At 35.1% G+C, this 72,089-nt stretch overlaps 6 protein-coding genes across 25 annotated transcripts in view; 4 read left to right on the forward strand and 2 right to left on the reverse strand.

Annotated features, from left to right (window-relative positions):
* LOC125681446 (heat shock 70 kDa protein 12A-like) overlaps nucleotides 1–6,050 on the reverse strand; it is a 24,864-nt gene extending 18,814 nt beyond the window's left edge. Inside the window, exon 1 of the mRNA XM_056157096.1 lies at nucleotides 5,938–6,050. Coding sequence (XP_056013071.1) covers nucleotides 5,938–5,973 — 36 coding nt within the window. The 5' untranslated portion in view covers nucleotides 5,974–6,050. The remainder of the gene's footprint in view (nucleotides 1–5,937) is intronic.
* A 16,004-nt stretch (nucleotides 6,051–22,054) lies between these two features.
* LOC125681220 (uncharacterized) lies at nucleotides 22,055–27,493 on the forward strand. 8 transcript variants are annotated; one of them, XM_056157101.1, is made up of 6 exons: nucleotides 22,055–22,380; nucleotides 22,834–23,314; nucleotides 25,437–25,966; nucleotides 26,262–26,479; nucleotides 26,604–26,699; nucleotides 26,928–27,493. In XM_056157101.1, exons 3-6 carry the CDS (start codon nucleotides 25,480–25,482, stop codon nucleotides 27,360–27,362), a joined length of 1,236 nt encoding a protein of 411 aa, XP_056013076.1. In that variant the 5' UTR covers nucleotides 22,055–22,380; nucleotides 22,834–23,314; nucleotides 25,437–25,479; the 3' UTR covers nucleotides 27,363–27,493. The 8 variants fall into 8 exon arrangements, with proteins under 8 accessions (XP_056013076.1, XP_056013073.1, XP_056013074.1 ...); XM_056157098.1 differs by lacking the exon at nucleotides 22,055–22,380 and adding an exon at nucleotides 24,224–24,309 and having other exon boundaries at nucleotides 22,485–23,314; nucleotides 24,412–25,966; XM_056157099.1 differs by lacking the exon at nucleotides 22,055–22,380 and adding an exon at nucleotides 24,224–24,305 and having other exon boundaries at nucleotides 22,485–23,314; nucleotides 24,412–25,966.
* Nucleotides 27,494–28,328: 835 nt separating this feature from the next.
* LOC125681221 (uncharacterized) lies at nucleotides 28,329–30,473 on the forward strand. The gene is made up of 4 exons (XM_048921216.2): nucleotides 28,329–28,946; nucleotides 29,116–29,333; nucleotides 29,541–29,636; nucleotides 29,832–30,473. Exons 1-4 carry the CDS (start codon nucleotides 28,466–28,468, stop codon nucleotides 30,231–30,233), a joined length of 1,197 nt encoding a protein of 398 aa, XP_048777173.2. The 5' UTR covers nucleotides 28,329–28,465; the 3' UTR covers nucleotides 30,234–30,473.
* A 3,206-nt stretch (nucleotides 30,474–33,679) lies between these two features.
* Nucleotides 33,680–41,506, forward strand: LOC125681782 (uncharacterized). 6 transcript variants are annotated; one of them, XR_008800690.1, is made up of 4 exons: nucleotides 33,680–33,833; nucleotides 34,043–34,115; nucleotides 40,031–40,335; nucleotides 40,593–41,506. XR_008800690.1 is itself a non-coding variant. In XM_056157103.1 (3 exons), exon 3 carries the CDS (start codon nucleotides 40,037–40,039, stop codon nucleotides 41,300–41,302), a length of 1,266 nt encoding a protein of 421 aa, XP_056013078.1. In that variant the 5' UTR covers nucleotides 33,692–33,833; nucleotides 34,043–34,115; nucleotides 40,031–40,036; the 3' UTR covers nucleotides 41,303–41,506. The 6 variants fall into 6 exon arrangements, 4 of the variants coding, with proteins under 4 accessions (XP_056013077.1, XP_056013078.1, XP_056013079.1 ...); XR_008800691.1 differs by lacking the exon at nucleotides 34,043–34,115 and having other exon boundaries at nucleotides 33,682–33,833; XM_056157103.1 differs by having other exon boundaries at nucleotides 33,692–33,833; nucleotides 40,031–41,506.
* A 10,614-nt stretch (nucleotides 41,507–52,120) lies between these two features.
* On the forward strand, nucleotides 52,121–69,236 carry LOC125679667 (uncharacterized). Of its 8 annotated transcripts, XR_007371893.2 has the most exons (5): nucleotides 52,165–52,497; nucleotides 52,644–52,729; nucleotides 53,497–56,298; nucleotides 56,765–65,732; nucleotides 67,534–69,236. XR_007371893.2 is itself a non-coding variant. In XM_056157107.1 (4 exons), exon 4 carries the CDS (start codon nucleotides 67,909–67,911, stop codon nucleotides 69,184–69,186), a length of 1,278 nt encoding a protein of 425 aa, XP_056013082.1. In that variant the 5' UTR covers nucleotides 52,451–52,497; nucleotides 52,644–52,729; nucleotides 53,497–65,732; nucleotides 67,534–67,908; the 3' UTR covers nucleotides 69,187–69,236. The 8 variants fall into 7 exon arrangements, 4 of the variants coding, with proteins under 4 accessions (XP_056013081.1, XP_056013082.1, XP_048775028.2 ...); XR_008800694.1 differs by having other exon boundaries at nucleotides 52,139–52,497; nucleotides 53,497–61,825; XM_056157107.1 differs by having other exon boundaries at nucleotides 52,451–52,497; nucleotides 53,497–65,732.
* Nucleotides 69,237–70,831: 1,595 nt separating this feature from the next.
* Nucleotides 70,832–72,089, reverse strand: part of LOC125678499 (von Willebrand factor A domain-containing protein 3B-like) — a 48,371-nt gene continuing 47,113 nt past the window's right edge. The window contains exon 36 of the mRNA XM_048916994.2: nucleotides 70,832–72,089. This exon is cut by the window's right edge and continues 11 nt beyond it. Within this exon, the coding sequence (XP_048772951.2) occupies nucleotides 71,992–72,089 (98 nt within the window). The 3' untranslated portion in view covers nucleotides 70,832–71,991.

The raw sequence follows: 72,089 nt of genomic DNA on the forward strand, positions 1-72,089 counted from the left end.
GGCAATATCTTTGTAGTTGTTTGGTGATGAGGCCTTCCAAGAGTTTGTTGGAATCCCCATGGACACGAATTTCTCTCATGTATTAGCTGACCTGTTCTATATTCTTATGAGGCAGAGTTTATTGAAAAGCCTTTACATGAGAAAAAAATATCTCATCACCTGCATTTGTTGTTTATGTTACAGAATTTGCAAATTGCTGACATTAAACGAGACTGTTGAAACCTCTTGAGCATCAACTTGTGTTTCAATAACCTGCCTCGATTTAAAAACTGACCATACGGAGAAGAAGATGGAACTCCAATTACGAATACAAAATTGAGAGTTGGGCAAACAGGGACCCTGGATTCAATGTATAATAACATGAAAGGTAAAGATAACGATCAGTGAACCATCTCATAACTCCTGTAAACAATACAAAATAGAGCGTTGAGCAAACACGTTTCCTGGATGTACCAGAGGTGGGATCATGTGCCGAGGAGGAGCAAATATCCCCTGTCGACCGGTGACACCCGTCATGAGCCCTATATCTCAATCACGTAAACGGAGTAATTCGTAGTTCCAATCCATGTATAAAGAACGGCCTAACAATTGGTAACAAATGTCACAACATTCAACAAAATGATATGTATTGGCAAACCAGATCGTTATAACGATCACATGTTCCTTATCTTCACCTATAGAGATCTTTTTGAGCGGGTTAAGCTGCGAGATGCGTTTCATGCAAGGAACAAGAGAATAAAGAAGCGTCAGTCTCAATTACATGTATTACACGTGATTAGGAATTATGATCTGTTAATCTCATCTTATGGCCAATTTCTTGATGTGCCATTTTTTGCTGCATCTTTGTAAGGTTGTTTTTATTGCAGTTGATGTAGACTTTTATAGATAAATTTGGGGGATCAGACATATTGAATTATTTTGTCATTGTTTATTTTCTTTCTCCATTTCAGTGACATTTTCAGTGGATTGTTTGTGAGTCTGATCCCCTTGTTAGTAGTATGTTATCTAGTTCGTCATTTGAATAAATGACATTTTTCATACTCAAGTTGCCTTATGTTTATATCTAATATGATACAGCAAAAACTAGCATCGGTGACCTTTCTCGGCATTTTAAGACATAAAACAACAATTATTAAAATAATTGTATTTATGGTTTAAATGCGTATTTTTATGTTTTCAAGGTGATTTTTGTAACATTCATTTAAGATTTGTTTCTATTCTCCCAAACTCAATACTTTATAATATTATCCAATCAGCATTCAGTAATTAATCACGTGACTCCAACTTAGCGTCACTCTACAATTTTGACTTGCTTGTAGGCAGACGTGGCTGCAAATAAAGTGTGATCTGTATTTTATACCCACCATCCACCCCTTCGTTCCTGCCATGTAATTGTCTTTCTAGTCCCTATCAATTTTTGATGTTCCAATTTTTTTATGTGCCATCTTTTTGCTGCATCTTTGTAAGGTTGTTGTTTATTGTAGGTGATGTAGACTTTTATAGATAAATTATCTTATCATTGTTTATTTTCTTTCTTCATTTCAGTGACATTTTCAGTGGATTGTTTGTGAGTCTGATCCCCTTGTTAGTAGTTTGTTATCTAGTTCGTCATTTGAATAAATGACAAATTTCATACTCAAGTTGCCTTATGTTTATATCTAATATGATACAGCAAAAACTAGCATCGGTGACCTTTCTCAGCATTTTAAGACATAAATTATACGGTGTCAATACGATGGCTGGTAACGCGTTTACAGTAAAGAAACCGAAGTAAAGCGTCGTCATTGTGTTAAACCTTAGAAATCAAAAGCTGTTTGAAGCGCTGATATTGCTTACAGGTGCACCGGATTTTTACTCTATTATCCACATCAGTTTGTTGTTTGTTTTTATGGATGTTTCTCCTGAATGTTTTAAGTGAATGTTTTTTGTTACAGAAACGCTATACACCTATTCCAAAAAAATACCTCATGAATGATGATCACGTTTCCTTACATTCATTATACTTATGATGACATACCGGCATATCGTGATCGATTGTAAATAGACAATTCTGTGAATGACGGAGAGAACGATGCACGGAAAATTTACAGTAATGTACTCCAGTGCTGAAAATGTAACTTCCAGTCCTTCGACATGTTCCAATAAATATTTCTAAACAACTGACATTAACTACAGGTACAAATTAGACATGCCTATTCTACAAATAAATCTTTAAATATAGCGTAGCCGCCAGTAGCTAGATTGTTACCTTGGTTACAGACCGTACACCTTATCGGGTATTCATTGATAAACTATGCAGTAACCCTAACGAAATAAATCGAGTCATTATGACTTTGACGGTACATTTTAAATCAAAGTTTTCCTCTCACTTACAAGGGTCTTGAGACTTCAGAGAAGCCGAAAGCGAAGTATTGGATATCTTCTAAGATGCTTAATCTTTAAGTCAGCGTACGAAAAAAGCATTACTTTTTATTGTAGAAAAAGCCTGGATTTTTTAAAAAGGAAATTCAAGTGAGGACGATTTAAACGCAATACGAAGTAGTGTCAATAATTTGATGGATATAAGACATTGATGGATATAAGACAGATGTAATGATAGATATAAGACACATGTAATGATGGATATAAGACACATGTAATGATGGATATAAGACACATGTAATGATGGATATAAGACACATGTAATGATGGATATAAGACGCATGTAATGATGGATATAAGACACATGTAATGATGGATATAAGACACATGTAATGGTGGATATAAGACACATGTAATGATGGATATAACACACATGTAATGGTGGATATAAGACACATGTAATGATAGATATAAGACACATGTAATGATAGATATAAGACACATGTAATGATGGATATAAGACACATGTAATGATGGATATAAGACACATGTAATGATGGATATAAGACACATGTAATGATGGATATAAGACACATGTAATGATGGATATAAGACACATGTAATGATAGATATAAGACACATGTAATGATGGATATAAGACACGTGTAATGGTAGATATAAGACACATGTAATGATAGATATAAGACACATGTAATGGTAGATATAAGACACATGTAATGATAGATATAAGACACATGTAATGATAGATATAAGACACATGTAATGATGGATATAAGACACATGTAATGGTAGATATAAGACACATGTAATGATAGATATAAGACACATGTAATGATGGATATAAGACACATGTAATGATGGATATAAGACACATGTAATAATGTCAAAGTGTAGTTCATGTTGTTGAAGAAAGTTTGACAATTCTAAATATCACCAGAGTTGTTGAAAATAAAAAGAAATTAAAAATCATTGGCAGATTTTCACTTTTAAATATTAGAATTGGAGAATTCAAAATTAATCTGATATGCTATACAAAAAATTATGAGATTACATCATTTTCTTCAGACATATTTGCGAGTTGATGCTACTTTAGATTACGCCAAATGATTCATACTGGTCGTACATGTACACGAATGTAATTTAATCTGTTTTCTATAGGTTATCTTTTTCCTGTTGTAAAATGGCTGAAATATTGCCAATATAGTGTAAAATCATAAACAATAAATCATTTCAGATTTAATTTCACCAAAAGAATGTAGACGACTTTTAATGGGGGTTGCCAAGTACTCTGCAGTCGCCTGCTGATCCGAATACAGAATTCTCTCTACAAATTCTTCGCCTGCTGATCCGAATACAGAATTCTCTCTACAAATTCCTCGCCTGCTGATCCGAATACAGAATTCTCTCTACAAATTCCTGACTTGTTCAGCGATTATTGGTGATAATAAAGTAGCTGTTTTATCTGTACCGGTATTAGATTCTACAAAGATTTCATATCTTTAAAGTCATATTTTACCTTCCGTTATGTCTAAAAGTAAACGAAATATGAAAGTTGATTTAGTAGCTCAATATGCGTTCGGGACACCTGCACTTGCAATTGATGCTAGTTAAATATTTCCTTCTTGATTGATATGAATAGCAACGTAGTTCAAATCAGGTTATGGAACGTTGTGGTGTAAGAAGTCCTAAATATCAAAATAATTGGTCAAAACTATGTATTATTGTTATTGGTCAAAACTATGTACTATGTATTATTGCAATTTTTATACAAAATGAAATGAATATGATCGGTCACTTCTGCATGGGGAAGTGACCTAGTCACTGTAACATCGCTATCTCTGAGTATCTGGGAGACCAAACAGTGGCCAGAAGAATAGACGAGATCACTTATTATCCCCCTCCCCTAGAATAGAAACCTTCGACAATGTCACAAATACAGGAAAATCAGCCTCATTAGCCATACCAGTAAGATCATGTTAAGAGTTATTCTCAACAGACTCAAGAAGAAATCGAAGAACATCTGACAGAAAAACAAGTGGGATTTAAGGCACATTGAAGAACTGTCGAACATATTTCCAACTGCTGCATTATAATGGAAAAACACCTACAACATCAAAAAGAACTATACCACAATTTCATAGGCTTTAGAAAAGCCTTCGATAGAGTGTGGCTCAAAGGACTTTGGCATGTTTTGAGAGGCTTCGGCATCGAAGAGGGAATGATCCAAGCCATCTAGTCACTATACAAATCTGCCAGCAGCGCAGTCCTCCTTCACAGTACATGTAACATCGGAGAGTAGTTTAAGACTACGGTCGGAGTCCGTCAAGGATGCTTACTCTCTCTAGTCCTGTTCAATCTCTTTCTGAAAAACATCATGAAAGAAACACTAGATGACTTTTGTCCACAATCTCATCGATGGGCAAACGATCAACAACCTACGTCTTGCCGAAGACATCGAACAAATGGGGGACAGCAACAGTGAATTGCAAGACCACTAACAGACTGGTAAGCAGATCAGGGGCTTATGTCATGGATGACAGCAGTGAAAAGAGCAAGGCCATGGTCAACAGCGCGAACAACACCTCTGCAAAAATCACCATAAACGGTCAACAGCTCGAGGTAGACGCTTTCAAATACATTGGCGCCACACTCACAAAGAACGGCCACCCCACCACCGAAATTAAGACAAAGCTTACACATGCCAAAATTCGACAAGATCTTGAGAAGTAAATACATCACCTTCCTAACAAAAATTGCACTTTACAAAGTGTCCGTCCATCTCTACCGCTGCGAGATCTGGGCCATGATAGCTGAAACGACCAGAAGAGTCCAAACATTTAAGACCAAGTGTTTCAGTTCAGACGACTGCTAGTCATATCCTGCAGAGAACACAAGACCAGTGAGTTCGTTCATACCCAAATAACATCACAGGCAGGTCCGCAAGAATCTCTCTTAGCGCTTGTGAAAAGGAGGAAGCTGACATGGTTTCGACATATCACTCGCTACAGCAACCTACGGGGGACCTTGGAAGATGATCGCAGACGCGGACAACAAGCGAAGAGCTGGATGGACAACATAAATTAGTGGATTCCAACGGACAGCCCCACCGTGATCAGATAGGCAGAAGATATACCTGGTTGGCGCTCCGTGGCCTTCAAGTCGTCCGCTGTCTCCTCTAGGACCATCGGTCAGAGGAATGAGATGAGATGAGATAAGAGTTATGAGATTGATATCTGGTCGTTATTTTCGCCTTCTTCTATATTAGATCAACGATAAGATGAAAAATTAATCGCCTCTGTGTTTTCCATTTCAGAATAAAATCTGCCTAGCGTCATATTTCCTAATATGGGGGAGCATTGTAACACAATCGTTGAGTGCATTATAGCAAGGCTGTTGATATCGCTAAAAAGTGGATATCGCTAACAAGTTATATTTAAAATTAAAGCACCCACTTGTAGTTTTCATACCTAACTTGGGTGGCCTACACAACAAGTTAAAATAAGTATACAAGCACATGTATTCAAAATATTTATATGATATATATATTGTACATACCGATAGGTCGGCTCTCTTGCAGCAGCAATTTCCCATTGAGAAAGTTCAATACCATTTCACAGTCAAAATACCGATATATCTGAAATTCCACTGGAATGGCGTGTGCAATTTTATCAGTTGATATATTACCTTTATCTTAAACGATAGGTGAAGTTTCTCATTCAATTGACATTAAATTCCTGGTCTGTGTTGATATTATGCGATCTTTTTTTCAAAATAACAATATTTAAATATATTCAAACAAATTTTACAGTATTGTAGATATACGCTAAGATTTATTTAAATTCAGCACTAAATTCACATTCCAGTACCGGGGCAATATCTGGTAGCAATTTATTTCAATCTGGTAGTGGTATATTTAATCCAGTAGCGATGTAGTGACATGGATTCGGTCAGATAAAAATAGTGGAGAAGTAGACATTGATTTAAAAGTTTCTACTTTTCATATTTGCTCGTCTTTAGACGGGACGTATCATGGTACAGCGATGTATGTACGTCCGTCCGTCTGTTCGTTCGGGGTTTCCTGTTTCGAATTTTCTTTCTCTGTCACATATCAAGCTGAAACTTAATATGTAGTTTCTTTGTGGATCATTCTAAATCATATTGCAATTTTTATCCATTTTGACTTCTCTTGCAGGAGTCGTGTTCCTTTATTTTAAAATCATTGCTAAATGGAGGGTACATAATTTGTCCTACGAACTCCTCCCACAATTTCAAGTGAGGACCATCTGATTATAATATTTTCAACATGCCCCTGTCCCGGGTTTAAATCACAACTCTGTTTACGTCAGCCTGCTTTCTCTTAACTGGTCCCCTATTGTGACAGCTCCCAAGACCAGTTAACGTAAACCCGGGACAGGGGACATGTTGAAAATGGATTAAAAGCAAGTAAGTGTTGATTTCCCTGTGACAGTTTTGTGCATTACTGCTAAATGTTTGAAAACAAGTTGTCTATTGCGTAAATCCAGGCACATCTGAGTTGAAAGGTCGGTCGAAGCATAAACCGTCACCGACTCCGGCATTTACACGTTTTCCAGAATCAAAATATGAATGCTTGCGAAGAGAAGTCGATGAAGGCTATGCCTCTCGACTTCTCTAAAGAGAATAGCGTCCTATATCGATCATTACATGTGTAATATATCCATCATTACATGCGTCCTATATCAATCATTACATATGTCTTATATCCATTATTACATGTGTATTATATCCATCATTAATATGAATCTGTAGCGGTCAGCCTATAAGCTCGGTTGGTAGAGCACCTGACTAGAAATTCAGGGGGTCCGGGCTAGAAGCCCTGTCTCGTCCGTTGTATTTTCTCCCTTCCTGTTACATTTGGTGCCGCTGACCACCCCTGGACTTACAGGTGAAATTAAATCCTTCTAGGGGCAAATAGAATCTGGGTTATGTCTTCCAGGGCGAAAACATTTAAGGAGGGAGGAGTGTAACGGTCAGGCAGATTCGATCGCAGGTGGCCAGTTAGCTCAGTTTGAATCCCGGGGCCAGTTTCACAAAACTATCTTACGACTAAGATCTATCTTAAGACCAAAATTAGTCATAAGATCCATCATAGCTGTTTCACATAAGATTGTTAGAAATCTTAAGACATCCAGGTACTTGTCTTAAATCTATCCTGAACTATGTTTTGCTAAGAGGTAGGTACATGTACATGTAGCTTATCCGGAGGGAACGTGGTTTCAGGGACAGAAACAACCTATTAGACTATATGGAGGATATGGACATCAGTGATATGCTTCGTGTACCGCGACATGCGATCTTTGTGATGAATTTATTATTCGTTTAGAATATCCCACAGACAACCTTTTCCTACTTTCGCTGCTTAGACAGGTCCACTTTTTCTTCAATTCTTCCCCCGACCGGACATAATCTGTTGAATTTACCGCATTGACTCTAGAAGTGACTTCATAACATAGCAATTGTAGTTTTGTTTTGAAAACAAATGTCTTCTTTTCTCCACCTCGTCAAACAATATTAATATTTCAGCAGCTGATAAGTTTGGACATCGTTTCATAGACATCTTAAATCTTTTGACACCGATCTGTCTTACCGCATGCGCATGGACTTCTTAGCCGCTATGTGGTCACAAGTAAACGCATTGGAATATCATTCATTTATTATTTGTAGTCACAAAAGCAGTGTTGGTTAAATCTATTTGTTCACGTTTTTATCTTTTTGTTAGATTCCGTACTATTCATTTCATTCAGTTATTGGCTTTTTCACATAGGAAAGTGTATTATTTTGTTGAATAAAACAAGTGCGGGGTTGCTGACTTGTAACAAATACATCAATCCTATTGTCTATTTTCTTTGTATTTCAAAGTAGTTAAGCAAATATTTCATTTTCGGAGGAGAGGAATGAGGGAGAAAATAAATATATCAGACTTTTTATATAGTATTTCTATAGAAAATATCTTTCAATGTTTCCATTTTTGTATCACAATTTCTGAAATGAAATAGTACACAAACCGAGTGTAACTTTTGAAATACAAAATAACATGCAAGGTCACATAACTTAAAAAAAAGAAGTACAATGTATTAAAATTTTATAAATACATTAAATAATAACAAATGACTAAAATCGTAATATTTCAACTTCATATCTATATTTTATACTTTAGTCTTTCATATAGCATTTATACTCACCCATGTATTTAAAAGATGATAAAAGAAACACGATATTTTACAATGTACCGAGTATAACAACGTCCTAAGACCTATCTTAAGATTTCTTGAGGTTAAGATATAGTTTTGTGAAACGGAAGTGCCGTATCTTATGATTGTCATAAGTCAGATCTTACGACCCTCTTATGACCTATCTTAAGACAGATTTTAAGTTAGTTTTGTGAAAACTCGGCCCTGGACTGGTCCGTTGCATTTTCTCCCTTCCTGTTACAAATCGAAGGATGTACTATAAGGTCAGTAATTATATTCGCGTATATAGCAACTAAATGCCATTAAAAATATTATTAAACTGTATGCAAATATGTGTACTAAATTCTTATGATAGAAACAACTCAAATTTCTTAATTTTCTGTTTGCAAGATGATGCCTGTGTATATACAGTTACGCCCACAGATCCACAAAAGTGCTAGTATATGGCACTGACTATAAATATCCACCGTCTAACAAGTATTCATTATTCATCCTGGCGTTGTTTTCAATTATACTTCTTTCCCTAACACATGGTAATAGTAATCTCTGTTTTACAGTATTTGATGGCATACCCACAAGAAAACAATTCTTTCCATTTATGTTACACCATCAACATCGTATAATATACTTATAATGAATACGTTTTCATTGCCTTCAATGTCTTTATGTATATAAACTTCCATATATATAACCGTCCGCCTCCTGGTTACCGGTAATAAGGAGAATATGTAAACGTGTAATGCAAGAACGAAATTCTCCCAAGCACTTCGAATGTAACATGTAAATTGTAAGAGAGTGTTGTAAAACCATTATAAAGGCATTTTCAATTCTTGGAAGTGTTTTCATAATCATTTCATTGAATGTAATTTTTTGGGACCACCCTTTAAGCCTAGGTTCAGGGTTTACATGGAAAGTGAAAAACCATTTTTGGTTATAATCTATCTGACCATGGTGATAATGAATTAGGAGAAGGATTTTATCTTTTAGTGTCAACAATCCTCAGAAACAACGAAGTACAAAAACGTATATGTTACTGTATTTGGTGAGGATTAAGTTCTGTATTTCTTAACCTCAGTTCTTGGAAAAGCTGTGAATCTGAACAGCGCTTTGGTTCAGGGCTGTATGTTTACATATGTACAATACATGCGCATTAAATTATTCGGGAGGTATCGCTTAAAATAAAATCAACATGTATACCAAATTTCAATCTTATGAAAAAACGTCTTTAGAAATCTCATTTCTGTATACTGTGGAATCATGAGAATTCGTGGTTGCTCAATTTTCGTGGAATTCGTGGGTACCCCTCATCCACGAATTTACATCCTCAACGAATAATGACAACTAGTATACAAGAATCTTACAAATATATGAATCCACGAAATTACCCGTAAAAATTCAGCAATCCACGAAAATTGGCCCCCACGAATTTAAATGATTCTACAGTAGTTGTTTACGTTTACAGAGTCCATTCACAGCTTAGAAAGAGGAAGGGTATACCAGGTTCAGCAAGCACACACACGTCTTAATTGATGGGGTCGGTGAATATACTACTTCATTAAAATGTCAATATAGTACAATTATCGATTAGTCAGTTGGAAACGTTGCAATGTTGACTTGGTTTCTTCTGAGTTTATATTTTAAATAGTCAAATGCACGATATCAAAATATCCTTAAATAAATCCCACATAAGCATTACACTTTACACAAAAGGTAAGCCACCTGTATTTTCATTCATATGTCGATTCGATATATCCCTGATAACTCGAAATAAAAGACACTACAAAGACGTGCACTTCCGCTTCATACTTAGATATCTCATTGAAAATAGATATTAACGGCAAACTAACAACTCAACTTTATGACAAACGAGATGATTTCAGCTTCTCCGTCGTCAACTTCCCATATTTATGTAGCAATATTCCATTCTTACCTGCATATGGTGTGTGTATATCTCAACTGATTCGATACGCAAGACCTTGTTCTGTGTATGATCAGTTTTTAAATCGAGGTAAGCTACAGATCAACAAGTTGATGGTGCAGGGGTTCCAACAGTCTCGTTTAAAGTCAATATTTCGCAAATTCTATTGTCGTTATAACGATTTAGGTTGCCAATACAACCTATCATTGGGTCGAATGCTGTCCGACGTATTTCATACCGATTGTAAGGTCGTTCTTGACACACTGATTTTGACTACGGATAACTCCGTTTCCCTTATCAATATATGGCTCACGGAGGGTGTGACCGGTCTTCCTGGGTATCTGATCCCACCTCTGGTTTATCCAGGAGACCGTGTTTGCTCAACGCTCTATTTTGTATTGCTTACAGGAGTTATGAGATTACCTTCCATGTTAACATACATGAATGCGATTATTTCTGAATATCTATATTCCTTAATGAATCTTGTAAGTAGAAATACAAATGACTTTTGGTATTTATTAAATGTGTTTTGTGAAACGAATTGCGCGTCCTGACAACATGTCGCCGTAAAATTGCTGAAATAATGCCAAAAACTGTGAAAGCCATAATAGCTTTTAAAGTGATGACTTATCAACGATGCTGATTGGATGAAGATCCGTTTGATTTCTTTGTAAAAAAAAAAAAAAAAAAAAAAAAAAAAAAAGTTCGTGCGGAGTTCATCTGAACTAAGCACGCGGAATTACTTTTCTCTGAAATGCATCTTCCCCATTCGAATTTTAGCGCTACATGTATTTATAGAAGGGGAATTTCCACACAAGCATAGTAAACGAAATATATTCGTATGATCTTTATTCATTGCTACTAAAATAAACACAACCAAAGATATGAATAAATTACAAAATTGATTTAAAGAAACAACGTTAACACACATAGTGATGATGTGGCAGAATAGTCAACTTGATGATGGAGGCCACTGACTGTTGGAAGAAGTAGAAAATATGTAACACGAGTTCCCGGTATATACCTTGTGTCGTCTGCTTTACGAGTTCGATAACGTGACGGAACAAGCGGCGACTTTTGATCTTGGAGATATTGATAAAATTGAACTCCGTGATATGGGGCTCAACGAGGCAGATTTAGATAAAGAGGAAACCGAGTCGCACATTCCCCCGTTCCTACGACACAATCAGTGTTCAACGTCTCCTTTAACACAATGCAGCATACATCCAGTCACCACTTGTTCTCTTTCTTTATATCTTATTCAGCTTTTTACCCACTGCACCTTTAATTTGACGCATAATCCATTTAATTCTGCACAGTAACTCCACCTGACCTCAACACACAGCCAGTTTTGTTGTTGTTTTCATTGTTACGTAGATGTGTTCCTACGCGCCATTTCAAAAACGTTAATTAAAGCTGTTGTATGAGAGAAACTATTTGTTTTTCTATTTTAAAAACACAGTTAAATGACAAGAAATGAAACAATTCTTATCTAGATGCATGTATCGAACAAAAAACTTGCACAGAAAACTTTTCATCAATGCGCTAATTAAGTTTTGCGTCCACTTTTTCGTTCGTTAAATGCATCAAGAAGAGGATTTATCAAGTTTCATTTCTTCAAAGAATCAGTCCTAATTACATGTATGTAAATTTGATGAAGGTTGCAATGCTACCCCATACAATGGAGATACAAGTTTACCCTAGTTATGAAATGGATAATAACAATTGTCAGTATTGAATTATGTGAGGGGTTTTATTAATAAATATTATTTGATTTTATATCAAATAGTCAACTATTAATTCAGTACATTTTTAATACACCGGCTGTCACTTAGTGTGTATCTTGCCATTCAAATATTGCACCAGTATGACCTTACGACTATGCTATGAGTTAATTAACAACAGTCACCGGATGTTAGTCTCTTTCAAAGTAATGGAACAGGAAAGTCGTTTTCAAATAGCATATGTAGCATCTGACAACATCCTTACCATTCTGAGAACAGTCATCGATACAGACAAAACCAACCACTCGAGTATCTACAAAAGAAGAGCGCCAGTCAGAGGGAAAGGAAAGCGGTGTAAACAAAGCACTCCTGTAACCCCTCCATCACCACGCTGTCCACCCCAAGATCAGCCATTGCTGCCTTATGCATCCGACTAAGAGATCCCCTCAACATCCACATAAGACCTTAGCACCATGCTAGAATTGGGCGAGTCATTTTCCTCCCAACCCTAACAGCAAATTAGTTGTTATGATCTTTTGGGCGCCTATATCCCGCTAAAAATTAAGATTCAAATTCATAGATCTTATCGTTCTCATTAAAACAACGTGTGAATTACATGCTTACAATTCACAGGGCGATATCAAGGTCAAGGAGGGGTGTTTGTGCAGTCAAGCCTAAGATAAATTCCTATCTCACACCTAACAAACACAAGGATACAGGGACGGCAAATTTATTTAGGAAGGTTTTTTTTTTACATCGATTTAAAACTTCAATATAGGGGGGCCTAGGTCACCCCACGACTCCAATAATCTCTCTAGCCTTAACTCCAATTTAACAATAGCTAACAATAAAATTCACAAAGATGTTGCCTAAAGACGCGTGACTGCATGGACCCTTTAATTCACTACTATTTCCCAGCTGACAAGTTTCTCCATTAGACTTGGTACCCAAAAAAGATGGCGACATGCGACTCATCTGTTTTACCCTAATAATGCATCGATTAATCATTTCATTGACCCTAAAGCATGCTCAGTGATCATAGCAATATAGACCAAGCAGCACATTTTATAGCAAAGCTTGGAAGGGGCAATTTTAGCAAAGACTGACATTAAGTCAGCATATAGGCTGGAGCTGTATCCCCTGGGGATTTTGACTTGCGTGGGATCAAAGTTCAAGGAAAGTACTACTTTGATAACAAGCTCCCTTTGGGTCTTCAATCAGTTGTGTGTTGTTCGACTCGTTTGCATCATTTTTACATTGGCTCACTCGAAAATATGGGCAGAACAATTTAATTATTTACTTTCTTGATGACTTTCTTTTTTATGACCCATTCAATTATTTTGTTACCAATGGCCACGACTCCCTTCAGGTTTTTAAGTCTATATGTGCTGACATCGTTGTTCCTATTACTGATAAAAAATCGTGGAGCCTATCCACATTCTTTTAGGTATCGATCCAGATACCATTGATATAACCATGCAACTCCCTATACCGAATATTAAACCAACTTACCAAAACGGTCTCACTTCGTGAAATACAGTCTCTCATTGGTCCACTTAATTTTGCTTGCAAGGTCACCGCTCCAGGACGAGCTTTTTGCCGGCGTTTCATCAATTCAACTATCAGCACCACTATACAGTATTACAAAAACATAAAAGCAGACCTTGCAGTCTGGAGCAGATTTTTTAAAAAATTTACAATGGCATTTTTGTGTTTTCTCTTCAACCTTGGGTACACAACAACACACTCCACCTGTTTGAAGACAGTACAGGTGGAAAGGAGGTTTTGGTATTTTTTGGGATAGTTGTGCACATGGGTCCTGACCAAGTAGCTGGGTTGACCAAACCATCGTCACTGTTTTGGAACTCTCTCCAGTGATCATTAGTCTCATATTATGGAAAAACCAGTTTCAATATTCCAAATTCCTATTTCATTGCTGATCTGGAGTGGTCTACATCCAAATCTGACCGTGTTGTGAACCTTAAAGCTTGTTTGTAAGCTAGTACTAACATATCTCAAATCCAATATCTGTATTCAAGCTTTATACATCTCAACCAAACAAAATTTTATAGTAGGCTCCATATCTCGTCCACAGTGGGGCAGATTCATGCGACAGGCACCCCAAGCAGACTCATCCCAAGCTTCACTGCCACACGACGTCTGGCTGGAGGCCGATCGACTTCTTTACAGATCCATAGCGCCTTTAACACATCAAGCACACAAAGTTTACAGTTTTATTTCTCAGCTTAATTTCTACTCGTTTTTTCCAGTTCCAGTTACACATTTATTACACTATATTGGGTTGATTGATTGCGGTTTTACGCCGTTTTTTGGCAATATTTCAGCCATTTTACGGCGGCTACATTGGGTACCTTTCATTACAAAACATGTCTTACAGAACAAAATCACTTTATCTAAATATCATCAAGATACAACAAAATATCTCATTGTCACCAAAACCCTAGAAGGGCTGTGCAGTAGGTGTACAAAAGGATACCCATATTCCTACATCCTACAAACTTGTCCACCGAATTATCTACTCCTTGTCCAAATTGTGTAGGTCTTTATACGAGTCAGTCATACTTTCGGGGCAATTTACTATTTCATGTACCTACCGGTAACATAGCATGTTAACAGTTACCGAAGTGCTCAGACATCACTATTGCGCGTTACAGCCTCTGCCACATTATGATACAAAAATCCAAAACGGACCAGATAGGTTGCTCCTTCAAAGTGGATATCACTCCACACAGTAACTCCATACTTAACCCAGTTACAACCATTAGTATGTTTTTGAGCCTTAGATATCAAGTACATAAAACAGGCACCTTGCTTGTACGCCTTTACGAGTTTCATACTGTACTACAAAAATCACTGCAATTCGTAGTACCAGGGCATGTTAGGTCACACAGCTTCAGTATAGGCATGGCAACCGAGTTACAATGTAGCTAAAATTGGCCTTTCCGATATCAAGACCAAGGGAAGATTGCGATATACTGCTTATTTAAGTTATATTAGAACACAATATTATATTCATTTTCTGTTCACCGATGCTAATCTTACCAAATATCTTGCAGTTACTACTACAATTTGGATTCATGGATCATTAATCCCCTTTTGGGCAGGACAGAATGCAACAACCCAGCGGCCAGGGGGAAGTAACTTTAATTTACCTGTTTCAATTAATAGGCCATAAGGGACTGCACAGGGACGAATTGTACAAGACTGTCTGACAATTTACTTGTTTACTTCCATCATTTTTTTTACTGATACGCCTAGGCCCTAACGACCTTACTACAACTGAATTGACAAGCATTGATCTTGTCCATATAATCCAATGCAGTTTGTACCTGTTCAATGTACCTCTTCCCAGTACATGTACCACCTTCATTTTTCTTCAATGTTGTCAAGATTGTATTGGCATGGTGCCTCACTTACTGCAAGTGGTAAAATCAATAAGAAACACCAGAAAGTCAATAAGGCTATCAAATGGTTAAATATCCACGAAGTTAATGGCTGTTATATTAACCATGACACAACAATCATGGTTTCAGAAATTTCCTTTTTCAGGGTACCATTTGTCTAAAACATATCTCGACATTTTTCTCAACAACTTGCAATCCTGGATTCAGTTGTTTTTAAATAAAACATGTTACATATACCCTTTGGAGTTAGTTTAAATTTTTAAAGTGTTCAATTACAATTTTTGTTGGAGGACATGATCCCTATGTCCTGTGACGGGGACTGGGGGAGACCTTAGTATAGTCTGCGATTAATTGGTCCCATAACCTGGTGGTTTCCCCACCCTGTCTACAAAGTGTGGGGGATGTGGTTCATGGTAATAAGTGTGTAGTTGTGCAAATATGATAACAACTGTTGGTACTGGTTTGCCAGTGCTGGTCCCGCTTCCACCTCGTTCAAGCGGGGGAGGCCACAGTCTTGTAAATTAAATGTAAAATCAGGTGATGCTGGAGACAGGGAGAATGGCGGGCCCACTTACACTGGTCCAGAGTGTGGTAATCGTTCGGATTAGGAACTTGTACTGAAGTACTAGAATCCTTTATGCCTATACTGTCTCGATACAATTGTACGTATACTACTGTCCTCCACAAAAAATCCCGGCCTTTTTTTATCCACTTATAATTCTCATTACAAATTGCATATCTTGTAAAGTATTGTGTAAATTGTGCTGTAGTAACCAGTATATTTGAAGCATCAATAAACGTGAATATTTACAGGTGCTATCATTTCAAGACAATCTCTGTGCATTAGACTGGCTTGGACTAGGTTTGTCTATTTCACGCCTGCTAATCGATCAATTGCATAACAAGAGGTTATGTATAGAAATCAAAAGAGATCGATTTCTGGTTATGCAATCGATACCCAAATTTCACATGCATAAATGTTAAGTTGTCTCGATGCAAGCAATAGTTGAGATTTTAATTAAAATGTAAGAATGTGATTCGATGAGTAATTCTATTTTCTATTGTTTTACACTCTTATAAAATGCAAGGGTCATCGATTAGCAAACGATTTTTGTTCTGAAGCGAGAGTCGGTGGAGCGAAAACGCTGTCTGAAAATCTTATTTACCGACAGGAATTTGTGTTTATTTCATTTTAAGCATAATTGTCAATTTTCACCATTAGTTCACAACATTTGCGACCTTTGCAGCAAAATTTGGACTTTGATTTGTGTATTATTTAGCAAACATACAATGAAAAGGAGTCGCCCATGCAAGTGATCCAAAAGTTATGAAAGAGAATTTAGGTTGTGCATGAGAGTAAGAAAAAAAGTTTCAAAAGTCATAATTTAAGTTATTTTAAAGTATCTGTTAATGTTTTTATGAACTAACCTTCAGATATTTTTAATCAAAGTACAAGAAATTGATATGCGAGTTGAACTTGTGAAAAATTGAAAGAAAAAGAAGATTAATCAATTACTGAAGTAATTCCACATTTAATGTGTGTACTTTTTCAGTCCATCGGTTCAAAGTATACTGTGTACAATGAAAGCAACATACTTTATTCATTTACTTTTTACTTCATCAACTGTATTTATTTTTGGTAAAGAACCCTATGAAATGTAATGTGTATTCTGGAGACTCGGGTATGGTATGCAGTTAGTCTTAGCCTTTAACCTTTCTGATCATCATCAAGGGTCCAGGTAGTATTAGCATGTCAAAGAAAAATGATCGCGATCACGATGAAGTTCTTCATAACCATGCTTCAGTTTTAGGCACATTTAATATCCCAATCAATGGGTCGAATGAATGAGTTACCGTACCTATGCTGGTTTCCTAAACTTCATAAAAAACTTACAAACAAAAATGCATTACTCGGTCCAGTAAACGTTCTACCAAGCCCGTAACTTTGCTATTCATGAAAATATTAACAGCTGTGAAGCAGAAACTTTAAACGTGTTGCATATGTTAGAAGTGGTGTAAATCAAATGAACTTTTAGGAAATTTGAAATCGCAAAAATGTAATCAAAACATATGATTTTTCAACACTTTACACGACTGTTCCTCACAATGAATTAAAACTAGACTTTTATAGCCCGTCATTAGACGGGACATATTATCTTATGGTGCTGTCCACGCACCTGTCTGTCTGGGTGTCCGTCCGTTCGAGGTCATGATTTCTGAATTTTTTTCTGTAACAACTGCATGTATGACTTTGAAGGAAATAGGTCCAGTTTCTAAAGTATTTTGGCTCAACATACCACATTTTCTCCCTTAAGAAGCGTAAAAGTAAGTTTGTATTTCAGCTGGATTGGTGCTCCTTGACCTACGTTAGATCTATGAGTATGTCAAACAATTTTCCAAAGTTTTTTTTTCGGTATAAATACAGATATTGCCCTCATGTTTAGTCACCTACCGTCAGCCTCGTATCTTGATCAGGTAAACGAATTATCTGTAGTCAAAATCAGTGGGCCAAGAACGACCTAACAATCGGTTTGAAGCACGTCAGACAGCATTTGACCCAATGATAGGTTGTATTGACGAACTAGATCGTTGTGACGACCATAGAATTTGCGAAATACTGTCCTTAAACGAGATTGTTGAAACCCCTCCATCATCAACTTGTTTATCAGTAGTCTGCTTCGGTTATAAAACTTATTATACGCAGAACAAGCTCTTGCGTATGGAATCAGTTGAGAGGTATAAACACCATATGCAGGTGATAATGAATATTGCTACATAAATATAGGAAGTTGACGATGGAGAAGTTGAAATCATCCCGTTTGTCATCGAGTTGAATTGTTAATTTGTCATTAATGTCTATTTTCAATAAAATATATGAGTATGAAGATTTTGAATAAATTTTGTTTTATAAGAATGTAAAAACAGGACAGCTAACAAAGGAGCACAATTCGTGCAAATGGAAATCCCAACAGACTGTTGGAAGACCTGATCACTAAAGACTACGAAGACAGTGTCAATGAAGAACTCCAGCATATTTTTTATTTCAACTTCAGAGTACTTGTGCATGAAATCAATGTGGTGTTTAACAAAGTATTTTTTGGTTAACTGATCCGTAGATATGAATATTTCCGTTTTCCATTTTTGTTGAAGAAGCAACTGTCTATGATGTCAACAAGAGTACTACAAACGGTACAATATACGCCCGTCGTACATTGAAATTCAACATGGAAGCATACATTTATTATGCAATCTGAATTGATACAACAAACTTTCTGAATAGAGAAACGTTAAAGTGTGTCATGGTGAACCAATCCATCTGGCACGTGAACTGATTTTATATTTCTCTGAGAGGGAGGTTGCGACAAAATGTCAGTGCAATATCTGTATATATGATGAGAAAGTCCAGGAAACCATTCAATCTACTTTTAGCCTAAAAGTAGGTCATGGTGCACCAAATAAGTTGAAATCGCAACGACAAAGGGGATGTTTACTCCCCATAGACACCTGATCCCACCTCTGGTATGTCCAGGTCCATGTTTGCCCAACTATCTATTTGTATTGCTTATAGGAGTTATGAGATTGATCACTGTTCGTTATCTTAACCTTTATTGTTTGAAATGTGAACTGATAATATATATATCTGAGAAAATATCTGTGACTAAATATCAGGGCAATACCTGTGACCATACTGAAAAGATATCTGGAAAATTGTTTGACCTACCTCTACCCCTAAAGTAGGCCTTGATACACCAATCCAGCTGAAATGCTAATTGCACTTGTATTCCTTCCAGACCAAGCTTGTGACTAAATATCAGGACAAGATCTGTATCCGTAACGAAAGAGCCCGGAAAACTGTTGGACCTACTTTTGTTAGAAAGTAGATCATGGTACACTAAACCAGCTGAAATACAAAGTTTTTACTCTTAAACTTCTTGAGAAGAAAATTGTTACCATTCATTGTAACTAAATTTCAGGGCAATATATGTATCGGATGTATCCGTAAAGAAACAATCTGGAAAACCATTTGACCTATTTTTAGCATTAGAGCAGGTCAAGAGCGGACCAATCCAGCTGAAATGCAACTTGAACTTGTTTTGCTCCTAGAGGAAGGTTGTGACTAAATTAAATTAATTTAATCAATTAAATAAAAAAAAGCACAAAAACTGTTTGACAATTTTCAGTTCGAAAGTAGGTCAAGGACGGATCAAACCAGCTGAAATGTAAACTAAACTTGTTTTCCTTAGAGAGAAAGCATGTGACTAAATTTCAGGGCAAGATCTATAGCCTGAAAGTAGGTCAAGGACAGACGAATCCAGCTGAAATGCAAACTGAACTTGTATTCCTGTGACTAAATTTCAATCCAATACTTTTATCCATTATGAAAAAAAGTCCAGAAAACTGTTTGACTTACTTTTAGCCCTAATGTAGGTCACGGACGGACGGGCCAGTACAGCTGAAATGCAACCTGAACTTGTATTTCTTCGAGAGGAAGCTTATGACTAAACACGTAGAAGTTTGGAACATTTAACATTTTCTATGAAAATTTCACCAGCAAAAATACAGAGTTTCCTACATTTCGATAATTTTTGTAACGTTCCTATTAAAATACATTGTGTTTACTTTAAATTTATTGTCAATTTGATTGCGGGTGTTTTTGGCATCCATTGCATAGAATTCAAGAGATCATCCTTTCTTTCTATCACTTCTAAAAAATTATGAAAAACACATGCATAGATATTGACTGTAGAGTGTTTTAGACTTGTTGGGTAGTCGTTTACAAAGAGAATAAAAACCAGATGACCCAATATAGAATCATGAGGGAGTCCGATGGTGACATATTTTTCCTTTGAGATGACCCCTTCCATTTGACACTCTGTGATCTTTTGTGTACATAAGAATGGAACCATTTAAAACCCATTTCATAAATACCGAGAGATAAAAGTTTGTGTAACAATTCACTATGATTAATTGTATCAAATCCTTTGCTTTGCGTAAATCAATAAAAGTAAGTTACCCCTTCATCAATGTTTTCAAGCCATTTCTCAATTATATTATGTAAAACAGTTTCGTAACAATGTTTGGTCTGAAATCAAATTGATGCTTTGTTAAAGACTTATTTGCATTCAGATACGCGTAAAGAGTATTCAAAACATGTCTTTCCATAATTGTGCGCATGATAGGTCTATAATTATTAACATGAAACTTATCTCCAGATTTGAAAAGCGGGGTAACTCTATTTTCCCCCATTCATTTACAACATCACCCTCTTGTATAAAAAGGTTTATTATGGAACATAAAATGTCGGCAACAACATCAATACTAATTGTACAGAAATTCCATCCATATTTGTAGCTTTTGAACTTGAAATGCTTTCAATTTCTTTCTTTAAAAGTCTATATATACATTTGGAATTGTGAATGAGCTTTTTCAGGGCCGTAAGTAGGGTTCTAAATCAGGGGAGGCAGGGGATTGGGGGCCGCCGATTGACTTTACGACTGAAAATGACACTTTTTAAATCCCAATTTATCATGTTTGTGTTTCATTTGTACTATGTAAAGAATCGTAATATGGTGTCAAAGACAAAGGTGCTTGTCTTCATTTTAAACATATATCCTATAATATAACATTTATATAATTTTATTTTCTTTTTTGCCAAAAAATCAGACGAGGCAGTTGCCTCGTCTGCCTCATCGGCAGTTACGGCCCTGTTTTTGGCATTAGTTGTTCAATTTTTGGGAGTGGATCATCAATTTATGACCTATACCACTAAAGAAATCATTAAAGGCATTTGAAATTTTATAAGAGTCTGAAACAACTTCGCTGTCAATTAATTTCTAAGTAGGGTGCTGTTGCGCCTATAGATTTGAAGGGGGGGGGGGATTGATTTAATCGTATCCTTAGGTTTGTTGCAGCATCGGTTTATTGCATTTTCAACAAAATATGTTTTAGCATCACCGATTATTTTTATAATTCGGTTCCTTGCTGATCGATGTACGGCCCATTACGATTCGTGGCGGGATACTAAAGCCTTCCGATAGAGATAATCCCTTTGACGAATTTCAGATACCACATCATCGTTAATCCATTTTTCGGAATCGGCCAGGATACATGTACGGTGCTATTAAACTGGTATATGTTTCTTGGCCATTTCCATGAAAAGTTTTTTTTAAATGTTGGCCACATTTAATTTTACATTGTTAAAGGATTTAAATTTTGTTTCATTCAACACCCTCTAAATCTCTGAGAAAATCATTTTCATTTAATTTTTTTCTGATGTTTGTACTTGATCATATATTTCTACTTTGTATAATGAAAATACACTCCAAAACCTATCCAAATGCTCAATTCAAGGGATATTACGTATACATGCACATAAGTATCACAGGAGAGTTGTGAAGAAGACAACCATCATTTCCGAGCAAAATAGACCGAAGCACTGAATCTTTTGCAGATCTCATTTACACGGGACTCTTAATCATGATTGGTCCCGAATTATATTTTCCGATGGCACACAAATTGCTCTGGAAAAAAAAGAACTATTTATGTATGGAGAAAAAATGAGGAAAATGGAAACAGTCGTGTCGTGGAATTTACGGTGACAGACTTATCAGCCAAGTGCTATGTTTTGTGGGTGTCTCACTTATAGAGGGCGAAGCCCTCTCACGGCCCGAAGGGCCGTGAGAGCGGAGCTCTCCCTATAGGTAACACGTATATACATGTTTAAGAGGAAAATATAGGGAAATAATGAAAAATTAAACCATACCTATGGAACTTGAAAAGTTTGGTACTAATGGCGTCGATTCGAATATTATCACGTGGACATGTATTTCTCCATTTTGAATCTCGTCTACCCTAGTTCACGTCGTTCTGAGATGTTACATAAAATTCGTAAAAGCATGTAAATCTTATTTTCTTAATCATGTATAATCACTCCACGATTAACGCCATGTTTGTTGTTGTGGTTCAAACGCTATGTTTGTAAATTTCCTAAATAACGACGCTGAATATGACGTCACAATGTACTGTTTACATCAATTGCGTTATATTTCCCGCGTTCAATATGTAAGAGGATCAAATATCCAAAATTAGGATGCTTTGATACAGATCCGTCCTCGTACTAACTTCAGGTTGTTTTTGTTCTGTTTTGGATATAGATACCAATGCCAAAATTTGTTTGCTTCGCCCTCAAACACGGTCACGCCGTAAAACATATTAGTGTTTTTGGCATATTGACGCCCATAGAGGAGAATATTAAATCCAGTAGTCTTGATGTAAATCTTTGGCCGTTATTGCCAAATCTCAGCAGGACAGACCATATATTTTCAAGGAGGATAATGCACCAGTGAATACATTTGTGAGACTTGTAGGTGGACAACTGAAAATGCCATCAACATCATGAATTGACGCCCACAATCCCCAGACATTAACATAATAGAGCATGTGTGGAGACTGTAAAACACCCCGAAAACGGATTTCTCATTTAAAACACTGCACAGGACCTGACAATTAATGTCTCAGAAATCTGGACCTCTCTAACTCCAACATATATAAAACCATTGTATCAGACTCTACCCAGCGAGTTCGAGTTGTCCTTGCAGTCAACGGATGCATTACTATAAGTGCTGAAATTGTGGGGTAAGTATCGTTATTAGATTTAGAGTTATATGGCCACGAATAATGCTCTACGTATGTATCACTTCCCCATTTTGTGATGTTTAATTTGTCACGCGCCTGTATATATCTTAATTGTCTGAATGTTGAGAAGAATCCACTCTTAAGTAGTATACATGTACGTCATTATAATGCTACACGTACTTTACGATTCAGCACCCAGTAACTGGACGACATTACTAGGACATTAGTTCCATTCTGCTATTCCCTGAACTATTAACATACTGCATGTAGTATATTATGTCGTTCAATTATTATCTTGAGGGAATCCCTAAACTTTAAAAACAAATATAGACATGATATTTTCATAGATTTTATGTTATGTGCTATACTGAAAAAATATTCGCTCTGTATTATTTTCGCCCACTGGAAAATGATTTCATCCAAGTTGAAATCAACATTAAGTGTCATTGCCAACTGAAACAAAAGAAATATTTTCACCCTGTCTTAAATTGGCCCATATAGGATGGAAAGGAAATTATCGGAAATAATCGCTTCGAGAACTTCCCTCTATATAGTACATTGTAGATGATTAAGTCATTTTGAAAAAACAAATTAAAATACTTTCCAAGTTACAAATCTATTTTTAAAGTGAATTTAAGTGAATGTGGTTGGTACTGATGACAGATAATTTCCTGTTACTTTAATGAAAAGGAAATTAAAGTATTTGTTAACGTCTAATTAAATACTAAATTTCAGCTGTGAATATGAACGACACATTCAGGAAATAACCCTCATTGTTTTCGATTTCACTTTAACAGTGATACATTATGCAACATATATGTGTCAACGACATCAAATGTTATTCAATATCTCTCTAAATCTGATAAGATTTGACTTTGACAATGTCTGACATCAAAACTCCTTTACCAGTGTCCTGTGATTCTACCCAAGACACGACCAGTACGGGAAGATATGATGATTATTTGACTTTCTAGGCTGCTAATTCTGTTTCGTGAGTTAGTCTACATTCTTTATTTTCTTTTGCCTTTTTTTATTAATTCATTCATGAAATATTTCTATTATCACTTTTCTTTTTTTTTTTTTTTACTTATTTACAGTGAACAGTAATGAGAGAATCTCATCGGACACGAGTTGATTTTTGCACTGATTAGGTACCATCATCAGTTAGATCGTCCTCCTTGAGATAAATTAAGTCTTATCATTGCTACATGTACTTAGCGCATCATGGACCAGCACATAGGACGAATATGGCGTGTCCTCATTCGCTCTCTAGAAAACACATTGATTAGCAATCCAAAACAATAAACATGTCATTTGCAGTGTATATTTAGTGCAGTTTTAGTGCTAGTTTTTCTATACATATTCAGCCATGTTATGTAAACGTTTTCTTTGTCTTGGGGAAAGGGACCTGTCAACCTGAAAATTTCTCTGTCTAATTCTTTGTGCTGTTGGTCATTTCACAGCTTTTTAGAATTCTTGCATTTGGCCTTGTATGTGGATTCGACACTTACAGATGTGGAGTGTTGTTGGAATCTAGTGTTTTATATGAATGAGAGAGAGAGAGAGAACTCACGACCAGCGGAACAAAATCTAGCAACGTTTGACCAGCGCGCTAGACCGTTCGACCATCTAGGCATGTCAAAAACTTGCTTTCGATGTCGATGGAAATCATATCAAATTTGATTGAAATTCCAGTATACTCTTACAGTTAGAGATTGTTTATTCCTCAATTCAGTGTATCAGTGTATCATATATGTTAACGAAGAACATTATTAATATAGGTCGTTGTTTTCATAGTGTGTAGCATGCGATATTTGTTTAAGTAGTATCTGTCTCTTGAAAGAGACGCGGGTTATGTAAAAAATTTGAGGTTTAAATAACCAACAGTGCCGTGAGAGAGAGAGAGAGAGAGAGAGAGAGAGAGAGAGAGAGAGTTATTATTTAATGTCTTTATACATGTATAGCAAAATAAAACATTTAACGATTCAGTGTCACTCAATGTCACATGTAAGGCGACTATAGAATCATATGATCCAAAGATTACGCTTTTGTTGTGGGTTGCTTTTATCACCTTACTGAAGTATATCTGTACCTTTAATCCAATATAACTTATTCTCGTTAGGTGATGGTGAGGAGAGGGTGGAGTATAATTATTACACATCATAATGAAGAGAGAAGAAACGTTTCCCATTTTGCGTGAAAGCAATCTTCGAGACAACCATGTGAGAGAAGCGTGGACTTCAGGAAAAACAGGGAGGTTTCAGATCCATGCCACTACTCGAAATGTGTTCATTGCGATTTTAAACGTATTGTCAAACGTTGCTATGAATGTGAGCTTACCGGTGTTTGCTGGAACGATGAATGAAATAGGTGGAGACTCTTTTGTTCTCTTACTGAACACGTGTGTCATCATTGGTGTTCTTTTTGTCTTGACAACTTTGTTTGCCAAATACGCCATAGACAGTTCGACCACTTTCAAATTGACCTCAAGTTTGAAGATAATTTTAGCACTGGGGCTCTTCACTGCCCTTAATGGGATTCTAGTTGTATTTGCTAGTCCGCCGAATAGGACACCGGGTTATCTACAGGGGATTTTGTCAACAACATCTATTCCATACACAATAATATGTCGGCTTATATTCCTCAGGAAAGGTAATCAATATAACTTTGAATTCATTTAAGAAATAAATTTCATTTTTTTCAATACATGAGGGTTTATGGTCGCGCTATATGCAGGTGTCGGCGTGAAGCTTTGCAGTCCATGCCCTAAAGTATTTTCAAAATTGAAATTTATTTCATATATTCTCATATGTTCACATTCTACTTTCATTTCTGTATAACAGAGAGAGAGAGTGTGTGTGTGTGTGTGTGTGTGTGTGTGTGTGTGTGTGTGTGTGTGTGTACATTTGTTCACTTTATAAACAAATTTCATGTTGGTTTCCTTTAGGCATAAGTGTCGTTCGCGCACTTTGCACGTGCTTGGTGATGGCGGGACTGTTTATCACAGCTGAACCCCAAATTTTTGGCATCAACTCCGATGAAGATTCGAACACCGCCGAAGAATCTACTTCCGCACGAATTCTATGGCCCCTATGTTTTGCTTTAGGATTTTTACCTATCGGACTAATGAACGTTATTTGTGAAAAGGAATTAAAAACAAGCGAGGTTTGTAGTTTCATATTTTGTTATAGTTTGTCCAACTATCTAAAATGAATGATATGGTATTTTTACTTATTCTAACAGAAAATTGTGTTTTTAATTTTATTTCTGTTCATTTGCCTTTTTTCAGGTAAAATCGTTCAACTTTATCATGTGGTCACAATTCGCTCAGATTATCTGTATGGTGTGCTTGTTTTGGGTTGATTTTATCCCAGGATTTGGAATGGTATGTGTTCTCTGTTAGCTTGAACTCATTGTTCAAAGCAAATCCCCTTAGTCTTATCAGCTTCTTAAAAGAAGTCATAGTTTGACTCTGCAATAGACATTCCAGTTAGATTGAAAAAAAGAATTAAGTAAAGGTATTAATATTAGAGTCAGGAATCTTACAATATTATGTTCCAACCATTAAGTTTTTAAAATTTCGTGCTGAATAACTGTAATTTTCCCTTTCTAGGCCAGCTCTTTTTCCGAGTTCTCTACCAGATATAAAAGGGGAACAACATGTTTGTTCAGCACCAGCTCCGACTGCAAGGGTCTTATAGGAAAATCGTGGATCTTTTTCGGTGGGTACACGTTTGCAAATCTATTCCAGTTTCTTCTGATAGAATACGCTGAAGGCGCTGTGTTTGCTGCCGTGGTCCAGTCACTTGTAGGTCCCATAGCCACGATATTTTGGACATTCTTTGAATTTAACCAGAAGGAGAACGTTTTCCGATGGCACCCGGTGTTTAACGAAACGACTGCTTTCACTGCAGCAGGGCTACTCTTAATGGTACCAGGTGTCATGTTATATAACTACTACAGCAACAAAGAGGCAAAGGAAACGGCAAAGAACGGGTCTCACTTGTATACAGATCCCGAAGTATCAGTTAATAATGTACAAGATTAGTGTGACAATGCCGATATTTGTTCTTTATCTTGAATATACAGTGTGCTATGTAATGTTGAGCTATGTTATCTTCATTATTGATTATATATGTATCATCCTTAAAGTCATGAACCTTTATGAACTCTCTCATATTGTGCGTGTGTCTTCTTTTTTACTTATTACATAGGTATAATAATTCCAATTAAAACATCATTTGAAATTGCATGAGAATTCTATAATATCCTAAGATGTTTCTTACCATCAACATTTCTCTAATTTTGTGAAAGAAAAATGTTGTACACCCATCAATCTGTCATGATATTTTCCATTTACGCGACATACCGCAAATCTAGTGAAACAGTGATGAAGTATTTAAGGATGAATTACAAACATAATAAACCCTTTATATCACAATCAACATTTTGACTAAAAATCATTGAAAAAAATCAACGATAAATATAATGTTTTATATAGTATAATAATATCTTTTTCTCTTCTTCGTGTAATTACTTCTTGGCAAACAAAAATGGATTTTAAGTGAAAAAGTACATGCTCGGTCTTTCTTTCTAATCTGTCTCTCCATGATATAACTATTGAGAGGAAATCATTTACTGCACACTGATCATGTGTATGTGTAGATTGTACCGTGTTATCTTAAAAGTTCTGTCATGTGATAGCGGTTATCAGCGAATACCCAGACATCTCACGATTTATATTCAGATTTGTTTGAATGTATCATAAAATACAGACAGCATGATCATCTGATTGAATTAGAACACAAACAAAACATCGTTTTATTAAAGACTAAAGGACTTCTAAATAACTTAACACCCATATATTTTATTATCAAAGTTGACCGAACATAATAGATATCGACCTCGCGATGTGTTATCGAATTTGTTTTACATCACATGTGGACAACACGTGTATCTACATGTACATATGCAATGTACAAGTGCATTAATAAAGAATGTTCATCAAACATGAAGTAGAGTATTCATAACATTTAATAATTATGTGGAAATGGAGGAAGAACTGTGTTATCAATTCTAAACGAGGAAGATCTCAAAAGTGATTTTATTGAATATGTGCATCGTTTGTGAATAAAGATTTTCTGTACAAAGATGGCTGGAGAATCGGAACATTTACTAGGAAGTATAAAGAATCAAAGAGATCACATAATTCTTAGAGCATGGACGTCTGGATACACGAGAAGATGGAGCCGAAATCTACGAAACATGTCTCTTGTACTCATAAATATCATATCAAATTTAGCAGGGAATGTGACTCTCACAATTTTATCACCGACAATCCAGAAGATTGGATCAGACGGCTTTGTACTACTAGTCCATGCAGTTGTTATAGCTAGTGTCTCATTGGCAGTGCTTGTGATCTTTACAAAGATTTTCATCGATAAATCAGTATCATTAACTCCAGCCTCCAGTCCAAAAATTATTTCGGCTAATGCTTTCACAAATGTGGCCAGTTATGTTTTGATATTATATTCCAGTCCCCCGACAAGAACTCCCTCCTACCTACAAAGTATTTTATTCATCACTGTTTTGCCATTTACTTTTCTGTGTCGACTGCTTATTCTTCGAAAAGGTTAGTGCTGGATATCAAAGGCGGTTGGATATGAAATCCGTTTCATTTTTTTCTTCGTTTGATTTCTCGATTATTTGTGCTATTATATGTCAGATTCTAATGTATTCGTAATCAGCTGTATCAAATTTTGGCACTCTTCAAACTTAATGAAATCATTCTCCTCTTGCAGGCGTTTCAGTTGGGCGAGGACTTTGTTGCTGTGTCATCATTGTTGGTTTATTTATTTCATCTGAGCCATATATCTGGGGTCTTAATACAAAACAAAAGATAACCAACGCCTCCAATTCACTCACAGAGAGGATTTTATGGCCTCTATGCAACGCCCTTGGATTTATCCCATTCGCCCTAGTCAACCTGACGTGCGAAAAAGAACTGACCAGAAAGAACGTAAATATATGATTTGAAAACGATTCAGACGATACGTCATATCATATATGTATTGTATCCGCTATAACATTGAACTCAAATTGATGCAAAATTTTCCTTCTTCGTTGTAGAGTACATTATTGCAGTCTTTAAAATGTGCATTTGAGTGTTAAAAACATTAACTAAGGTTTTCAAGGCATATTTATACTCAATTTTTATCCTTTTCAGAGTAAAGCGCTGAATTTCGTTATGTGGTCTCTCTTTGGTCAAGTCATCATGATGGTAGCATTATTTTGGACAGATTTAATACCTGGTTTTGGAATGGTAAGAATAAATGCATTTGTTCGTGCTCCATTTGTATGTCATTACTAGCTAACCACTGAACGTAGTGACTACATGTACATGTATCGCTAAGGATTTGTGTTTTCACCTTCTATAAACGTATTTGATATTGCAAACGTATTCATAACAGAATAAGATTTATATTTTAGTAATCTCATGTATTTTTTTTAATTCAAGGCAAATGGCATATCAGATTTCATAAGTCATGCAAGAAAGGGATTAGTCTGTGTGTATTCGACGAATTCAAATTGCGGAGATGTTCTGGCTAAGTCATGGATATTTATTTCTGCTTTTACAATTGGAACTATATCAAAGTACCTTCTCATTCAAAGTTCTGATGGCGCCATCTTCGCCGCCATTGTTGAAGCAGTAGTAGGACCCTTTGTGACTTTGTTCTGGACACTTTTTGAATATACAGAAGCTGAGAACAGCGTACGATGGAATCCAGTTTTCAACGAAACATCAGTGTTTTCTCTGGGTGGATTTTCGATGATGATCCCCGGGTTGATTGTGTACAACTACCTCACTGTTCAAGAGGAGCAATCTAAAGAGGAATCTTTATATGATCTAGTGAATTAAAAACTTATATGATCTGTGGAATAGCTCAGGCTGATTATCATTCATATCATGACGCGGTGTATGTATATTTTTCAGTGTGGAATTCACAAACTATGATAATGATTCAATAGTTCATTTATGGTCGGATACCAACTGTATATATGTAGATATATATTGTGTATATTATTCTTTAAAAATGTAATAATGATATAATAGTTTAACTATTGATATTGAAATATAAATAAATGGAAAAACAAAGAACATGGATCACTGTAACACAACCAAAACGACCACAACTGACCAGTGTTGTGAACGAGGTCTAGATTTTCAAATGGATCAATTTCCAATTACATTGCAGAGTGGAAGCTTGTTTTAAAGTACATACACTGTGAGGTAGAGGTATATGCGCTATCATTCTAATCCTTACAGATCACAATGGCTGTGTAACCCTATCATACGTTTACTATCGATAACATGCAAACTGTATAATATACGTAGATCTGTTTTATTAATTTGGAAATCGTACGCTAGACTATCTTGATTAAATATCCTATTGGAATATAACTATCAGGTTGTTCTGAAGCATTGATACCATTTAGAGTTTAAGAGCTTATCCATTATAAAGATACAAGATAATGACGGGAATTGTGATCAGTCAAGCATCAGTGAATGTTGATTAGAATATTTACGAAGAAAAACAAATAGCCTGCCTCTCTTGTATAATTTCTAATTTATCATAATTAGAAAAAAAAAAACATAAACTCACAAATGATCGCCTGGTTACCATACAACAGCAATATTTCTGGTTTGTATGATTCGAAAATTTTCACTCAAGAGACACCATCTACATACACTAGGTGAAGTGTATGTTGATCCATGCATGAAACTAAAGCCGTTGCAGCGAAGGTTAGTTATTGTGACACGGGAACGTCACTGTAAGGTCATATCCGAAAGATCCGAGACCATCCCTTCTTATACTGGGTAACTGGCAATGGAACAGTTACGTATCTTAAACGTCTTGACGCGGCGCAGTTTTGAGTGCAGATGAACAAGCGAACACAGCAATGATCAATGTCATAAATCCTATAAAGAATACAAAGCTTAAGAGAAAAGCAACCATGGATCCATGGTCATACTAGAGGTGGGATAAAGTGACTATGAGGAGTAAGCGTCCCCTGGTGACCGGTCACATCCACTGTGAGCCCTATATCTTAATCAGGTAAACAGTTATTCATAGTCAAAATTATCACGTACAGAACGGCCTTACAATTGGTATGAAATACCTCAGATGCTATTCAGCCTAATGATAGCTTATATTTTCAATGTATGAAATACCTGTCATACAATGTGCGAAATATTGACTTTAAACAAGACCCATGTAACATTAACTAATTTGTCAGTAGCCTGCCTCGATTTAAATCTTGAACATATGCAGACCATGCTCTCGCTTATCTGGTGCATCAAAATTGGTACCGAATAAGTTTTACATTATGACCCCTGGGTCGAGGACTCTGGTGGTGGACTGTTAGTCCCCGAGGGTCTCTACAGCCCAGTAGCTAAGTACTTCGATACTAGCTTGAAAATACGGATGTATATTTAATTGCCGTGATAAAATTTAGAAATTCATTTCAAAATTAAGGATTATCTCCCTCATGCATAGCTCTTATCCTTGGACGAATTTGGCTCCACTTTTTTGGCACGCTGTTTTTGGCTATATTTAGCTCTAAAACCTCATAGTTATTTCGGATTTCAAACATTTCGGTTGAGCATCACTGAAGAGACATTATTTGTCGAAATGCGCATCTGGTGCATCAAAATTGTACCGTATAAGTTTTACATTGAGAAACATAAGCACATGCAGGTGATAATGGAATATTGCTGAACAAATATGGGAAGCTGACGATGGAAAAGCTGACGTAATTTCGTTTGTCATAAAGTTGTGATGTTAGTTTGCTGTTGACATCAAACTTCAATGAAATATCCAAAGATGAAGTTGATTTGGAAGACTATGATCTTATAGTTTTAGTCCACTGGGATATGCCTAATTGTTCCGTGAGGATCCGGGTTAAAATAGGCCCTCATTATCCCTTGCTTGTCGTAAGATGAGAATAGATTGGGGCAGTCCTTCGGATGAGACTGCAAAAACCGAGGTCCCGTATCAAAGCAGGTGTAGCATGATGACCCCTCCCTGCTCAAGAATAGGTTCAAAATTTGCAACCGAGCATAGACCTAAATTTTGCAGCCCTTCACCATATTGGTGAAAAATTTTCGCGAGAGACATTAAACAGTATCAAACCAAACCAATGAAAGGTGTAGATAACGAACAGTGATCAATCTCATAACTCCTATAAGCAATACAAAATAGAGAGTTGAGAAAACACAGACCTCTGGACACGCCAGAGGTGGGATCAGGTTCCTAGGAGGAGTAAGCATCCCCTGTCGACTGGCCACATCCGCCGTGAGCCCTGTATCTTGATCAGGCAAACGGAGTCATCCGTATTCAAAATCAGAGTGCTAAGATATATCGAATCGACATACATGTATGAATGAAAATGAGTGTCGTTAATAGATAAAACGCCATCGATATATATAACCCAATTTAAAGACAGTATAGTTGTGATGTTAGCGAGTTGCGCGGATGAAGTACATGTCATATCCAAAGATAGTAAGATTTATTAAACGAAATTGCATTTCATGGTCTCAGATGATTGTTCGCTCCAAAAGAAAATATCTTCTAATTTGATAATCTGTATATCATATGAACTTTTTATGATATTCCTATACTTTGAGATACATACATATGTAATGACCCCCTGAAATGTTTTAACCTTTCATAACATTTGACCATGGCCAAATTAGCTTCACTGAACTCTTTGGTGCATTGTTTCGTTATAAGAAACCATAATGTCAAGCATACATGTATACTGCCAGCAGTGCGGCTGGCTGAGCTATTCTAAGCTCATGTAGTACCCATGTAAATCAGCTTTTGAAAAGTATTTCCTCTAATCTTTTTATCGGGTTTTTTTTGGTGAATGTCGACCCTAAGGAAGGGGAGCCCCCAAAAAGTATTATTATAAATTGTTCTCATAAAAAAATACGAATATACTTAGAGGTGGACCTGACTTGAAGGCCTTCAAAGCCAAACTTTATGTTAAAAAGATTGGTGTGTAAATGGGGAAAATGCTGTTTAAGCCAACTTTGATGGTTAATTTCAACATTGTGGATAATAAACTATATGTTCGAAATGAAATTATGATAAATTCAAATACATGTATATGTTTGACAGATAATAACTAAAGAAACGTGATTTAAAACTGTGATTTTTTTCCGGAAATTCTTCTCCCCTACAGGATTTTTCTTTAATTTTGCACAAGAAAATGATAACATCCTCACATTTCAAAAAGTAACAGTATCTAAGGGAAACAACTCTTAAGATTTATCAGAACTGTAAATCATTTTGCACTTTGACACACGGAAAAGTATCTATCTATAGACAGATCACTATAATCGAAAAACCTCACTGCTCTTCAACTTGCGGTGTGTAAACGACCCCCTAAGCGATCCGTACACAGTAGACTTTGACCAGGGAGTAATCCCATTTAACAACTCAAGTATCGTCAGGTAAGAACTTTATTCAGCTGTATTCAATTTACATTTGTCCAAACAAAATATGATATTTGATTTTGCGATTTGAAACATCACAATTATCAATATTATAACGCTCTTCCTAAGCTCAGACTTCAATTTACGTAACTGCTACATGTATGTATATATATATATATATAGATAGATAGATAGATAGATAGATAGATAGATAGATAGATAGATAGATACAAGCTGGGAATTACCCTACTTTGTTTAACCTCTTATGTGTACAGTTGAAGAACGGAGGATAGATATAACGTAAGTACGACATTGTCCTGTTTTTGTGAGTTGTTTTTTTTACTGTTATGTCACATACATGCATACGTGAATACAACAACAAGCAAACAAAAATTGTATCTGTCAGTCATGAAGTATACATGAAACTTGCACGATATTATAATGCCATTACTTACATTCTTTGAAAGGATGACATATAGCACTAAAACAATGGGTGTCTTCTTTCTTATGATAAACGAAGCTACTAAATAATGTAAATGCAATGTTTCCAAGACATCATAATTCATATAGAGGAATTCTGTTCGAAAAATATTCAAACTGGAATGTAATAATCAATACACCATTTAAGACTGTTGTAATTTTTTGTTTTTTAACATGATGAAAATTTTGAATACGTAATGTGTGACATTATAACAATTAAAAAACATGTACTGCACGTGTTTAAAGATTCAATGGAATCTACTTACAGGGAAATACAAAACTCTTTATGGTTTGACGTAGTATTGACGTCTTGATAACCTCTCTAAACGGAATGTTACTTATCGTTTGAGGCCAAAAACAATCACATATTTGCTTATTGTATCCTTCCGATTTCTTTGAGGGTTTTATCCTAAAGTGTTTTCATTGATATATAGAAAACGGGTTTTTCTATTGTCTTAGCTATAGATTCACCTATTGTCAACTGTAAACTGTACGTGAAAGTATCATTTATTGTCCATAATCTGCTTGGATCTTCAATGCATAAATCATTTTCTTACCATGTCATGATGTTATGTTAAACAGCTAAACTTTAATTATAATTTATCAAATTTACAGTCTTAAATAATGATAACACATTTTCTAAATATAAAAATGGAAAAAAAATACATTGCAAACACGAGTATGCGGCACATCACAGATACTAAGAGGAGGTATCTTTCAAAACGCACGTGACCCGAATTACACTTATTGGAAGGGAGTCAGAAAGATACCTTTAACTGCCAAAATTTTATGGTCCTCGAAAATAGTAAAATTGCATTTGAATGTGTATAAAATTACCTTTCCGGCAGTATATAACATATATCGTTTCGTGAAACGTAACATTCACTACATTGACGAAAATAACAATGTCTCTCTTTTTGACACGCAACATTTTCCGATCGGGGATAGCATGTCAGTTAATCAACTTGTTAATTGTGTTGTTTATTTTTAGTATTTCACTTGTTAATTGTGTTGTTTAGTTTTAGTATTTCACTTGTTAATTGTGTTGTTTATTTTTAGTTTTTCACTTGTTAATTGTGTTAATACATAGAACAAACTTTGCCGGACGGGACTGTAGCAACCCTTCCTTTCTTCACGTTTAAAGCTGACATGAATTAATAAATACGTACACCTTTCTCATCTTATCCGCCATATTTCTTTCAGGTAGCCTACTTTACTCTACCCGTATATACCCCAAATGTGATTGTCACACCTGAGTGATTTTTCTAGGTGGACTCGACCAGTGCACATCTCCGATAGTAATATATAGGGAATGAGAAACAAATAAAATAACATTTTAAAACATTATGCTTTGCTCAAAATTACAAAATATTGATTGTATACTAATGCAACATTCTGGAAGTTTAGATAAGTTAGACAAAAATGCAAAAAAAACAACCAAACAAACAAAACATTTCTTGCATACTTGTAAGTGCATGCAAGTATTTGCATTTTCTAATAAAATAAATGCGGATAAATCATTTGCCAATTACATACTGATAGAATGGAATAGGCAAAGAGCATAAAATATATTATTTATATCAATTCTTGCAAAATAAAGGTGCATGCCATATGCATAATATGCAATGCACAAGGTATAATCGCCAAAAAAAGTATCAAATACGGGGTCTATTCAACAGGTATCGGAGATGTGCACTTACCGAAAATATTAGATTCTCTTTATTCTGATAAATCCACGAAACAAAATGATAAACTCCATTTGTATCTCGTTAGAAATTTACAACACGTTCTCATTCCATTATACAGACTGCGACACACTTCACCCGTGCCAAACAGTGTGTCTTCAATCAGGGGAGATGTCAGAGTCGAAATTTTTTCCTGTATTGAATGCTTGTCTGGTCGAGGTTTTGCAGTTTATAGAAATGGGGAATCTAATATCTGGTTGGATATATTGCGTGCACAATTCAAAATTTCTCGATGATCATATACAAACTTGGATATACAAATAAGGGAATAATGATCGAAAATATACATCTGTGTGCAAATGCGTGTACTACATTTGCAGTCCATAATAAACAGTTGATTACACAAAGACACATATGAAAGGAAATTTATAAACGAAAATATAGTTTTGTTGTCTCTTTTGGAACCGCATACTTATTTACGGTCTCTGTATGTCCATATTCATTGAGAGAGCGAGAGCGTCCTACTTCGATTTATAATATATCATTTCACAGAAGGAAAGAAAATTGATCACTTATAAAAATGTAAGCTTTCAAGCATTAAAAATTTCTGCTATTTAAAAATTTGTGATTGACAATATATTGGAAACTTACAGGAGTTGATGCTTATAATTGAATTCATTACAAATTTTAAAAAAATTACACTGTAGTTTGAACTGTGCATGTAGAAAATACTGACTTTGTATGTTTTACAATAACGGGAAAAAAGTAAATTGTCAAAAAAAAGTGGGGAAAGCAGACCAGCCTTCCTGCCCACCCCAACCCCTTGTTTTTGTGCCTGAAACAACATATTAATTCGTGTCGAAAGAAAGGTGCATATCTACATTTCATTAAATTCCAAAGGAGCTCGAATTTATGTGTTCCCCTATTAATTATCTTGTATGCAAGATTCGTTCCCGAATTTAGAATCATGCTTTCAGTCAGAGCAGAAATGAATTCATGTTGAAGTATATCTAGTTTGAATGCAAATGTTGGGTTCCTTCTTTTAATTTCATCAGACTCATTAGAAACCCCTCTCCCAAACTATGCAGCTTTGTTTTTATGGATATCTAAATCGGTATAAATGAATCCGGATATAAATTATATAATGTTTTTTCGTGATCATATAGATATTGATACTGATAATAAAAAAAGAAAATGTTTATACTCTTGCCTTCTGCATATCCTACTAATGCATTACAGTATATTGACATTGTATCATATCAAATAAAACCTCAACACGAATTTTACTGATTTATGCATACTAACATCTTATCGAATACATTTGAATTTGAAATTTCTACGTACAGCGGTATGGCCATTGCGCCAGATCTACTAAATGAAAACATTTATGAATAAATTACACTCAAGCCTCAAAGTAATCATTATGGCATGTTACAGAAACGTTAAAACACACAAATACTATAGTCCTGCAATGCATGCATGTGATTTTTCTGAATACATGTATTTATGTATTCATGAATGAAGTTCCTACGCTTGAAAATATCTTGGTCTTTATGCATTTTGTTTTGTGATTTTGGTTTACCATTTCTTACACTGTGTAAATGAAGGAAAACTTGGTAAAGGGTGCAATTCTACATGCACCATACAATTAGTATACATGCATGTGTTGCAAAACAAAATGTACATGTAATAACCAGACATGTATTGTCATTTTTCATGGGGGGGGGGGGTACAACAGAGGGGAAATGGAAAATTGGATTCTTCAAAATTTCTTGCCATTCAAAATAATAATTAAAAGAGATGAACGAAAACAGCAACAAAATAAAACAAAACACCCAAACAAACCAAGATGTTTTGTCCGATGTTCAAAGTCCTAATGTGGGGTGAAGGGTTAAAGAGTCTTTTTTACTTTGACTACCTCAATAATTTCCCCCTTTTCTTCAATCGTTGGGGGTCGGATGGGGTGGTTAGAGTCCTCTACTATGAGTGCCTCATATCTTCATTTTTTTAATTGATGGTGGTGTGTGTCTTCTACTATTATATCAGAACTTTCAAGCTGGGGTAAGTGGGGGAGGGGTTGTCACTCAATGTATCTTTTATTTGCATTACAAAGTAACAAAAAATGTATATTGTTATTAAAGGTGGGTGACAGACACTCTTGTCCTTTCCCCTTGATGTTTGATAACGACGCATAATATGATAAACTCGATTATTACATTTTGCATTAGTACAATTTGCGTCGAGTTAGACGCAGAATGTAATAACGCAAAATGGCATAGATATATAAGATCTATTGAGCGCCAAATTAGCATAAAATGAAGTAATTGAAAATAACATTATTTAAAAATATGTTTAATATTTAATTAATGCGTGCTTTAAATGAATCAAATAAATCTGTATTATCAATTGATGAGAGCAATATTGAGTTACTAGTACTGTTCTCTTTTTATTGAATTAACGATATCATTTGTCTTAATAAGAGCACGATTATTACAAGATCATCGGTTCTCTCTCTCTCTCTCTCTCTCTCTCGTCGTTATCTCTCTCGTTGTTCTCTCTCTCTCTCTCTCTCTCTCTCTCTCTCTCTCTCTCTCTCTCATCCCATACACTCGTACAGTGTTGTATATGCAAATTTATGTACCTAAACGTTTTCCTGATTTATAAATATGCAATACTCTGACCAGTAAATCATATGGTATAAGGATTCATGCACAATACAGAGTGAATATAATACTCTGATACTTCCCCTGATTGAAGATAGCTGATCGGCACACGCTAAGTGTGTCGCAGTCTGTACAATGGACAATGTTGTTTACTGTTGGAATGCAAATGGAGTTTATCGTTTTGTTTCATGGATTGTGCAAATAAAGGAAGTTTTACTACTACTTAGAGTATTTTCGACAAGTGTACACGTACATCTGCGGTCCTTTACAGATATTACGAGTAGGCCCAGGTAAATAGTCGTCCGTATTCGATGCGTTTACATGCCATTTTTATAAGTACAGTAGTATTTATGTCTTTGCCTTTTACTTGAAGTAATTGTGAATGGTATAGATTGTATACTGTTTGCTTATTCCATTTTATCAATAGATAAAAGATGAAATATTTCTCCGCATTTTTGTATAGTTTTGACATATTTACTGCAAATGTACGCACGTTCACGCAAAGAAAAGGCATTCTATATATATTTATCCAAATATATATATTTAGAATGATTTACTATTATACGATATGTTTATTATAATTTTGAGCATTGCGTGGTGTTCCAAAACGTGATTTCATTTCTTCTTGATGTCCTATAAATTAGTATCGGAGATGTACGTGTTACCTGTCGAAGCTACCCGCACAGGTAAATCGAAGACACTGATATGAAGTGAAGCGTAGCAAAGCTCGTCCCCTTATATACCATGCGAACCCCGATACATATAACAATAGAAATTCCAACTAATATGGCGGATTAGCAGAGAAATATGGCGGACATATAGAATTATACTATATTTATTAATTCATGTCAGCTTTAATTAATGCGAACTGTTACTCAAGAAACCCGACGACTCTCGAAAATCGGGGTGACCCGAGATAGCCTAAATGACTGTATTACTTAACAAGATTAAAATGTTCAATGCATAATGTGTTTGTTTGCCAGCATAACAATTGAAATACACACACTGTACGGTAGATTTCGGAGACTACCTGATTATTATTGGGCAATGGAATTTATTTACATGGGAATAAGGAACTCTTTATGATTTAACGTGGTATTGTGGCCCTAATGACCCCTCTAGAATAAATCTTACGGTACCTGTCATCTCAGCCCAACACATGTTTGCTTATAGTACCCTTTAGATAACTTCTGTGGCTTTATTCTAAGCTGTTTGTCACTAATGTCTTAAATGTGGATTCATTAGTTATCAACATAACACTATACGAAAAGAGAAGCTCATAATCCTCAGAAGTTAGAGAGTCACAATTCCCAATTTTAAGATAGGCTTGTAGATTTGGCTTGATTATTGATATTATTAATTTTAACAATATTTTAATGTTTCAAAGGTGAGAATGGATGCTGACGAAACACTGGCTATGCAAGAACTCCATACCAAAATAGTCCAATGCTTAGAACCTTCACAACTTCACGATTACCTATTTCAGGAAGGAATCATTCCAGAAAACTTTATTCACCGTCTTAGAGAGAGTAGTAGGGTGCCTACAGAGAGATCAAGACTGTTCATTTTACATTTAAAAAAACATTGCCCCTTTAACGTATTTCTTCTTGCTTTGAGACAGAATAATGCGTATTCTTTTCTTGCAAATGAACTGGAAGGAAAACTTGAAAACATCAAAAGTCGCAAGAAAAGGTGTGATTCTTCAGTTGAAATTGCTTGGTATGATAAGGCATACTGGCCAATAAGAAGAATTCAAGTTTACAACAAATATAGGGAAGAAATGGTCAATGAAAGGCATGAATTAAAACGACTGTGTTTGAATTTAAAACTCTCCGAGTTTTATATTAAACAAGAACTTTTAAAGCAAAACTGGTTAAATTTATCAAAACTAAATGATGCTAGTGACGAAAAGAAACAAAAGGCCGCTGATTTATATTTCATTTCTTTAGATGCTGAAATTGAATACAGGCGAGTGAAGTACGACAGAGCCCTGTTTGATGACACAGTTTTAAAATATATGAAAAACATAATTCACAAAACATCTAATCCGAAAGCCAGCCTAATGTTATACCTTGGAAGACGGGCTTCTGCAATGGTAATGTCAAGTGAGAGATTCCTCGAAGATGGCTTAAAATCTGTGCGAGAGGCAACAGAAAATGGAGAACGAATTGAACCATGCAGGGAAACTGGAATAGTGCTACTGATTTATTACAATTTGTTATGTCAGCAGTACGAATTAACTTTAGATCAGATACTGAGGGAAAATCTTATTAAAATTGCTAAAGAATCTTTGGATCACTTTGCACAAGAAAGAGACAACGTTTCTTTCGATTTTCGTAGAATAGTAATGTTAAAGACATCATTTATTTATTTGGGTATTGGATTATTTTGTAATATTTTATCAGTTCCTGTCTGTCAGACTCGTTTAGATCAAGCCAGATCCTGTTTGGAACATGCTCTTCGTGATTGGGATAGAATGGAATTAAGATGGAAAATGATCTATCATTTTGCAAATGGGCGGATTCATGAAATTCAGAAACGATGGGATCTGGCACTTCTCAGTGTAAAAGAGTCATACATACTTTGCAAGAAAGGAGGCTTCAACCGAGAAAAACAAAACGTCCTAATTTTTGTTGACTTTATAAAGAGGAAATGTTGATTAACAGAAGTAAAATAGAAACGTAATCTTCTATATTTGTAGCTCTTGAAGATAATCTATGTACATTATCAAAGGCTTAATGTGTTCGACACTAATGTTACAAATCAGCTTTGAAATGGTTGAACCGCTTTATTTACATAACAAGTACACATAATTCATATCTTTGTACGCTTGAATGATAATAAACTTAATAAAATACCAACATCATTGTTATGGCGTTCTGATGCATTAACAAAGGTGTCGTACTTCCCGGAATTTAATATTGTATGCGGATAACAGATGGCAAGAAATGAAATATGCAGCATTTGTGATTTTTATCGGTTACAATCAAAACCTTTGACGTCACAATCCAATGTGCAAATACTACATGTAAAATTAGCGCAGAATCTCAAACATTGAAATTACCCGCTTTCTAACGTCGCAAACGAGGATTGAAATTCCAATTTTAAGCTTATTTTCAATCACTTATTTTTACACGTATTGTTATTAATGAATTATTATGACAAATTATGAGTACTCCTTAAATGCAAAACTGAGTTCATATATACACACAGGTGGGTTTTTTTTCAAATCAAAGGTGAAGATAACGAACAGTGATCAATCTCATAATTCTAATATGCTATACAAAGTAGAGAGTTTGGTAAACACGGACCCCCGGATATACCAGAGGTTGAATCATGAGCCTAGGGGGAGAAAACACCTCCTGTCAGCCGATCACACCCGTCGTGAGCCCTATATCTTGATCAGGTACATGTAAACGGGGTTATCCGTAATCAAAATCAGTGTGCCAAGAATGGTCAAAAAACAAAAACGCTGCGGAAATGACAGCCCATAAAGGCGATTTTGAAAGAAATGGAGTATAAATACCATTTATTTGTATATTGTGATTTCTCGCGCTTGCATGGGTGTTGATCTGGTAGTAATTAAAGACTGGAGACAGAGAAATCGTAGTGTAGTTAGACTATAGATTTTTATTGATGGAAGGCTAAGATAAAATAGAAACTATGTGTAATTTTGCGCTTTATAAATGAATAAAATAATAACGAAAAATCTCATAACTCCCACAAGGAATACAAAATATAACGAGTTGGGCAAACACGAACCCCTGGACATAACAGAGGTGGAATCAGATGTCTAGGAGCAGTAAGCATCCCCTGTCAACCAGTCACACCGCCGTGAGCCCTATATCTTGATCAAGTAAACGGAGTTATCCGTAGTCAAAATCCGTGTGCCAAGAACGGCGTAACAATCGCTATGAAACACTTCAGACAGCATGCAAACAGTATAATCATGCTTTAACGAGTATACATGTCACATGTTTTAGGTATTCTAGGTACTGCAATTACATAGGGATGCGATGATAATGTATACAATGTAAAACTTATACGGTACCAATTTTGATGCACCAGATGTGCATTTCGACAAATAATGTCTCTTCAGTGATGCTCAACCGAAATGTTTGAAATCCGAAATAACTATGAAGTTTTAGAGCTAAATATAGCCAAAAACAGCGTGCCAAAAAAGTGGAGCCAACTTCGTCCAAATAGTACGACTTGTAGGGAATTTAACTAGTCCACAAGGAAATAACGTGAATATGATGAGATACACAAAAACGTAAACGCAGTCATGGACATCAGTCGTATCAAAGACCAAGTATTCGCGATGTCGCTCTTGATTCACTCACGTCATCAAACATTTAGGTCAACTTCATATTTGCACAAAACTTTACTCCGTTGAAGCCAAGGCTAGTTCATACTTGGATTTTTCAACTCCAGAATATAGACGGAACTCTATGATTATGGATGTTGTCCATCACAGGCTCTTTAAACCACCGCGGATATCAAAACTGTGAATATTCATATTCGAATAGTCGATAACAGTATTAAAATATAGTCGAACATTCGGTAAAAATGGCCATGCACATGATAAATATAAAGTCCTGATATATGTATTATACTGTCCATAGCAGACATTTTGCATCGGTATGTGAAAGTTAAACCTTTAGCCTTCGTAAGGGAGACATTGTACAATATATATTCAATATTTCATATCAATGTATTGACTATTAAGAAATACAGATAAAGCATATAAGGGTAAGTTTGATTGAAGCTCCAATTGATGAATCGATCGTCTAACACGCAGCAAAACCTACGAGTTCCCGACACTTTGAAAGACGTTTGGCAGCATTCTGTATTTCAGGGCCAGTTTTATGCATAGCTGTAAAGTATGGTCAAAACATGATATGTCCTCCTACTTAGGGATTAACATACCCGCCGCTTCCACCATTATCGTGCACACAAACGTCAATTTTGCTTGATAAACCAACATCTTTTAAATTTAATATGTAATTTTACACGCAATATCAATGGCAGTGTGACTTTCTGGCATCAAACATGTACATAGGACACTGGTTTCTATTTAGCGCTCTTGCATGATACGGTTCAGTAATCATTAGGTAGCTTTCTGTAGCTCTAGATGTCCAAGCATATAAGGTTATGCCTGAGTCCACTCGTGTCTCATCGAATGAATATTTGAATATTCGCTGACATCCCTGAATGAATTTACCTTGCACATCATACCGTTAGTTCTGTAAACTCAAATTTACTAACAAAGGAATAGATGCCGTCAACATCACCAACATTCTTCGTCATAAAAGAGTTCAGTTTTGTATTCCAACATATTTCAAGTTCAAGTCTACACCCTGTATTTCCTACAAATATACCTCTAATATTGCATCCAAACTTTTGTTTTAATTAGAAACAAACTTTGCAGTCCATAGGTAATGTTTGTGACGTCAGATATACAATAAACAACAATCGAAACCTGCCACATTTTGATCTGGATCAAGTAATGAATAATTTGCAGCTCAGACTATATGTTATAAATACAGACCCTGAAGTGTGCTACTACACCTCCAAGGCGTTTCGTTCCGTGCAAACCGTTCACCGTTCCATGCAACGTTTTGTGCAAACCGTTCACCGTTCCGTGCAGCGTTTCGTACAGACCGTTCACAAAGCGTGATCACGCCTACAGAGTGGTCAGCATTTCATGCAATGCGTTTTGTGCAAACCGTTCCGTGCAGACCGTTCAGCGTTTCGTGCAAACCGTTCACCATTCCGTGCAGATCGTTCAGCGTTTCGTGCAAACCGTTCCATGCAAGAATTGTTTCCTACCGTTCCGTGCAAGTAGTGTAGTAGTACGCTTCAGGGTCTGTAATTTCGAGAAAATAAATGCCCTTGGACTCCATTATGTGTTACTGAGAAATTTCAATCATTTTCAAATTATGTTTTATTGCGCTAGGTATAAAACGAAAGTGCATGATATATCATACATTAATAATATTTAAAAAAAAAACACAAAAAAAACAGGAAGGATATCGAAAATCAGCTACATGTAGACTGTCAACAAATAGTAAACATACATATATTACATTTGATCGACTAGTTTCTGCAAAAGATCCCTGACTTTCTAGAAGTTTTAAAAGAAGAAAATGGATCTAGCAGATCAGTTTATAATGGCCATGGATTCAGAAATAGAATACAAACGTATAAAGTCAGACAAAGGACTGTTACAAAGTGGCCTGGTTGAGAAACTCATGACAGCAATACCGTTCACAGAAATCCCCGTATGATCAACAATGTTGTACCTATAAAACAATGAGTTTAGCGGGTGAACCTTACCAATGTTCATTAAGCTACGTAGAACAGGCCATACGACAGTCACATAAATAACATTACTGGGACATGAAAATATTTAGAAGACGCCAAAATGTTTGCATTAGATGGAAACTACGAAAGAGAAAAAATCATTGAAAAAAACCGCTTCACTGAAAAAAATTGCAAGAGCATGAACTTCACAGAATACCTTAGCATTTCCATTTCTCTTGTTTCACATATAATGAAATTTTGTATGTAAAGACCTTTTACATTGTGATTCGATTTTTTTTTCATATTTGGTTATTTTATTGAACGTAGATGTTAACGGCTAACTGACAACTCAACCTTATGACAAACGGGATGACTTCAGCTTCTTCATCGTACACTTCCCATATTTGTGTAGCAATATTCAAATATCAACTGCATATGGTGTTTATGTCCCTCAACTGATTTAATAAGCGAGAGTATGTGTTACATATGATCATTGATGTAATCATGGCGAGTTACTGACAAATAGATACATGCAGATGTTCCATATTTTCATCTGGAGTCAACATTTCGCAAATTATATGGTCATTATATAATGACCTTATTTGTATATACAAAGTACAGCACCCGCAACGTCATTCTTGACATATCTATCGTGTAATATCATATATGGGGTGCGCGACGTTTCGGGAGTGCGACGATTCGGGACTTGGCCTATACGACGGTTCGGGAGTTTGACACCGACAGTTCGGGAGTTCGGTGACGACGGTTCGGGTGCGCGACGTTTCTGGCACGACGTTTCGGGAGCTGGCAAATAAATTTTATATTTAGTTTTATTTATCTGTTTTAAAATTGACATGTATATTTATTACGTCTCATAATTTAATTCTTATAACATCAATGATTACTCAAGGGAGAGCGCGAGCGATAATTATAGGAGCACCGTAATGAAGATTGACTTCCCTCTCAATCCCCCTCCGAGGGAAGGCGATAATTAGGAGCACCGTAGTTAAGATTGACGTCCCCTCTATCTCCCGTCATGTCATTCTTCTCACAGAGTAAGACAGAAGAAAATCCAAATATGCCCAAAAATCATCTTAGATTTTCTAATTCAACCATTTCCAAACCTTTATTTTTTTCTTCTGTAATTTAATTACATGTACTGTAGTACTGCATATTTATCCGACAGTAGATAAATGCATAATCTGATCAATTGAAATTTTCACTATACTCCCAAGGATCAAAAAGTACTTCCTGTCTTTTAAATTTCATTGAAAATTGATTTTTAAAGTAATCATTATGAACTTTTCAGAATGTATGCAGGATTGATTCAAGATTCATGACAAACGTTACTTTCAGTGCTATTTTGATAATTTTGTGGATTTATGAATTAATTCTGAGTGTTAAAACTCTAATAGGGCCTACATATAACGGTTGAATCAAGGAAACAATATTTTAATGCTACACTTGAGCGGGGTAAAAAGGTCTTTATTTCGCCCCCCCCCCCCCAAAGTATTTTTCTAAAGACTAGACTATTTGAAGGAAACAAAACTTAAGCTGTTTGTTGATATTCACATTTGAATTTTTTTCATACTGATAATAAGCATTTTTGCAAATGTTACGGACACTGTCTGCTGATAATGGTAAACAATTATCCCATTATGTACTTTCATAGCACAAAAGTCCTCTGATCCATATTGAATAACAAAATATATCTGCTACATGTATATCATAACACCACCAAAAGAAATATCTATGCATTCTTTTTACTTTATGTGAATTAGACCTATCAACAGTTCGTGTGGGCGACATATGGCAACTCCCAAACTGTCGTGCACCCTTCTAAGTACGTGAACTTTTACTTTTTTAATAATTTCAATAATCAGCTCCCTAACTGTCGTTAACAAACACCCGAACCGTCGACACCGAACTCCCTTCTGAAAGAGAAAATAGATTCCAATCTGAAGAAACCAGTTTATGACAAGCAAGGGGTATTGGGAACCTATTCTATCCCGTATCCTCATGATACTTTTCAAAATTGAGAAAAGACAGTACATTTGAAGAAAAACATTGCCAAAATTCATCACAATGTCAATGTAAATCATCTATAATTTGGCATGGACTTCAGACGTACCCTTTAACTGAATCTAATGAACAGTAGATTATCTAGAAATAATTGTAATTACTTCTGAAAGAGAGAAAATAAATTCCAATCTGAAGAAACCAGTTTATGTTAATGTTTACAGGGATGTTTCCCTTCCGATGCATCGTACATGCAAAACTTATACGGTACCAATTTTGATGCACCAGATGCGCATTTCGACAAATAATGTTTCTTCAGTGATACTCAACCGAAATGTTTGAAATCCGAAATAACAATGAAGTTTTAGAGCTATTATAAGGGGAAACAGAGTGCCAAAAAAGTGGAGTCAAATTCGTCTAAGGATAAGAGCTATGCGTGAGGGAGATAATCCTTAATTTTGAAAAGAATTTCTAAATTTTATCACGGCAATTAAATATACATCCGTATTTTCAAGCTAGTAACGAAGTACCTAGCTACTGGGCTGTAGAGACCCTCGGGGACTAACAGTCCACCAGCAGAGGCCTCGACCCAGGGGTCATAATGTAAAACTTATACGGTACCAATTTTGATGCACCAGATGTGCATTTCGACAAATAATGTCTCTTCAGTGATGTTCAACCGAAATGTTTGAAATCCGAAATAACAATGAAGTTTTAGAGCTATTATAGGGAAAAACAGTGTGCCAAAAAAGTGGAGTAATCTCCCCGAGTACCAACTGCTGAACATGCGCACTTCCTTGTATCAGGGTCCGTTTATCACCGATATATTAGCAGCAAAAGTTCTCAGTGAAATTGAATTCCACGCATTTGGACGACTAAGTTTTACAATTTTGTTATGGAGGTATTTTGCCGAAAATGTTTAAATACAAATAAACGTAAAAACTATTTCCTGCTCACTTGAGAGGAAATCATGTGATGTAGTCGCTCTTTCTTACTGATGTGCTGATAGTCGTACATGTAGACACTGGCGTTTAATTTGCACACGGATCATAGATACAAAAAATATTGAACTGTTTTAAGCGGTGTGTATTTAAGAGAAAAGTAGCTGATTTTCCTTTGTTATCAATTCAAATCAACATATTCAAATTACAAGTATTTATGAATATTGAATGTCCCTCGTATTGTTGATAGCGGAGGAATATCATAACGGATATATACATATATGACCAACGTTCTTGTGTTGTGAATTCTGAGATTGTTTTAAGCAGTAGTACATGTAATTGTAGCTGCATGTTGAATGAGCTGAACAGGTGTCACCGGTCGACAGGGAATGCTTATTCCTTTTAGGCACCTGATCCCACCTCGGGTATATCTAGGGTTCCGTGTTTGCCCAACTCTCTATTTTGTATAGCTTATAGGAGTTATGAGATTGATCACTGTTCGTTATCTTCACCTTCTCTGTGAACTTTAATGTTTCGAATATGGTATTACTTTGTTTTATTTCACATTTTAGCAAAGTTTAATTTTTCAAAATGACATTTATTGGTATGGCTAAAATTGGATCATAATTAATTTACAATTTTTTGCATATAGTTCTCATATTGCTTTCGAACAGGCCTTCTTGTTCCAGTCACTCTAAAGATAAAGTTACATCCATCCTTCCTTTCACATTCTCAACTGTTCTATCCCAACCCACCCCCTCTTTTCGGGTTTACAGCCTTGGTTGATTTCAGAATATAATTTTTCAACAAAGAATATTGTCTCATCAGGTGAAAAGTTTTCACTGCGCTTAATTTACATTTGTAGCAGTCATTATTGTTCATATGTAAAGACGAAAGTTGCTAAATTATAGGATACTAGCCACTGGTTAAATGTACTTAACCATTGGTCAGGAAACCCTAGGACCAAATTTACGTTGAGCAACGGAAATTTGACCAGTGATAAGTTACCCAGTGATAGTAAATAAAACCAGTGGTTACCTTAATCAGAGGTTAAAAGCCAAAGTTTTAAGCACCTCAGTTCTGGTCCCTTTACATTACAACGTCGTGGCGTGGTATATCATTTCAATTTGTTTACTAGTTTCCTTGACCTTGAGTATGAATATTACACGTTTCGTGGTCAGATGCCAAGTTTGTTCCAAATATCAGCTTTTAATGTCTTGCAATTACAAACGTGATGTTCACACAGAAATAAGATGTTCATTACATATTGGGTCAAATGCTGTCTGACGTGTTTCATACCGATTGTTAAGCCGTTCTTGGCACACTGATTTTGACTGCGGATAGCTCCGTTTACCTGATTGCAATATAGGGCTCACGGCGGGTGTGACCGGTCAACAGGGGATGCTTACTCCTCCTAGGCACCTGATCCCACCTCTGGTGTGTCCAGGGGTCCGTGTTTGCCCAACTATCTATTTTGTATTGCTTAAAGGAGTTATGAGATTGATCACTGTTCGTTATCTTCACCTTGCATTCACAACATGGGATATGAAAATAAATACATGTATCACTAGAAAATGACCGTAAGTCATTTTTAACTGTTGTTCTAGAAGGTTCAGAAATACACTTCAACATTTCATTGAAGTCTTTTTGACAAGGTGTAAATAATTACAATGTTTGCTAAACTATTTTACCTGGATTACCAAATAAGCAATTGCTTTTAGTAAACGTGAGAAAGTGAGAACAGATTTCTTTCTGCTTTTTAGCCTGTAATTAATAAGATAAGAAGAAAAGTTACATTTAGTGTATAATTACACGTAGTGAGTATGTACAATTAATAAATCAAATAATTAAATTAATGCTTTGAATAAAATGATATAAAATACCAGGGTCCGCGTTTGCTCAACTCTCTATTTTGTATTGCTTATAGGAGTTATGAGATTGATCACTGTTTGTTATCTTCGCCTTTCATTGTTTCTTGTGTATTACGTGATGGTTAATGTACATGTATGTATATCTTAATTCTTCATTTGCGTTTCGACGATCATCACTTGCTATTATTTAATACTTTAGCTTAGTCGTATTTTGTCAAGTTTCTTAATCATATACTACAATAACTTTTTGAAAAAATGGCACCGGGGTGATCTGCACAATCTACTAGAATAATTTCAAACAGTATAACAACAAGAAATGACGTAATATTGCAAACGAAAGTTGTAGTATGAGCATTTCGATTTTAAAGTGTAATAACGCGGATTTAAAAAGCACAATAATGGAAAACAAAACAGCATGATAACGCGAAACAAAGGCCATGATGACAAGTTCTTCTCTACAGATTTCTTTTGTATTACATGTAGAAGTGATGGATTGTCAACAGGGGATGCTTACTCCTCCTAGGCACCTGATCCCACCTCTGGTGTGTCCAGGGGTCCGTGTTTGCCCAACTATCTATTTTGTATTGCTTGTAGGAGTTATGAGATTGATCACTGTTCGTTATCTTCACCTTGCATTGTGTATGCAAGAGAGGTTTAATTTTAGATCATCAGAATACTTAGTATATAAAAATCAGAATGGATGTAACTTTATATTTAGAGTGACTTTAACTTGCTCCTTGTAAGATATGACAAGATATATATGGTAATCTATACGAAATTATATTATTACCGCTTCATATAAAACTTATGAGAAAAGGATTGGCGTATTCTAACTAATTCCAGGGCCCAATTCCCACCTCATTCCCTTGGGATCGGATCAAAAACTTCTGATTGTTTTTTATGCTGAAATGATTCAGTACCAAGTTTTGTTTCAAACCAATGGACAAAGAAGTCATGATAACTTGAATTCAAATCATATCTATATGTACATTTGTAAAATAAAAATGTTGTTTTAAATTATCAGACAGGAGAGGCCACGGAAGGGAAATACAATTGTGTATTAATAGGAAAGTACCCATACACGGTCAGAGTGAGGGGGTCCAGAGTTACTTATTTGATTTTAAAGATGTTTTGCGAGTACTAAATAAGCATTAAACATTTTCAATAGCTTAATATTTGATTATCATAAGTCTTATCAAGTGAAACGTACTTTTTAAGAATTATCTTTCTCTCTATCATTATGCCTTTTTTTGTCATTACCCCTTTCTTTCGCATTATTATACCTTCTATTCTGCACCTTTATTAGATTACCTGTTGTTTTTTCATAATCTTACGAGGCGAAATTTATTCAAACGCTTCTACATGAGAAGAAAAAATATATTGTGGTGGCCCTCAACTCTACATTTAGATATATCGACTACGTTTTATCTGTAACATTAATTATTTTCATTCAAATATCAATTCGATACATCCCAGTGAACCCGAAATAAAATATACCACAGAGTCTTCCAAATCTGTTTTATACTTAGATACTGAACATAGATGTAAACGGCAAACTAACTGCTCAAATTTATGAAAAACAGGGTGACTTCAGCTTCTCCATCGTCAACTTCCCTTATTTATGTAACAGTATTCCATTATCACCTGTATATGGTTATCTCTTTCAACTAATTCGATACACAGGAGCTCGTTCTGAATATGATCAGTTTTAAAATCAAGACAGACTACTGACAAACAAGTTGATGGTGCAGGGGTTTCAACAGTCTCGTTTAAAGTCAGCATTTCGCAAATTCTATGGTCGTTATAACGATCTAATTTACCAATGCAACCTGTCATTGGGTTAATTGCTGTCTGACATGTTTCATACCAATTATTATCTCCCTCATGCATAGCTCTTATCCTTAGACGAATTTGACTCCACTTTTTGGCACTGTGTTTTTCACTAAAATAGCTCTAGCAAATTTATCGTTATTTCGGATTTCAAACATTTTGGTTGAGCATCACTGAAGATACATTCTTTGTCGAAATGCGCATCTGGTGCATCAAAATTGGTACCGTATAAGTTTTACATACTGATTTTGATTACGAATTACTCCGTTTACCCGATCGAGTTATAGGGCTCACGGCGGGTGTGACAGGTCAACATTGAATGCTTATTTTTGCTATGCACCTGATCCCACCTCTGGTATGTTCAGGGGTCCGTGTTTGTCCTACGTTAAATTTTTTATTCGTTATAGGAGTTATGAGATTGATTACTGTTCGTTATCCTCATCTTTTCGTGTTGTTGCGCCTTTGATTTTCATTATTATTATTTTCTTTTTGACTCATAGTGCCTTTATACTTTGCGTTCTAATTACACCTTTCAATTGCATTATTACGCCTTTCTTTTATGCTGTTGTCCATTTCGCATTACCATACTTTTTATTCATTCTACCTTTCCTTGCCGTTGATATGCCTGTCTTTCGTGTTAAATACCTTTTCAATTCGCGTTATTACCCTTCTGTTTCATGTTATTATGCCTTTCGTTAGAGATATAACATTATTAAACCATTTATTTCTTTTATTAAGCGATCCTCATAGATTTTAGTACACAGGAAACTCAATATGACTAAAGTACGGACCTATATTAGGTCTTTACTTTAGTCAGATTGCAGGAAACTGACCCGGAAGTAATTCCATCGGACAAATTAAGTATCATCAGTAAGGAATTTGTTCAGGTGATTGGTAAAATTTCTTCTCAAAAAATGTATCATGAAGATTTTATCATTTGTTATATGAAACATAAAAACTTTCAACATTGTATAACGCTTTTCTTAAGCTTAGTCTTCAACAGCTGTTCAATATACGTCTTTGCTATTTATAGATACATGACTGGGGATTTACGTACTTTGTTTAACTCTTGTGTACTCACTGCACATCTACAGATGAAGAGCTGAGGATAGATAGAATGTAAGTACCACACTGCTATTTTACGTGTTTTTCCTGTTCGGTCACATGCATGCATCTGTGTATACGGCAACTGCAGAGAATTTTAAAAGCAAATACAAACTTTATAATAGTTGTCATTCGTGAAGTACACATGAAACTTGCACGAATTACATTCTTTGAAATAATGCTAAAGCACTAAAGCAATGGGTGTCTTCTTACTTATAATAATCGAAGATAGTAAACAATGTAAATGTAATGTTTCCAAGACATCGGAATAGATATTCTGTTCAAAACCTTTTTATTTAAATGTATTCTTACTAAATTGGAAATTACAATACACCATTTAAGACTGCTGTGGTATTACTTGACAAGATTAAAATGTTGAATACATACACTGTGATGTGTGTGTTTGACGGCATAACATTTAAAATACACGCCTAATACGTGTTTAAAGATTTAGTAGATTATCTGTTTAATATTGGGCAATGGAATTTATTTAAAGTGGAATAAGGAACTCTGAGAGATTTAACGTGGTATTCTGGCCTTAATAACCTCTCTAAAATAAATGTTACTTGTCATCTCAGGCCAAAACATATTTGTTTATTGTACCCTTTAGATTACTTCTGTGGCTTTATTCTAAGCTGTCTCTCACTGATGCCTTAAATGTGGATTCAATTATTGTCAACATTACAGAAGAGAATCTCACAATCCCCAGATGTTAGATAGGCATGTAGATCTGGCTTGGTTATTGATAGTATTAATTTTAACAATATTTTACTATTTCAAAGGTGAGAATGGATGCTGACGAAAAACTGGCTATGCAAGAACTCCATACCAAAATAATCCAATGCTTAGAACCTTCACAACTTCACGATTACCTATTTCAGGAAGGAATCATTCCAGAAAACTTTATTTACCGTCTTAGAGAGAGTAGTAGGGTGCCTACAGAGAGATCACGATTGTTCATTTTACATTTGAAACAACGTTGTCCCTTTCACGTCTTTCTTCTTGCTTTGAGGCAGAATCACGCGTATTCATTCCTTGCAAATGAACTGGAAGGAAAACTTGAAAACATCAAAAGTCGCAAGAGAAGGCGTCATTCTTCAGTTGAAATCGCTTGGTATGATAAGGCATACTGGCCAATAAGGAGAATTCAAGTTTATAACGAATATAGGGAAAACATAGTCAGTGAAAGGCATTCGTTAAAACGACTGTGTTTGAATTTAAAACTTTCCGAGTTTTATGCCAAACAAGAACTTTTAAAGCAAAACTGGTTAAATCTATCAGAAATAAATGATGTTACTGATAAAAAGAAAAAAAAGGCTGCGGATTTATATTTCATTTCTTTAGATGCTGAAATTGAATACAGACGAGTGAAGTATGACAAAACCCTATTTGGTGACACAGTTTTGATAAATATGAAAGATATAATGCACAAAACATCCAATCCAAAAGTCAGCTTAATGTTATACCTTGGAAGACGGGCTTCTGCAATGGTAATGTTCAGTGAGAGATTCCTCGAAGATGGCTTAAAATCTGTGCGAGAGGCAACAGAAAATGGAGAACGAATTGAACCATGCAGGGAAACTGGAATAGTGCTACTGATTTACTACAATTTGTTATGTCAGCAGTACGAATTAACTCTAGATCAGATTGTGAGGGAAAATCTTATCAAAATTGCTAAAGAATCTTTGGATCACTTTGCACAAGAAAGAGACGACGTTTCTTTTGATTTTCGTAGAATAGTAATGTTAAAGGTATGTTTTATTTATTTGGGTATTGGATTATTTTGTAATATTTTATCAGTTCCTGTCTGTCATACTCGTTTAGATCATGCCAGATCCTGTTTGGAACATGCTCTTCGTGATTGGGATAGAATGGAATTAAGATGGAAAATGATCTATCATTTTGCAAATGCGCGGATTCATGAAATTCAAAAACGATGGGATCTGGCCTTTCTCAGTGTAAAAGAGTCATACAAATTTTGCAAACAAGGAGGCTTCAACCGAGAAAAACAAAACATCCTAATTTTTGTTGACTTTATAAAGAGGAAATGTTGATTGAAAGAAGTAGAATGGAAACGCAATCTTCTGTATTTGTAGCTCTTAAAGATAATCTCTGTACATTATTAAAGTCTTTTAAAATGTTTGCAACACTAATCTTACAAATCAGCTTTGAAATGGTTGAACCGCAGTATTGATATAACAAGTACACATAATCCATATCTTTGTACGTTTGAACGTGAATAAACTTTATCAAATAACAGCATCATTGTTATGGTGTTCTGGTGCATTAAGAAAGGTGTCATGCTTCCCCGAATTTAACATTACATGCAGATAATCAAGCAGATCAAGTGGTAGTTTCTCCTCGGGATCTTACGTATGTTGTTATTTTGCGATGTGTGACTACAAACATGGACGAATACTTGAGTGAAATCAGAAAAGATATTCTGAAGCGTAACCTAGTGTACTTACGGGATACTTTGGTGTACAATATCATCAGCTCTCCTCTCATAGCCACTGGCGTGATACCCGGAAGTGTGCAGAATGAAATAGATGATAGTCTGTGTAATGCAGAAAAAATAGAAAAGCTTGTGTTATTCTTAATTGGAAGACCTCATCGTATCAATCTGTTTATGAATGTGCTTTCAAATCCCTATCATGGTTATGATTTTGTTTATGAGAATTTAAAGGATCAAGAGAGCGAATATATGGGCCTAGAGAGAACCATTAACGCCAGCAATTTAGAGGTTAGCAATTCAAATCGAAATGAAATATACAGACATGCTCTGATGAGATTATCTCACCAAAACAACGAGGAGAGTTTCAAAAAACTTCAGAGCCTTGGACTTTCTAAGTGGGCGGAAATTTTTAATAATATAAGTAGAGTGTCAGCTGATAAAACAAGAAGTCTCGCTGATTTGTATTTCCTCGCTGTCGACGCGGAAATTGCCAGAAGACGTATAAAATTTGACCAAAATCTTGTTTCAAGAGATTGGTTTTCAGAAATGAAAAATGTAATTCCATTCACAGCAAATGTAACTCAAACTACAATGATTTATTTAGCCAGATATGGTTCAGCGTTAAGTCTGGGCGGATATCCGTTCGACATCTGTGTCACGTACCTCGATTTAGCAATGCAGTTATCTCTAACTATTCCTACATGTCGAGAAACAGGCATGGTATTGTACATCTATTTCAACATGCTGTCTAAGGAATATGAAAATAGACCCACTGCAAAACTAAAAAATAAACTTCTAGGAATGGCTAAGCAAGCGATCGACCATTTTGAAAATGATAATGAAGAAACCGGGAGAGACTACAAAAGGTTTCTAATTGTTAAAATAGCCATGTTGTTGCTTGGTGTAAATATGGTTGGCAAAGATATTCCTAATATTAGAATTAGTCAGGAAGACAAACGCGTATCTAAGGATTGCTTACAAATTATACAAAAACCGGATATGTGGCAGAGAATGGAAGTGCGAAGAAATATGTTCTATTACATGACATCCTCAAAAATGCACGAGTCTGAAAACAATAAACATATGGCTATTCACCACCTCCACGAGGCAAAACGTTTTGCAGTCAGAGGTGAGTTTAAACTAGAGGAACAAAATATTGAAGCAAAATTGATTATACATCAACATGTATCTAATACTTGTGAGATGATTATGTGGTCTGTAATTGCATTATTTTTATATACTATATATTCTCTCATATCTGATTAAATCTACTTTTTAAGATAATTGTGAATACAAAGTATTTTATAAACATTTCTGCAAGACGTTTTATAATTTCATCTTCTTTATGATAATCATGCCATGTCAGTTTGTCTAATGCATTGCATCAAAATTTGAATAGATCTGTAAGAAGTTTCATAATTTGATCTTCCTTATAATAATAATTGCATGTATTGCATCAAAGTATTAGTAGACTTACTTTTAATTGTGAATTAAGAAAGTTTTGATCGAAGTATGGTATCTTCATAATATTCTGCATGTATTTCAAGATAAAGATGCATTGGTTTGTTTTTATTTCTTTCAAATCGGTTCCACAGAAAGCGTATAAGTTTGTCTGACAGTTTTAACTGACTGGGGAAAGAAGTTACACGCGATGACACTGTAAAATATAATATGCTGTTTGCTGTGGTGCATATTGATTTTCTTTTACCGGATGAGTGCGTCAATACAGGCTATACATGTATTTAAAGTTCTCCACGACAACAATTTATCTGTTATTCTAAATAAACTACGTGATGGTAGATGTGAATGAATTTGTGTGTGAATTATGGAGACTAGTCCTTTCACAAAACGTAGAGTTTCTGAGAGACAGTATTGTCTATGCACATCTCAGATCCCCACTCCACAGTAAAGGGATATTGCCAGCATATCATAGACAAAAAATAGAAAATTCTCGATGTAATGTTGAGAGGATTGAGAACCTGATATTCTATTTAGTTGATAATCAACCAAGGAAAATATTGCGATTTTTGGAAATCCTGGCTGACAAAAGTAATGGATATTTGTTTGTGTTTGAATATTTAAAATCAAAGTATGACAGATATTTAGAAGGCAGTTTGAGTACTTTTTGTGGTGTCCGCATTGTTACAACAACTGAATCAAAAAGTAGAAAGTTTTCACTTATTTTTCGTCACACACTGAGAAGACTTTTAAACGAGAACGAAATGCAGAGTTTTCGAAAGCTTCAAAACTTTGCCATCAACAAATGGAATCAAAGGAATTCCCAAGAAATGAAGTATGAAACAGTTGTTGAACTTACAGATTTATATTTTATGGCACTTGATTCCGAGGCAGAAACCAAGCGATTACGATACGAAACAGCTGATTTCAATGAAGATGTTTTTCAAGAAATGGAGAAATTGATACCTAATTCTTCAAACCCAACCAGGAGTTCGATGCAATACCATTCTAGAGTTGGTTCATATTTAAACATGTCTGGTCAGCCATATGACATTTCGAAAAGTCATTTATTGATAGCATTTCAGCAATCGCACACTGTGGAGGCTTGTTGTGAAAAGGGACTTCTTTTCTATGCATACTTTAATTTCATTTCGAAGCCCTATGATAATAATCCATGTCACGGTAGCAGGAATGAATTGCTAAATCTCTTGAAATATGCTCTGGATATATTTTCTTTGGGTGACGAACAAATTCGTTCCGATTTCCAGCGAGTGCTTTTCATAAAGATGGCAATGGTTCTCATAGGAATAGGAATATTTGGACAGGAACTTCAAAGTATCAACATTTCGTCCGAAGACATTACTACTGCAAAAAAGCACCTGACAGAAGTCAGAAAAAAGGATCGTTGGGAAAGGATGGAAGTACGAAGAAAAATGTTTTATTATATATGTCTTTCAAGGATATCGAGACTTCGATTAGATATATCGGAAGCGATGAAATATTTGAGTTACGCACGCTTATTTGCTCGAAAAGGAAAATTTCACCGTGAAGGGAACAATATTGAAATAGCTTTTGATAAGCTTGAAATTCTTCAAAGCATTGTTAATGTTAACATTTTATAAAGGAAGATATATAACTTCTTAATACATTTGTTTATGTTTCTTGAATACACTGTAGCTGTGTCTTACATGTATACTTGAAACTATCACGTCATTATCTAAATGCATGTACCGATATAATTATGACGCCTTAAAAACATGATACATTTTCAAAAGTAAGTATGCTATATTTTACATATTTTTGTGTGTTGTTTTTTATCCCCTTCAAAACAATTTCACTCGCATAGAGATGTCACCATCTGAAAATGAAATGCCACAAACTTTTTTCAGTAATAAATCTTTCCTGTTACCTTGTTTTAATATGATAAAAGCACTATGAGGTGCAATTGACATATCAACTTAAGATAAAAGCCTAGGCTTCCAACTTAACAAGTTATTCGAAAGATGTCATAAATAAAGATATATTTTTGTATAGTGTCTTGAAACATGAATATTTCTGCATAATCGGCTTTAATTTATTGTTCGCATGACGCATCCCATTTTCCGTTATCAATTTACCCTAATAAATAATGCAAACCGCTAAATATTTTTCCTTCAATCAAACTGCATTTTAGAAAAATTGCAGACATGACTTTATTTTGTTACATCAGATGTACAATAGACAATTTAACAAATCGATACCTGCCATATGATGAAAAGCATGTAATAGTGACTTGCATCTCTGACTGGTTTCGAGAAAATAAACTTGAACTCGATTATGCGTTAATGGGAAGTTTCAACCATTTTTCAAAATTATGTTACACTGTGCAATGTATACTAAAACGAAAGTACGTAGCATACATGTAACATACAGAAATAAAATTCCGATGATTCATTTCTATTTTTTCTTTCATTCATTGCATAATACTCTGAATAACAAATTTCCCAGTGTATTAAAATAAATTGAAAAGAATCGGACACCATGAAAACATTATTGTTATGAATATAATAGCGGGCATAAATCAATAATTGTGGAACTCTATCATCACACATACTTGCACATGATCCCCAGTATTAACCCTCTCTTCCAGAAGTCTTAATCTTGGTACAGCTTCACAGTCATTTCGGTATGGAGATTTACGACCTTGAACTTAACAAATGTCTACTTCGGAGAAATATTGGATATTTGAGGGACAATCTTGTATATGAGTATATCAAAGTTGCACTCATTGGTGCTGGAATTTTAACAGAAACAGTTAGAAAGGATATCGAAAACCAGCTAGACTGTCAACGAATAGAAAACATTATATTACATTTGATCGACTCGTCGCCGCAAAAGATCCCCGACTTTCTGGAAGTGTTAAAAGATAAAAGAAACGGATATGTATTTGTTTATGATTACTTGAATCAAGAACTGAGTAAGTCAGATAAACCTCGAGATGTTAAGATTCATAAGACGGAAATGTCTGAGAGGAAACGAGAAATAAATGTATCATATAGACATATTTTGATGCGGCTTTCACACGAAAATCAAGTTCTACAGCTACAACAGCTACAACAGTGTGTCATAGTACAGTGGAATGACGGCTTATTGCAACCTATGTCTGCCAGGAGGAAGATGGATCTAGCAGATCAGTTTATAATGGCCATTGATTCAGAAATAGAATACAAACGTATAAAGTCAGACAAAGGACTGTTACAAAGTGGCCTATTTGAGAAACTCATGACAGCAATACCGTTCACAGAAAACCCCGCACGATCAACAATGTTGTACCTAGCACGTTTTGGGTCAGCAATGAGTTTAGCGGGTGAATCTTACCAATGTTCATTAAGCTACGTAGAACAGGCCATACAACAGTCACAGGGCGTTTATCCGGGGCGAGAGACGGGAATGGTTCACTATATATATTTTAATATGTTATCTAGTGAATATGAACAAAATCCAACAAGGGCACTTCAGAGAAAACTCTTGGATATTGCGAAGAAAACTATTGACCACTTTGCAATGGAAAACAATGAACAAGTAAACTGTGATTATAGACGGTTTGTTCTCATCAAAATCGCTATGATTCATCTTGGAATTGGAATATTTGGGGACTTCATTCCGAATACTGATGTTGATTTCGATGATTTGCGATCATCAAAAGATTGCTTGCAAGAAATTGAAAACCCTGATATGTGGAGTCGCATGGAAGTAAGAAGAAAAATGTTTTTTAATACTGCTAAATCGAAAGTAAGGTTTGTGGAAAATGACATTACTGGGGCATTGAAACATTTAGAAAGCGCCAAGGTGTTTGCATTAGATGGAAACTATGACAGAGAGAAAAAGATCATTGAAGAAAAGACCGCTTTACTGAAGAAATTGCAAGAACATGAACCTCACAAAATACCTTAACATTTCCTTTTCTCTTGTTTCATACATGTATGTGATAAAAGTTTGTATGTAAAGACCTTTTTATCTTGTGATTCGATTCTCTTTCATATGTGAATATTTTATTGAACATAGATGTTAACTGCAAGTTGGCAAGTCAACCTTATGACAAACAGAATTACCTCAGCTTTTCATTTGTAAATTCCCACTTTTACATGTATGTAGCAATATTTCATTATCACCATATCATATGATGTTTATGTCTCTAAACTGATTTAATATGCGAGATCATGTTCTGCGTATGATCATTTTGGAAACCGTGGTAAGCTACTGACAAATGAGTTGATGTTATTGTTACATGTAGGATGCTTACTTCTCCTAGGCACCTGATCCCACCTCTGGTGTGTTCATGGATCCGTGTTTGTCCTATTCTTAATTTGATAATCTTTATGGGATTTATGAAATTGATACTGTTTGTTATCTTCATTTTTCTATACATGTCCAGTAATCCCAATCATTTTTTTTTCAATCATCATATGAAATGAATCGCGGCCTTGAGTTCGAAAAACGTGCATGTCTGACAATTCAAATGTGAGCAAATGTTGAATATTTGGGGAACATGGCTACGTAACTACAATTACTAGTCTGATTTATTTGGAATTACGTTCAAATATTCCATCCCGAGATTTACCGCGAAAATCACACCCTCGACTTCTGTAACAGAATATGACGGTCCAACTACTTCATGTACTTGAGAAATGGAATACGAAAGTTGAACATGAAATGACAAAATCAGGTCACAGCGAGGACAGCGAGCTCTAAAGATTAGGGCAAAGAAAGTTCGAGTCTACGCAGCGAGGAGGCCATCCATCAAGTACCAAGCAGAACAAGCGTCGAAGAAAATTCCCACAATCCTAACGATTGTCCTTTTTGATATCACAAAGTCGCATCTTGTTGATCTGTGGTATCTTAAGTAGATTATTTCAATCTTATCCTAGTCTTGTGTTCGGTACACAATGCAGTTTGTATAAGGAAATGTTGTCGACCATAGCCGAAGCAATACGATATATGTGTGACATTACCATCTATGTTTTGACGTCATAATATACAGTAACTAAAGAAGTAGAGGATCTAAATGGGAGTTTGCTTTATGCAACAGAAGATACAAACCTCTGGTTTTGCTGCATCTAAGAATTGTTACTGTTCACGTCGAGTTTTCAGTTTCAATTCCTTGGTGTACCCAGTCCGGCGATGTTAAACCTGGTGACACTCCCACCCTTTGTCTCAGGGTAAGTTAGCATGGTGTGCATGAGCAAGTTAAAAATCAACCATGCCACTTTCCAATGAGAGGGAAGTTGTATTTACTTTTCTGAGAAGATGTACGTGTAGCTTTAAGCTTGACATCAAATGATCATGATGAGTTTGATAAATAATAAGCTTTTCAAGAATATCAATTACCGATTTAAAAAAGGGAGGATCTAACACATAACAAACTTGAATGTCCATTTATTTACAAGATGCGAATGCTAATTAAAATTCAAAGATTAGAATTCTGTGTGATGTGATATCGTTCTTGAATAAAAAGATTCTTTGACTTTGCAGACCCTCACTCTCGAGACTTTGTATGAGCGCGAGTCTGGTAGGTTTGTGATTTCAAGACGAAGCTTAGCGAGATATCGGTATCGTCAGTGATAGGATGATGGAGAAACATCTGCAAAACATGGTGGTACAGATGTTCGAAGACTGAAGTTGTACAAGTCTGTCTACAAAGCTGAAAATTAGACATTTTAAATGAAAGATTCTCAATTATCTCTCCTAAAAGACATAACTGTATATTTTTTAAAAATCGCTCATTTTCCTTCATGGGAGTCGCCATTTTGGTTTAGTTCTATCTACTGCTTACAAAAATAAAATTAGAATCCTACTAGATTCTCGCTCGTGCAAAGTCTCGAAAGTGAGAGGTACTATTGAACAAGATTCTCTTGCAACCTCTCATACTAAATGGAGCATTTTCCTATTCTGTTCTTTGATATAACAGTAGAATATCTAATAGATAGAAACTGCTGTATTTCACGTGAATTCCCCTTAATATTCCTCTAAACTTCGGACTATATAGTGAGTGATACACACCGAATTCCGTGCAGAAGAACAACGTTTTAAACTGTATTTCACACAGTAAGGAAACACTCTACAAACTGTTACATCTTTTCACTCAAAACTATGGCAAGGCATTTCATTATTTATTTCAAAAATAAATTTCCACTATTTTGCCTTCGATATCTTTACCACTTGAAACGATTGCCAATATACAATGCGCGTATGAATCTTGATAAATATAGGACGATATTTTAACAGTGGGGAATATTCCAAAAGAAATGAAAGTTAAATGTAAAGGTATGAATTTCATTTTTGAAAATACATGAGAACATGAACAGCGATGTTTCACGCCAGCATGTTTTTCATGAACCGCATTACCTCTTTGTGAAGTATGCTGGCGGAAAGCGCCACAGTTCATGCCCTCATATATTTTCGAAAATCATTTCCTATATATTTCTCTAATTCGGAGAAGTATTTTTTATTTTAAAGCGATATCTTATTAGATAAACAATTGAGAAATATTTCTCATCCTAGCTATATAGAGAACCCAAGTTAAACTTGACACTATGCTACTAGTCAATGTAGCAATTACCAGTAATTTTAGTTATGGCCATTACAAATGGATAATGATAAAGCATAACTTCATGTGGTAATATGAATGCATCTACAGACACATTTGTTTTAAAAATATATATTCAAGTGCAATAGATAATTTATTTATTTTTAATATATGTTTATATATTTCTCCTTTTTTGTCAAGAGATATAGTGAATAACAATATAAACATATCTACAAAATGTAGTAAGTTCAAATTTGTTCCTATCAACTTTGAAAACAGCCAAGGGAATTAAAATCCAGAGATAATTATCAGACAGCTTGCATAGCTCTGCCTGGCGGCAACTGGTTAAAACCACCTCATGACCTCCTTGAACTTGCGTTCGCGTATTGCGCGTGCGTCACTTAAATGGTGAAGGCCACGCATTGGAGAAATCATTGTAATCAAATGGATAAAACATATTTCCTCAGCTTTAATTAGAGAGATGTCTCTTGCTAAAAATCTGTAAGAAATATCTCTAGATATTTTACATTGATATGTAAAAAGACATCTAGAGATATTCCTATAGATTATTTTTTTAAAATAGATATATAAGTTAAAAAGGCATTTCTCTAAGTTAAAGCAAATTAAGCCATACATACATGTGACATCTTTATATATGTACACTGTATGAGTTATGAGATTGATCACTGTTCGTTATCTTCCCCTTTCATGATATCTCTGTTTTATAAATAGTAAAATGGCTTGCCATATAAAATAGTCAATTTAGGCGGGTTCGAATCCCGGTCTGGTCCGTTGCATTTTCTCCCTCCCTGTTACAGTACCATCATGGCGATGGCACGATGGAGCACATACAACTATATGGCTGCAATAAGAGTCGCGATCCACACCATCACCATTTTTACAAAACATATTTGCGTGTTTTATTGTAAATCTTGAATTTACTGGATGGGTGTAAACCCAGAATTTACAATATGACATTTTACGGAAATGTTTGAGTAGGTTTACTTAGTAAGAGCCCCATGCACAGCTCTGCTCTAAAGCCGAGGAACTAAGTTCCTATGAAATGATCAACTGGGCACGATTTGGATTGAATTTTTTTTATTATTATTATTACATTTACAACGCTAAACTTACTAAAGGTATTTCTAATGGTCAGCAAATATTTGAATATCAAACGAGATGCAGCACTCACAATTTTTTGTTATGTAAACAAGGCTGCTGCCTTGTTTTTGTTTATACATAGATTGCGTAATAGAAAATATAATGTTTAAAACAAAATGAGATGTGACAAACACTAGAAACTTTAAGTGTGTTCAGAATTAACTTGTAAATAGAGAAAATTTGTTTTTAACGAAACTTTTACTATTATATCTAACCTCTGTAAACAAAAACACGACGCGAGCCTTGTTTATACACAACAAAGACTTGTGAGGCTCTATGTATCTCTCTTGTAACTCGACAACTGACATTCATTTTTTTGCATTAGAAAATACATTTTTCCCCAATAGAAATACCTTTGTTAATCATTGTAAACATTAAAAATTGAAAGAATAAAAATTTGAAAATTCAGTTTCACGTACTGTATACCTGTAAAGTATAATTTACAGCCGATGATCTCACGAGAAACTTCGTACCAAGGACAAATTCGTGTCAAATGAAGAAATACTCAAAGTTTTAAACTGCGAGGATTCTTATGGTACGTGTACCTGTACTATTTACAAACAGGTGGGGAAATACCTGTACGTTTAAATGTGGTAACATTTTCTCTGTACTTTCTAATCTAATGTAGTTTATCTTAAAATTTGTACAGGTGCACAAATCTCAAGATATTTACAATTTTTGAATTGACAATTATATATAAATAATGTAGTTTTTAGTCATCATCAAAAATACCAATCTCTCACCAGAGGGCGTATTACGCTGCGCTACAACACCTCTGTCAACGTCTAAATGTCAAGATTCTTGGCAAAACTTACCTATACCTACATGTATAGCATCATGGATAATAATTTTATAAGTTTAAGTTTTATGCTTTAAATCTTAAAGTAGGTTCACAAAAACAACGAATTCCATGATTATACTAGTATTATTGAATGAATGAATATTTATATAAACCTTCTAATTCGCTCAGGTGTCTCATATTTACCATCTTCTGATTTTAAAAAAATTCAGAGAAGTGTTTGATTTGCTCAGATATTATCATTACAGTTCGATATGCTAAGTTAGTTTTTGTACATTTTAATATAACTTTTTAGACGTTGACAGAGGTATTAGTGGAGCGTAGCGGGAACGATAACTCTGGGTAGAGATTGCAAAAATACATCCACACTTACAAATGTCCTTGTAGTTTCAGTAAAAACAGTTATTTTCATGTATACTTTTATGTTCCATATTGGCAATCGTAAAATATTTAAAACCTCTTGTTTAAAAAGGATTTTTTTAAAAACTCATTGGGCCAAGTCAATGATTAATAGCGTCAATTTCCTGTTTAGTCTTGAAATCGGAGGGCGCTGACAAAATGAAAGTAGAAATACTCCGCGGTAAGTCACATTCATCTTCAAATTGAAATTTCAAAGAATGATCAATTAAAACAAAATTATAATCATTCGATAAGATTCATTGATCCTCATAACGTTGTTCTTACCAATAATCAATCTGTATTATCAAGACAATAATAATGTGCTATATACTGATTAACATCACTCTACCAGCTTAGGCAAACCTAAAATGTTATCAATTGCGTTCCAAATTGCTGGAGTACATCTATCAGGACTTTTAAAACTGTTTGTGCTTTGGCCCCTAATGGATCTATAAATTGTACTGTTAATGAAAGGTAGATATGAATATATGTATATAATAAATACTACATGTACAAGAAAGAAAACTCTAGAAATCGTATGTGCAATCGGTATATCAAAATATTATGATCTCATTATACAATAATGAATACAATCATATGCTATGAAATAGTTTTCGAAAGAAAAGCATTGCTGGTCCAGCACGGATTGACAATGAGAAGAATGGCAACATACAGATAAGCAACGCGAGACAGTCAGAAATATCTAGTCGACATTGAGTCAAAGTGGCAACATACATGTATACATGGAGATATCGACATGAAACAATCAAAGTGGTAATTCATAGAGTGGGGACGTGAAACAATTTATAGACTGGCAATATATAGATATGAAAGACACGAGACAATAAGAAAAGTGACAAGTGTACATGGACGATATGAAACAATCAGAATAAGTGATAATGTGCAATGTACATGTATAAATAGGCGACAAAAGTGAAACACAGCTTGGGTTAAAGTACAATTAGGACATCCAAAAATAACTAGTGAAAGGACTTATGGAAATTGAGAATAAACAAGATTAAATAAACATGATTATTCCAAACTCACAAAATAATTAGTATATCAACTTGAAAACATTTCCTGGCTAACGTTTCTAGATAAAATTTTGTGCAATGAAATATGAAGATAACGAACAGTGATCAATCTCATAAACCCCATAAGCAATACAAAATAGATAGTTGGACAAACACGGGCCCCTGAACCCACCAGAGGTGGGATCATGTGTCTAGGAGGAGTAAACAGCCCCTGTCGACCGGTCACACCCACCGTGAGCCCTATATATTGATATGCAATGTGATTCAAAAGAAATATGGTCTTTTCCTCTGGGTCTGAAAGAAAAAAAGGACTTCAAAATATTCCAAACTACAGAAACCATTATAATTCTATGGCGGAATACTTCTTCCCAACCAAGTTTGTCGAAACATATGACGTTTTATCTCAAATAAAAAGGAAGCGCTTACGACATCCAATGCTCGTTTTCTTTCTTTCTTTCTTTGGTTTTTCAAAAGAAAAGTTGACTTTCTGTAAGTATTTCTCAGGGCAATGTTGCCAACAATTCTAAGTTAAGATCTTAAATTCATTATCATTCTGTTTGAAAAGTCATATTCATATATATATATATATATATATATATATATATATACATACATAATCTCAAAATATAATACATGTAAATATATGGACAAACAAGAAATCAGGGTTTCTCCAGTTATATAAATATAAATATTTTATTCATTATAGAATCAACATCAGCATCCGAAATAAATTTCCTATATATTCCAATTCCAAGATCAATACCGGTGGATTTCATAAAACAAACATTACATATCTGGAATTTACAAATCTAGAACAATAAAACACTAGAGAGCACACATAATTAGAGCATATTGATAGAAGAATTACAACACATTTCTTAAACACTTCAATACTTATAAAATGTGAAAAATGAATACAGGTATTAACCAATACAATTTTCATTGCAGGAGATGAGAGGGGTTCAGAACCAATCTCTCAGATCTAGACATACATATTTATATGTAGCAACATGATAACACTTCATGATAAAATGAAAATGGATTACCGACAGATTAAATATCATGCAAATAAAATAATCAGACATTATCGCACCAAAGGCTGGTGATGTCATGAAGGAATATGTTTTGTAGAAAAAGAAAACGATACAGTACACCTGGACAAGAAATAGTCATCGATGTTTAGACAGGGAAACACGTGCTGCGTAGACATTTTCTGTAAATACGTGCCTTGCAGACACGGGTCGATATGACACACGATACTGATACATATACCTGCGTATATTTCAGTACTGTACAAAAGAAAATTCCGTTTGTTTTTGTATCATGAATGAGTTTAGAACGCAAACACTACAATTGCTTTTCAGGAATGAGATTGACTTTCTTTGTAACAGTTTAGACTTTCTCATCTTAAAGGCCTACCTCATTAAACATAACATAGTGCCGCGGAGTAAAATGAAATCAATTGAACACTTTAAAGTGAAATTTCAACAAATAGAATCACTCGTGAAATGTTTGATCGAAGAAAGACCACAGAAGATATTTCCATTTATGGAAATTTTGAAAAATGAATCTCTTGGTTATAAATTTGTTTACGATTATCTAATTGCAAAATTTGGTGCGGCGTCCATTCCAGGTGTACAGACAATTTCGAAAACAATACCAGGCAGCCAACGAAGAGTCTTTGAATTGTCCTTTCGACACTTTCTGAAGAGACTATTGCACAGGAATGATTTGGGAGCTTTTGAGCAGCGTCGACAAGAAGTCATATCAGCATGGAAACAGTGCACGTTTGCACAAAAAAGCCTTCTAGCGGATCGTTACTGCATGGTGCTGGATGCTGAGGTAGAGCGAAGATTAGTGAAAGTAGACAGAACGTTAGTAGACAGTGACATTTTTACAGAGATTCTTAAATGTGCTCCATTTACTGCTAACCCCAATCTCCACATAATGCTGTATCTTGCTCGGTATTCGTATGCCTTGTTTGTCGGTGGTAAATCGTATGAGGAAGTTTTGAGTTATATAGACCAAGCTCGAACTCACATTGCCGACATAGAACCTTGTAGAGAGACGGGTATTGTACTTTATATATTGTTCAATATGAAATCAGTCTCATATGAAAAACATCCCACAGAAAAAGTGAAAATGGAGCTATTGGACATAGTACAGCAAGCCATTGACCATTTCAGTAATGAGGACGAGGTTATCTCCGAGGATTTTAGAAGAATACTTTTAATTAAGAAGGCAATGCTCTATTTAGGACTAGGCATATTTGGACAGAACAACACAAATTTGATTATAAGTGATGAAGATATAGCAAATGCTAGATGCTGTTTGAGGAAAGTGAGGGAGCAAAAAATGTGGGAAAGGATGGAAACACGTTGGGAAATGTTTTATTATTTGTGCAAAGTTAAATACCTACAGCTGACAGATGCTGATAATAAGCATATAGAAACACAAATCAGTCTCACTAAAAAAGCCAGATCATGTTCAATTCAAGGCGAGTATCGAGAGGAAAGACAAAATATTGATGCCATGTTAGAATACCTTCTCGAGGTACAACAAACTATTTTGAAGAATGTACATGTAGCAAGTGTGAAGTAATTAAAAATGTAATGCGAGGTTGATGTTGAATTAAAATTTGATTTAAAATGCTTGAGCCTTCTATTTTTATTTTTTTAATTTTCCAATCTATGTGGATCGTCGTGTTTACGTCTGGTGCACATGGTCGCACGCTGCGAGATTTTGATCCCACAGGTGGCAAGTTCAAATCTGGGCAGGGGGGTATGGAGCACCAAATTAAGATAAACTCAAATAATTGAAGATATCTTCAATTATTTGAAGATATCATCAATTCTATCATTGCTCTCTTTAATTGAATTAATACGCGCATTAAATCAATTATTGCTCTCATCAAATGAGTTAATGCGCACTTCAATTCAATTGTTGCTCTCTTCAATTCAATTGATGCACGCATTAATTCAATTAATGAGAGCAATAATAGATTTGATGTGCGCATTAATTCAATTATTGCTCTCTGCAATTCATTTGATGAGAGCATCAATTTAGTAGAAATATTGCTCACAAGAATTGATTTAGAGCTCGGTATAAATAATTTGATGATCTCTTTAATTCAATTGAAGATATCTTGAATTCAATTACAGTGCTTTTGTATAAGGAATTAATGCGCGCATCAATTCTTTTAAAGAGAGCAACAATTCAATTAAAGATATCATTAATTCAATTGTGGATATGTTGAATTGAAGATATCTTTAATTATATAATTGCTCTCTTTAAAAGAATTATTGCGCTCTTCAAATGAATTAAAGATATCATTAATTCAATTGAAGAGAGCAATAATTGAGTTAATGCGCGCATTAAATCAATTATAGCTCTCATTAAATGAATTAATGCGCGCATCAATTCAATTATTGCTCTCATCAATTGATTTAATGCGCGCATTATATCAATTATTGCTCTCTTCAATTGAATTGTAGCGCGCATCAATTCAATTGTTGATATCATTAATTCATTTGAAGAGATAATTAATTCAATGAAAGTGCGCATCAATTCAGCTGAAGAATCAATGCTATCATCAATTCAATTAATACGCACAATAATTCAGAATTGAAGATATCTTCAATTATTTGAAGATATCTTCAATTATTTGAGTTTATGTTAATTTGGCGCTCCATGGGGGGGGGGGGGGGGGGGGGGTGTATTTTTTGTGTCAAATGTTTTAATTAATTGAAATGTCTTAAGATCTATAGACTGCTGATACTGCACAGATGTATAATGGTTATCATCTTGATTTTTAGGTCAACGAGTCAAAGTTCAAGGTCTTATCAAAGTAATACTTCAATATGGTTTCCAGCCTTTGAGTCTTGCGTATTTCAGTCCGAGAACTAGGAAGATACTTTAAAAATATAATGGGCATGATTAAAGGAAAATTCCAACTGAATTCGGGGTCAAAAGGTTTATGGTAAACGTGTCAAATTACATGTACATGTATTGTATCACATTGTAAATTAATTTCGCAGCAGGGAAATTTGTTATAGTTATTTCAAAATTCCTAAAACTAAAATTAATCAATACACGTGAATAAAGCTGATGTCTACAGATTTCACCTCTGACTTGAAAAAATACTCAAAAGCATATTGGCTCCTGTTCCTGTCATGAAATTGAAGTATCTGACACTGAATAATATGAAATTCCATATTAAAAAGTTTGCAAAAGAATAAAAAGCATAGTCATTTAAGTCTTTATTAGATATACTCTTCTTCCATTGTACACCAGAAATATTACAAAGCAGTATTATTACAGAGTTCGAAAACAGACACCTCCATGTAAAATTTTAGTTCATATACACACACAAAGTTCATTTTAAGTCATAAAAATTCTTCATTTCACTGATATACCTAATCATAATGCTATATGTATATATAATTACAGGTACAGTTAATATACAACAAAATGTCATGCTAGCCATGTATGCATGTACATATTGACAATACATATAAAATGTACATTACAAGAAATCTACATGTAGTCAATTTTCACTCAATCAAAGCAATAGTTACTGTGTATATGTTTAAAATAATTTTTTTCTTGGAGAAATGGGGGGAGACAAATACAATAAACTACATGTACACAATGCGGTAACAAATCTTTCCATGGAAACCACATCAACAATTATACATTAAAATCAACAAAAACAATATGTAATACAATCCATTGTACAAAGGATGAGTAAAACATTATTGTACATGTATATGTAATGTCATGTACATAAAATCAAGGGGCAAAAACCTACAAGGATAACAAAAATCTTGTCCACAAAACAAACAACTGCCATTCTAAAATAAATTAATACATTAAACATCTAAATCAACAGGTATGCAGAAAATAACACTAAACTATAAAATAATATTTTGGAAATGTTCTGAATTTCATGAAATATCACATAAATTAAATAATATGATTAGTGCATATAATATTCACTATCAATAATGATCCTTACTAGCACCAAAACAAATATCCAAATGAATCAACAGAAAATTACTTAAAAGAAATACCTACCACATAAATGCCGTTTTGTAAAGTGATAATACAAATATATTGCATAATTGCTGAGATGGAATATTTTTATGCATACATGTAAGACAGTATTACGCTATGTTTGGACATACAAAATATGGTAGGATTTTACACAAACTCAATGTCCTTGAAACTTTACACAGTTGCAAGGTCATCATTAGCCAAATTGGAATGTGCTCTACTTTTGTCACTAAGTACATACTCATAAAATCCAAATTCTTTGATTACATGTACATATATAAATGTGCTGACTATTGAGAAGTGATGTTACAGTACAGAGCAGTTCACATAATATACATCCCACTATCAATACTATGCTGATTCCTCCGTCTGGGTTTGGCACTTGTTGTAGAATAGAACTGCATTCTCGTAATAGTCACTGCTTAACCAGAAACACTGCAAAATATCTT

This window comes from Ostrea edulis, chromosome 2, assembly GCF_947568905.1.
Source record: "Ostrea edulis chromosome 2, xbOstEdul1.1, whole genome shotgun sequence".
Classification (NCBI taxonomy): domain Eukaryota; kingdom Metazoa; phylum Mollusca; class Bivalvia; order Ostreida; family Ostreidae; genus Ostrea; species Ostrea edulis.

What these genes read in the sequence shown, in the direction of transcription:
- LOC125681220 (XM_056157101.1), top strand. Translation starts at nt 25,480, where the DNA reads ATGAAGAGAGAAGAAACGTTTCCCATTTTGCGTGAAAGCAATCTTCGA. An exon ending in GCTTATATTCCTCAGGAAAG is followed by an intron (nt 25,967 to 26,261) that starts GTAATCAATATA and finishes GGTTTCCTTTAG; the next exon opens with GCATAAGTGTCGTTCGCGCA. An exon ending in TTATCCCAGGATTTGGAATG is followed by an intron (nt 26,700 to 26,927) that starts GTATGTGTTCTC and finishes TTCCCTTTCTAG; the next exon opens with GCCAGCTCTTTTTCCGAGTT.
- LOC125681221 (XM_048921216.2), top strand. Translation starts at nt 28,466, where the DNA reads ATGGCTGGAGAATCGGAACATTTACTAGGAAGTATAAAGAATCAAAGA. An exon ending in ACTGCTTATTCTTCGAAAAG is followed by an intron (nt 28,947 to 29,115) that starts GTTAGTGCTGGA and finishes CTCCTCTTGCAG; the next exon opens with GCGTTTCAGTTGGGCGAGGA. An exon ending in AAGAACTGACCAGAAAGAAC is followed by an intron (nt 29,334 to 29,540) that starts GTAAATATATGA and finishes TATCCTTTTCAG; the next exon opens with AGTAAAGCGCTGAATTTCGT.
- LOC125681782 (XM_056157102.1), top strand. Translation starts at nt 40,037, where the DNA reads ATGGATGCTGACGAAACACTGGCTATGCAAGAACTCCATACCAAAATA.
- LOC125679667 (XM_056157106.1), top strand. Translation starts at nt 55,122, where the DNA reads ATGGACGAATACTTGAGTGAAATCAGAAAAGATATTCTGAAGCGTAAC.